The sequence below is a fragment of the Serinus canaria genome, chromosome 1, assembly GCF_022539315.1.
Source record: "Serinus canaria isolate serCan28SL12 chromosome 1, serCan2020, whole genome shotgun sequence".
Lineage (NCBI taxonomy): Eukaryota > Metazoa > Chordata > Aves > Passeriformes > Fringillidae > Serinus > Serinus canaria.
Genome location: NC_066313.1, coordinates 55,153,773 through 55,225,861, shown reverse-complemented (window position 1 = coordinate 55,225,861; position 72,089 = coordinate 55,153,773). Strand labels below are relative to the sequence as shown.

Below are 72,089 nucleotides of genomic sequence, written 5' to 3'. Positions count from 1 at the left end.
ATAGAGGTGGAAAATAATCAATTGGCAAGGTCTTCACGGACAGCTTCTATTCCTGCCCGTAGCAGGTTTTTGAGAATATTTCCACTTGCTAAAAATTCCCACAAGATGGCAGTGCTCAGTTCATTAACAAGCGAAAGCAAAAAAACTATTTTGCTGTACAGCGAAAATGAAATATAGGAAAAAAAAAATCACACACAAGATCAGTGGCTTCTTAACCCTTTCTGCCCATCCCACACTAAGACAGTTTCCCTGTAAAGAGCACAAGAATGTGCATGTAAAATCGACAGTGAATATCCACAACCCTGAAGAACAGCCAAATCTTGCTTTGTTACCCAGAGACACAGAAGTGTTTTGCATAGCAAGCTAATCTTCTGTACAGCGAGAGAAAATGAAAATGACACCTGAATTCATCCCAATTTGTAATATCTATATATATATATATGTATTTCTTGTCTGTGCCTGAGGCTCAGAGCTTCCAAGATTACACATACCCAAATTGCAGGATTTTTTTTCTTTTTTCCAAACAGTGTGTAAGATAACAAATAGACAGGCTTAGCCTCTTGTAAGGTTCTCTTTCTGCTTGTTTGGTAATACAGCAAATGCAAGGATTTCCTGCATCATTGCAGTGCAGTATTGTATTATGGCATTTTTAAAGAGACTGTTTTTTTCTTAATGAATTTTCCCAGTGAGTGCACACCATCTCTATTTGAAAACATCTTCATTATTTATCTTGAGAGCCATTCTGAGTATGCCAAGTTAAATATCTAAAAATAGAGAGTAGGACTTCTCCTTGTTCAGAGCATCATTTCATAGATGCAGCTAATCAACTGCTGAGAAAACAGAACTCAGTCCAGGCTCCTGGACACCCAGGCTTCTACCCAAAGATCAGTGCTCAGCTTTAGTTTCCCACTTTTTGGGTTATAATCAGTGGCAGAAAGAGGAACAGAGGAGCCAGCAAACCTCCTGCTTGTCTCTGTGTTTAAAGGACACAGGTTCAACCCTGCCTGGCTGAAAGGATGCTGCCCTATAAAACTGTGCCACCGTGCCTCATCCCCTGCCTGTGGTATGCCCAAGACCAAGAAGGGCAGGCCAGTCCCTTTCTTGTAGGCACAGCCACAAGCTGAGTCAGGCAGCTGGCACATCTGATACTTTCATCAGCATCAGTGTGAAGCCATCAAGGGACCAGAGCAGGGTCTCCTGAAGAGAATGGGACCGTGGTTTTGGGGAAAAAAACAACCCAAACCACAAACCCAGTATATAATGGCTACGACAGGTACTCAGAGATTTCTGCCTGGTGCCAGGGGGAAAAGAGGGGGCAAAACCATACGGCAAAGTCCCAAGAGGGACGTGATTTCCCTGAGTGAACATGCCCAAGGGTGTGTGAGCATCCTTGCCTTCTGGAAGGACAGAGGATAAGGTATTCCTGGGTGTCCAGGAATACACTTCCAGAGACATGAAACATCTAGCTACCAAATGATGACTTCCCTTAACTGGAAACACAGTCCTGGGAAGCAAGAAAATGCCCTTCCTCAGTATCATACCTCCCTTCACTGCAGTCCTCACCTGGCAATGGGCTGCAGCTGTCAAGATAGTGATCTACTTTTCCCAAAGTTACCAGCTTTTCCCAGCCTTTTCCTCCTGGCAGCAAGCACCACCTTCAATCTGCAGGCAGATGTGGCAGCCAGGCTTTCTTGCAGGCAGAGTCTGCTGCCCTCAGCCCCATCCCTGCAGGGTGCAAATGCTCCCTCTGACTGTAGCAGCCTCTTCTCAGTGCCAGAACAGACTTTGGGCAGATGTTGATGCAGCAGCCTGGCAGAGGATTCCTAAAATGATTTAACTTCTGTGCTACCTGGCTCTGCAGCAAATCCCAGCTCTTCACAGGTGCAGAAAGAGGCCAGAAATGTTCTGTTCCCCTTTGCTGCACATTGGTTTGGAACCAGGAGTATTCAGATACCCTGAGAGCTGCATTGAGATCCAAAACCTTGCATCTTTGAGTGATTAATTCTTTTTTATGCTGGAGCAGACAAATGGTGCATCTGGAATAACATGAAAATATTTGTTTGTCCTTTCTATTTTTGCTGTGCTAACAAAAATGGTTAAAATTAAAATAGCTCCTGAAACAAAAATATAGGGTTTGAAAGTCCTATCAGACCTTCAACTTTTTCTTAAGTTCTATTAAACACATTTTTCTCACAGCATATTTATTGTTTATTTAGATTTACTCAAAATTATAATGTTATTTCAGTTTGCCAAAAAGAAATACTAAAAAAAGGGGAATTGAGTCACCTGGCATACTTACATTGGCAAAGTAGTAACAGATTCTAAAAATGAAAAGACAACTGTTCCAAAGTCAGCACCTGCTGCTGTGAGTTTGGTATTATTGTTTTTGCTGATACTTCTATTTATCATGGTTTGTCAAAGCAGATGTTGCCATTTGGAAAGGTCTCTAGTTAACAAGACCACTCTTAATCAATCACAGCATTTTTCCAGCAGATTTATTCCTTATGGCAAGGTGTGCAGTTGCACAGAATGTTCACTGTGTGCAGGATCAGAGCTGAATGAATAGAGCACTTCCCCAGCCCTCCAAGCAATAATACCAAACGACACCGTTAATGTGGCTCCTCATTAAGAAAATGCAATGACTGATTAACTCTTCACTCTTTCACATCTGAGATCACCCACATTCCCACAGGACATCTGAGTATTTCCTTTTACCCTTGTCAAAACTGTACAGTGGGAAGGGAATGAGGCTGTCTCCCACAGGCTGCTCAGCAATGTTGTCAGTGTTTTAACGTGAGAGGCTGTGCCACAGTGGCTCATGCTGCAGCGCTGCTCTGCTCATGTGGTGGGATTAGGAGGCTCATTTTTGCATGGACAAAGTGAACCTGAGGACCCACTCACTGCTTAGAAACAACACAGCAAATCACTGCTGGCATAAATGGAAGCTGAATTTGAGGGAGCACACAATGTCAGTCTCTGTTGTGGGGTTTTAGTACTGCTTAACTGGGCTGCATGGAAAGGTGCTGGAAAATCCATGACCACACAGAGGACATGACACCTAGAGAGTAATTTGTGGTTCTTACCATTGTAGGTAAGTGTGGCATGAAATGAATTGTTTAAAAATTGCACCTTGCCCTAATGTCGCACCTGGTTATTCAGGTGCAACATTCATCACTAGATTCAGGGCCAGATGATGTCCTTGGAGATGGTGGTTCAGATGTATGCCTTGCTATAAGCCCTCTCCCACAGCCATTGCTCTTACACTGTGGTTGTGTACTAGCTGAAGCTCATCTGAGGTGAAGATGATGTGGTTCAGCTCCCCTTCCCCTGCCCTTGAATGCCCTTTCCCCCACATTTCCAGTGCTGGTACCACCGAGCAAGAACAGAGGCAAGTCAGTGCAGGAAGCTTATATAACCAAAATCTGACCTGACACGGTTGTGTGGAAACTTCTGCTGGTGAGAAACCCTCTATAAGCCATTATTTTATGGCTTGTTTCTCTTAAGCAGTACCACAAGCCACAAACATGGCTTTGCAAGACTTCCCCCTCCTCTGCCCCCTCTGTACCAGTCCTTATTTGCCTTGGGGTGGCTGAACTGTCATGACACTAGCCAGATCCTAGGTTTAGCCTTACTGTCAGCTTCCAAATCCCCAAACTCATTTTTCCCTACTCAGCTGAAATACCTAAGCTGATATTGAAGGCAATCTGTGGAAATCCTAAAAGAAGCATAAAAAGAAGAAAATAAAGAAGATCTTAATGAATGCAGGGAAATGTGATTCAGTAGTTACTTGTCTAGGGATGTGCTAACATTTTCTATCAAATTAGTTTCTTTTTACTGAACCAATCCTTTTCAAATTACTGTTCTCTGTATGGTGGTAGGAAATCTCCACTCCTCTCATTGATCTCTGCTATTCACAACCACTCTTCTATTCTTTCCCTTCTTAAAAAGTCCTTTTATTCAAGGCAACACTGCTCCTCCTAGACTTAAATGTTCAGAGCATCATCACCAAATTCCCAGTTTGCTATTTTTGGCCATGCTTCAGCAGAAATCAGTATGGCCAAATTGTGGGGCAAGGAATAACTCTTCAGTGAGGAGGTGGTCAAACCCTGGAATAGGCTCTTCAGGGAAGTGGTCACAACACAGAGCCTGTCTGAGTTCAGGGAGTGTCTGGATGATGCTCTGAGTTGTATGGTTCAGTTTTAGGTAGTCCTAACTGCCAGCAGGGAGCTGGGCTTGATGATCCTTGGGGACACCTTCTAACTCAAGATATTCTGTGATTCTGTTTCTGTGAACTCTGGTTCAGGCTTTTGTGGACAAACATGGAAAGTATAAAATACCAGACAAATCTAGTTTTAAATAACTAAAGAATAGCCTGATATTATACTGATGGGAAAAAAATGGTCTCCAAGGCTAGAGACAGACCAAGAAACAATATCTGTCAAACTGCATTGAAAGGATTTCTGGGCTGGATCAACTCTTTTTGGTATTGAAATGATGCATTCACCCCCTCTGCTCTTATTTTGTTACCTAATAACTTTGTAACTCCAGGCCTGGATAAAAGAAGCCAGACTTTATGCCTTTGTAGCTTATGTATTTCCATCAAGACTGAAGATTGCATGCCTGGGACTTGGCAATAACAATATAGAGCAAGAGGAGAAGCAATGAACTTATTATGTGTGTCAATAAAGTCAGCAAGTAAGTCTTTGAACACACACATGGAGTGAAACTGCTGAGTAAGGGAGAGAGACTTTTCCAATTATAACACCACATTAACACCCATGTCAGAGGTTGAAATATTAAAAAGCAGTTAACAGGTCTCTTGAGAAGCCTTGGTAATGCACAGCAGCTCTGCATACTTTCAGACAATGTAAAAAGCCACAACATTATCCCTTAATACTGCACACTTAATGGGCAGAGCTCAATTAGTGAAAGCTGTTCAGGAGCTGAAATGTTGCTTCTGCTGGGAGATGCCCTGCCTGCAAACAGAAGTAACAGCACTCTGCACCCCAGGACCCAAATGTGAACTGCCAGGCTAGGACACTGCTGAGGGCTGTCTGAAAGTCAGCAGCTGGAGAAAAAAATGCTGCTGCCTTTTTACAGAGACAGATGTCCTTACTCATGACTGGTTTTGGGTTGTCTATTGCCACCCACCACGCTTGATGTAGCAACACTTTGGTTCTAACAATCTTGAACGCAGTTTCAAGCATGTCACACACCTCCAACTAGATTTTTTCTACAGAGAGGTCTACCCCTAGTTAGTTATTAAAACTCTGTATCTCTTATGGCTCTTATGCAATTCATTACTCTCAACCTACAGACTTCTATGTCACTGGGAAACCCAGCATGTGTCCTTTCCAACCTCTAGCTGAAATGTTCTTATCAAATACATTTTCCAGCATGGGTGGCTTGGTGTAAGGGGTGCTAGAGCTGTCAAAAGCACCCCAGGCTCCATGCACACTCCCCTGAGTCCCACCTATCTCACAGTCCCATGCTACTGATGAGCACATTGTCTGCTTCCCTGCCCTGCAGCGTTTTATGATCTTCACATCTGGCCTATGGGACGTACATTGATGGACCAAAGTCAGTATGGAAGTCCATGATTGTTTCCAGCTTATCTGCTGAATTTGAGTCACTGTTGTACTGCATCCATGCAGGGCCTGCCATTAGGCACACATGTAAAGTGACTGTCCTCCTAGCTATTCACTGGTTTAGGGGAGAATCTAACTCCTTGCTAAACAATATCTTCTTGCCTAGTCTTGTACTATAATTGCATCTAAGTCGCTGGAGAAGAGGCTTTAGTTTGTCTGTAAACTCCATGGCTTTTGTGGTTTTGTTGCAATGATTTCATACCCTGAATTTAAATAAATTGGGAAATAAGAGACTGCTGTAGAGCCCACCCAAAAGATTGGTGGTCTTCCCAGTGCACCGATCAGGCAATAAGAAGGGAATGTAAAACCTACATCTGACCAAAACAATATGAAACCAAAGTTCCCTGCGTGTGCCACGCCAAACAAACGAATGCTGAAGCCAGCGATTTTTGCAGTCAATATGCTCCATCATCTACATGATAACTTGGGAGATGCAGTCAGATCAAAGGTTTCCTTTCAGTCCCAAAGCAGAGGATGTTTGACAGTGAAATCAGGACAGTTGCTTCTGCTAAGCAAAGCAGAGCCTGGCTCTGCCTGAGATAAAGCTCTGCCTGTTGGGAGGAAAATCTCAGTCACTGTGGCAATGTCATCCTCACTCTGGGTGGAAGCTGCTTTTATGGGTAACAGCTGTTATTTTCATTGAAATCTGAAAGACCTGTCTACATATTTTGTTGTTGGTTTTTTCCCCTCAGTATAGGATGTGAGGGAGGGAAAAATAACTAAATTGACCTTTCAATTGACAGAGATGCAGTGTAAAAAGAACTCCAAGAAATGAATATCCTTACAATTATGCATAGTAAGGCATTCTTACTCAGTTTTTCTCATGTAAAGAAAACCAAGAAAAACAGAGCTATTATGACTTTACCCACCTACAGACAAAGATCTTCTGAGAAGATCCTATTTCTCAGACCTTTCTCAGATTTTCAGTCTATCTAGTGGGAATTCTTTTTCCTCCCTTAAAAGATAAATATGTTAAGTATTCTCAGAGGACAACGGCTTTTCATCTGAGAAAACAAATGTCATCACTGTTTCTCATTCTCAACCTTGTCTTCCTTTCCCTGTTCTTTTATCCCTATCCTCCAGCCACAGAGATACATATTCTCTTTTGCCATTAAACCCTTTTCCTGAGATCTTAAAACATTTGGGGACAACATATACTGAGACAAAAATTTCACTTTAGGAAAATAGCCTATCTTTCTATTTAGTTTTAAGTAAAAAGCAGTAGAAAAACATTAAAAGGATGAGAGTCTGGTGGCAAGAGGAGGCAAGAGGAGATGAGGAAAAGGAAAGGGAAAAGACCTCTAGGAGTCATAGTTAGGAGATATTCAGAGATCTCCCCTCCCACTCTAAAATTGGCTGTGTGCACAGTTGAGGCCTAGAGGACTTAAAAAATTGTGGAAGTACATTTCTGTCCACTTCCTTGGGGTCACACAACACATTTGAATTGTGGGAGTTGGTCTGGAATTGCTCGGGACTCTAGAGAGAGAGTTTGGCCAGTTCTGCACAACACTCTGTCTTTTGATGCCTTCCCAAAATATTTATATCTCCAAAGAAGGCTTGCCAGAAAAGAAACAATAACAAAATACTCTAGAGATGAAATTTGTGTATGATTCTGATGTACACAAAACATACTATAGTGTATATATGCTCACCATGTTTCCTAACTTCCTTTGCTTTCTTTTTTGTGTTCTTAACAGATCTGTGTGTCTCCCTCCTAGATCTTTAAAGACAGAAAATGAAAGGATAGGAGTGCTCAGCAGCATTGTGCAATGTGCATTTGAAGGACTGGAACATTTCAATCTAGTACATGGGCTTCTGCCATTTGAACTAAGGAAAACACTGTGTTTGTGGCTAGTGTAACATAATTGCAGGGAAAAACCTTTTAAAGCCAGATACTGAAACATCTGTAGTGCAAAATGACTTGTTGTGTGCCAGCTGATATCTCACTACCCGTGCCTAAAATAAACGGTTTTGACTTTGTATTTTTTTTTTAAATTTACCCTTGTCATATCCAGCATCAACAATTTCAACCTGGACAATGAATGATCTACTGACTGATAAAAAGTTACATTAGATCTGAATGTTATAACAGAGCATTGAGTGAGACTAGACATAGGCAGCTTTGGCACCTTTGGCATCTACCTGGATGATGAAACAAGCCCAAACGCACTTCTAAATTTGGTGTAAAGTCACAAGGATGCTGTTTTGTGTAAGAATCTCAATGATCCTGTTTACTTTTTCTCTCTTGACCTCTCTCACTTTTGTTCTCTTGAATTCTTTGATAATCATTGCAACATATCTAAAACCGGATTACAAAGCTGGTGTTGGTGAGTCTGGCTCACATTCAGATTTCTTGGTATAGCTGCCTTATTTTGGTGTACCAGTGGCCATAGTTTATGAACTCAAGAGGGGCAACTTAGGCTGTTACCTAAGATGGACAAACTATGACTTCACATTCAAGAAACAGAAAGGTGTCAATGATGCACAGATGCCTACTGCAGGTACTGACTTGGCATTGACTTCACACTGAGAGCCAGAAAATTGCTGCCTAGCCTAGACTGCTGATTTCTTCATGCAGCTTTTGAACCAGCAAGCTCAGGGTGACACCTAGAAAGACAGGTATGTTTGGGCCTTTTAGGCTATCAGCTGTCTTCCCACCGCCCCTTCCCTGCCTTCTGGCTTGTGCTTGGAGAATGGGAACTTTCCTCCCTGCAACTCCTCCCTGCTGTCAGGTGTCTTTGAGCTGACTCCTGCAGCTGTACTGAGAGACGTGCTGGGCTGCAGGCTCATCGATACTATGCAAATTCACCCCGCAAGTGGATTACCTGCTGCTGTGGGAACTGACTAACCTGCATCTGCCAATTCACTTTCGCTTTTACTGGACAAGGTTAATGATGAAAATAAGCTCAATCTTGTAAGAGGTTAAGCAATTTATTGCAGAACAGGAAGCTGAGTTACAAAGAACTACAAAAATAAAGCAGCGGTGCTGCTGTCTTTACTTGGTTCCTTATGGGTTTATTTTCAGCATTTTGAATTTGGTTACTACTTGGGAAAATAGTATTTCCTCATTTTGGCAGATGGATATTCTTCATATTGCCCGGGAGATATTCTATGCTAGTAAAAAACAGATCTAGTTAATTTCTTTGATCAATGCTGCTAGTTTTAAATGCATCAGGGAAAATGAATTGCCCACTCCATTTTGTTTGTTGGTTTTTGGGTTTGGGGTTTTTTTCAGTGTGTTTACTGTACTTTGCAGAACTACTTTCAGGTTAATTTTAAGCTTAATCCACCTCTTATCCCCCCATATTCAACCAATACTGACTCCCATACAGACCGTATAATTAATATAAAAATGAATTTTTAATCTTTTTTTTTATAATTCATGTAGAAACCATACATGAAACTTAAATTTTAACAAGTTTTTAGAGTGAACAACTCTCAACCTTTGGGAAACTCTTACCAGAATGGAGAGATATGCTTGTTTTGTGATAACTAACTCCCCAGGTATTGAGGTCTAATACTGAAAATGGTGTATTGCAAGCAAATGAAAAGAGCAAATAGAAACTGCACAAACCAATTTGCACTTTTCACTTATGCTTCAGAGCTCTTAATGTCATCTTGGGTAGAAAATGTCTTAGCAGTTTTCTCTAGCCATCTGAAACCATTCTAATATATTGAAAAATGGCAGTGACATTTCCCCAAGATATTTTTATGTGCACTACTTGGTCAATCCTAGGTGAGAATTGTTATAAACAACAGAAATAGTGTCCACAGTAGAACAGCTTTTATCCCCCCACAATATATTGATGTTGTTTCAGTTTTTTTTCTAGAAGAATAATTTTAAAATATTAAAAATACTATACTAAAAGTATTGTATTTTTAATTCAGAAATATAATTGAAGTAATAAACATCCTCCTCTCCTCTATTCTTCTTTTTTTTCTCCTTTATGTAGACAAAACAATTGCAGTTACAATTCATTCACTTGCCATTCTCTGGTCAGACTGAACAGAGCTTCTGAGTGCAACCTCCTCAATATCAGTAAAGGCATATGGAGTGGCAGACAAAAGGCCTAATTAAATGGATATTTCCTTTCTTCCCACATGATGGTGACTGAGCTTCAAACAAGCCAGTGAACTTCAGGTGAACTATAAACTTTAGGTGCATATAGAAACAGGGAAATAGATCCAAACCAGCCCTGGAGCAGTCATTTACACGTATGCCAGGTTTTATAGTGACTTGAGGTGCTGCCTTGTGTAGAAGAATGTTTTCCCCAGCAGCAGTCTGACTAAGGAAAGGTTAATTTCATGTTTTAGTTTCTCTTGGAGTACCCAGAATAATGCTGGGTATGTCAAATTTGCTGTTCACGGTGTCATAGCTGAGCAGGCAACAGGTATTGTTGTATAGTATTTACAGCAACACAGGGGGCTAGAAATATTTTTAGCTATAAAGATCCACACACATCCCCTAGAACCAAGATGGATTTAGAGTAAAACATGCCCTGGAAAAGCTGAATGCTTACATGATCCTCTTCTGGTAGAGCAAGATAACTCCACAGTCCCATGAGCATCTGGTGCCAACTCTGCTACCTTTGAAGGTAGAAATGATTTAAGATGAGACCATGACCTGCTCTCTCTACCTCTGAGGTGATGTAGGCTAAAATATTTCTTGCTGAATTAAGCTACATCCCTTATGCTTGCTTTTGTGAATATATAATAAGAAAATAAAGGAGAAATTTCTGCTGTCATAAAGAGTGGTAAATTAATATATTCCAAGTGATGTTTTATTTTGAAATGGGACCAAGTTGGAGTTACTTTTATTTCTTTATTTCTCATAAAATCAGAGGTAGGCTTCCACCTGTAATGAGCAAGAGGGAAGATATTACACAGAGAGAAAAGTCTGTGACCTAGGACCAGAGGAGCTGTTCATGGATGCATGATTTTTCACATATGTGTAAGAGCTTCACTCTGTAAAGAGCAGAAAAGCAGCTGCAAGAGGAGAGGGAAGAGGACAAAGCTTCTGTATATCACTTCAGAGAGTGAAGCTGAGAGATGGGCACCAGCATCTTCAGTGCTGCTGCTACCTTATGTACAAAATACCCTGCCACCTTCATGTCTGTAGTGTAAACAGACCATGGACACAAAGTAAGGTTGGCAAGTAGGGGAATGCATCCACACCTGTAGAAAATAAACAGGTAAAGCACAAAAGTGTCCGAATGGAAGTGATGTGCAGCCTTGTCTGAAGGTAGCAGTGAGAGCTGGAAGGCCAAAAGCTCACTTTGAAACTCTCAGATGAGAGGTTGTCCCTTATTTGTTGTTTGGGTTTGGTTTTTGGTTTTGTTTTGGTTTTGGTTGGGTTGGCTGGGTTTTTTTTTTTTTTTTCTTTTCTTTTCTTTTTTTTTTTTAAATGATAATTGGTGTTCATGCAGATAATCAGCTTCACAGACAAGATTGGGAGCATAAACTGGATTTTCATCCTGGCTAGAATATTATTTGAGAGAATCTCTAAAGTGATTGTAAGAAGGCACTAGAAACACAGTTCCTGGAAGTAATACCCAGCTGTCATGTTGAATTATAGAGAGACTTAGAGCTGCTAAGTTTTCTATGTCTCTGTTTAATCCCCTGTAAAGTGAGCAAAGTAAAACATATCTCAGAAGGATGTAGTAAGTTACCAAAATGATATTGTGAAAGATTTCCTGTCTCTTTGGAAGAGGTGAGCTGTCTAGTGCGAGGTATTAGTGTTCATCTGTGATGAAGCAATCTCTCTCGTAGATAAAACAAGGCAAAATCCTGTAATTTGGTGCTTCACTACTGATGACTGACAGCTCACTTCCAATTCATAATTATAGTCAAAACCCACATCCATTTCTTCAGAATAAGTGTTTGGATTTGTGTAATTGTGATGTAAGAAGAAAATGTTTAGACCACTTCTTTAATTTCTGCAAAGAGTAATAAGGGAATAGCATGAGATAATGCAGCAGTTTCAAAGAAAAACCATCAAAAACAAATTTGCATTTTGCTTTTCTATATGCTACACATTTTCCAGGTTATGTTAGAAACACATTTTCACTTCATATGTAACGTATTTGCTATTTTCTGGTCTTCTTCCAAGACATTTTGCCATTATCCTGCCAGGCCTGTATGTTGTCTGACCACTTCCCCATTGCAATTAAGGATTGAAACCACTTGCTTACGCACAACGGAGACCATCATACCTAACCCCAGAGGAGGCCAGAAACTCCTAGCACACTGCATTTCCCAGACCAACCAGGAGGCCCAGGGCACAGAAGGACAGCATGCTATTTGCAACAAGGGCTGGCACACTGACAGTCCACATGAGTGCAGCTATTCAAAATAAATTTAAAAAAACCCAAAACTTGTGTGTGTGGGGATTTAACACATCTCATAAAGAGATACTGCGATACTGCCTGAACTTCCATAATAAAAGGAGATAAACTGCTTCAAAATCAGTCGTTAAGAAGGCACTGTCAAAGAACCAGCCTCAAGGAATGATGCTTAACCAGAGGCTTTTCTTCAAATCATGCAGTATATGTTTAGTAGACAATGTGCAGGATTGCAGGCTTGATTTGAACAGGCATCAGAACATGAAGCTTGCACAAGAAACACAGCCATTCTTAGGAATTTCACTGTGTCCCTCCTACCCCTTCCCTGCTTTTCTCCCTTTCTTTCTCCAGGGCCAAAGCCAAAAAGGAGAGATGATGCCTTGGGGCGCTGGAGGTGGGGTGTAAAAGAGAAGGAGGCAATCTCCGACTGTGAACGGAAATATTTCATTGACTTCAGTGTGAAGAGGAAAGTGATTGCTGAGTCCAGACTGCAGTTTTCATGTGTGTGTGTGTGTGTGCACGTGTTTGGGGCTGGGGATGGTACTAATAAATCATGTTTATCAACCCTTTGGATGAATCTTTAGTTTTTATAAGGCAAAGCTTGTCCTATTACAGAGCAACAGCGAAGTGTGTGTGAATCTGGCAATCTGTGCTTAAAATAATCTTTGCAGCCATCTCTGCTTCAAGCCTAATATTTAAGGACTTAAAGTGATAATTGCTTTGGATCACCAGAGAATATATGAAAAACTGAGAAAGAAAAAAATTGTGTTTGATATCTAAGTCCACGTGGCAACATTTTTGAAATGCTCTTACACAGCTAAAACGTGAGGACATGGTGTTTTCTTAGGATTAGGAAACATTGGGAAAGGAAGAACCCTCTCAAATGACATACTGGCACAGACATGCCATACATGCAGACAGAGACCTTGGGTGGGGGCAGTGCTCTGTCTGTGTGCATATTTAGTTTGAAAGTGGTTCTGTAAGAAAGCTCAAATTCAACAGTTAAGAGGAAAGATCTTTTTTACCCTTTAAATTTTCCTATTAGTTTGGAGCAAGCCACAGATAGAAAATAAGAAGCTGTTTGGATTTATTGTGTCCTGGAGCCATTAATTACAGTGAGTCCTGTTTCTGTTTATTTGTCTTAGTTCTTCTTGGTGTTGAAACACTGACCCTCATGGACATAAAAAAGATTATCTAGCTTCATCTGTCTCACCATCCTCTGCGGCTCAAGTCCTTGTGGTAGAGCACTTCCCCAGACTACATGACACAGCCAGATGTAGCAACCAGATACCAGGCTATGAAACAGCACTAATTTCAAATGTCAGCCTTCACACTCCATAAAACAGGGAGCATATTACAGTGCACATTAAATTCCAGAGCAAATAATACTTAACATCTATGAGGATGCATTGTAGATTTGAATAATCTGGCAGACTGCATTTGGAAATATTCTCTAAATTTCCTCTGTCCCTGCCCTGAGACTGTGGTAAGTAGCACAGAGACCAGCTGTCCAGCCTTGTTTTTCTAAGCCATTGACTAAACAGTGAGTTCATGTTCAAGATAACTGTGGGGAACCAGTTCATGAACTTCTTGAACTCTGCTGTCCATAAGTGTGGTGATGGGATACAAAAGCTGCCATTTAATTAATCATGAGTCTTGTAGGTAAAAATGAACCTTGGGGCAAGTATTGTGGGTTTTTTTGTTTGTTGTTTGTTTGTATTTGGTTGGGGGGGGTTGTTTGTTTGTTTTAAATTACAAGTTGTCTGGAGAGCAAAAATAAGTAAAATGCATTGAATTGTTGCCAGGGAAAGGCCTCACTCCATAGAACAGGAAGGTAAAACCATCACCTGCATAAACAGTTCAAGGACTTGCAGTGCATGTTGGCTTCAATGCTAGAGCATCAACAGGGAGCAGAATATTAATGCTCCTTTCCAGATTCACTTCCCAATTTGCAAAATTGTTATCACGGAGGTCTTTCTACCAGTGGCATCTATCCTATTGCAAGAGTTTGAAACTTTCCCTTTTCTTTATGGGATTCAGTTTTCTGCTAATTACAGGCACAATAGGTATTGGTCTCCAAGAGGAGAAAGCTGCACTTAAAACTGAATCTTGCATTGCAATTTCATTCTCTAAACCTCTCTATTCATGTTGATAACAATATCTAGATATTGAGCCTTTATCCCATAAAACTATTCACTAATATAATTTTAAAACTGCATGAGAAACAGCCTTATTTTATAAATCTAAGGTAGAAACCACTAAATTCCTCTGTGCTTCAAGGTACATGCACTTTGCACAAGCACAGGATCATCTTCTGCTTTGTATTCAAAAGCTCTTGACATCCAGAAGCAGAAGTCACCACAGGAGCAGGACTGGAAAAGACTTTTCAAGATAAATACCTGCTATTGCAAGACTTATAAGACACTTTACTTCTTTCACAAATTAAGTCTATCTAGTGAAGTTTCTGGAGAAACTCCTTGTTCCATTTACTTTAACTGATAGATTACTTCATTAACATTACTCCTTAAACGGGTAAAAAAGGAGCTGTGAAGCTGGTGAAGGATCTGGAGCACGTGTCTTATGAGGAGCAGCTGAGGGAGCTGAGGGGTCTCAGGGGGACCTTATGACTCTCTACAGCTGCCTGAAAGGAGAGTGTAGTGAGGTGGGGGACAGGCTCTTCTCTCAAGCAACCAACGATAGGACAAGAGGAAATGGCCTCAAATGAAGAGGAGAGGTTTAGATTAGGTATTAGGAAAAATTTCCTCAGCAAAAGGATTGTTGGAACAGGCTGCCCAGGAAAGTGCTTCAGTCATCACTCCTGTAGGTATTACAGGAGAACTACATGTAGTGCTTAGGGATAAGGCTTAGAGGTGGAATTGGCAGTGTTAGGTTAATGGCTGGACTCAAAGATCTCAGTGGTCTTTTCAAACCTGAAGTGTTCTATGATTCTGTGAAAGCCTTCCTCTGATTTCCTGCTTAAATAATCATTGACAATTTATATTGATGTTTTTGTCTGTAAACCTTTACTTTAAATAAGATCCTTTTCCACTTTCACATACCTAATTTATTTGTGACAAGTAATTATACTGCTTTAGCCTTGACTGAAAGCTTTTCAGTCCTCTGATATTCTGATAGCACTTTTTTTTTTCTGCTTCCTGTTTGAAATTTTTCTTCAGTGTGGGTACCAGATTGGGACAGATTGTGAGCTTTCACCAGGGTTTTAACCTTATCCCTGTGTGTAAATAGATCTGGAACAAGAGCACTGTATTTGGAGTCTCACCTAAAGTCACCAGCTTGCTGGTAATTGCCTTGAGGAGATAAAGCAAATGCAAACATTTCAAACTATAATTAGTAGGAAGTTCCCAACAAGCAAAGTATTATTTTCACACTTTGCTTTTATATGAGGCATCAAAGTATTTTATGATATGTAATTAGGACTGAGATCTTCAAAAATGTGGCAGAATAAATAGCATTGTTCCCTGTTTCAGTTAATTCTTTTATTGTGCTTTTGTATGATGAAGCAGAATATGATGTAATTATCTGCAAGTAGTTATTCATGAAGAAACTATCCTATTTCTTCAGGCTCCAAGTGATGCTGAGGGAGTCGCTGCTTTCTATTTGAATATTTCCTGAAACCATTGCTGTTTCTATGCATTTATTGAAGGGTTTATACAAGTTTTAGCACTACAGCCCTACTGATAACTGATCAATACAAAAACAGATAGCAAGGACAAGTGCATTTCTTTGCTATTGACCATGCTACAGGGGCCATGCTATGTTAGGTGGCTCAGACTGTGAAACCTGCCTCTGCTTTATAATGCTCCTGGGCAGATTTTACTACAGTCTTTATTTGAATTGTTAATTGGTACTGGCTGCTGGATCAAATGAGGGGATAAAGGAGGAAAAAATTAGTGAATGCGTGTTTCAGCAGGTTACTTCAGCTACTGTGCAGTCTTTGATCATCTGCAGTGCACTGGGGCTGGAAAGTTGGGCACTGTGACACCAGACTTCGTGTTGTCCTTAGCAAAGCATTGGGACACTGTCCTGAGCTGGGTCTGCAGTCAGTTTCTCCACAGCAGGTACTTGGAATAAACTCATAAGGCGCAGTGCTGAGTGCCAAACTCCTCAGACCCGCGTCCCTGCTTTCAGGATGGATGTTCAACATAACACCATAATTTACATGAGATCTTTCTCCAATTCATGCCATCTCCTTTCTGCACTGAGCATTCTACTAAGTTGGAAAATCCCTATTTGTTTTCCTTCTAATCATTCCAAGCAATGTGGAACAGTTCTGGCAGGTGGGCTTATGCAAATGCATTTGCTCCTGCGTCAGAAGAACAGATGATTGTACCTCTTTTTGGGGATGTGGGATATGCTTCTGTGCCTTCATGGAGGCAGAATTGAAACCAGATGCTCTTGCCCATGCTTAAACCACTGAAATACATGGAGAAAAGAGGAAGTGTGAGATGAAGACAGATGTTCCCGATACTCAGATATTATCTCTAAGGCAAACATTGCTTTCTATGGGAACACACCTATACACCACCTCCCTCCCCCATATTATTCTTTTCCCCATTTCCTTCCTCTTCAAAATCCCTAAAACTGTGTCAATTGGGAGAGCAAATCCTTCAGCCAGCACACAGATATGTGGTTAGGACTTCTTCCTAGGGATCCTGGAATATTTGTGGGCTCGAATCCCACTGGAAAAAAAGAAATGTAAAGACAAGTCTCCCACATCCTGTGGAGTGACTGTGGGAGTGCCCAGCATCTCCTCCTCAATGGCTGTTCTGTGCCAAGCCCAAAGAGCACCTACAGACATGACCACCCCCACTGAGATGAGTGGGAAAAAAGCAGTTTGTGAAATTTGATGGGAATTGATGAGAGCACTGTCAAAACTTTAATGGGAAGGGTAAAGGCATTGCCCTTCCTCTTCCAAAAGGAGAGCCTCTTTCGTCCTACCATATGGCCTGGAATGGCATATCTCTTTTGTAAGATGAAGGTTTGTCTACATCAAGTGGACACTTAATTTATCTCAATCAACTTCCTTTCCAGTATCACTTTGTGCTTAGTACTAGATGATCTTAAAGGGCCTTTCCAACCCAAGACTTTCTATATTTTAGTTAAATTTTAAGAAAGAGGATTTTTTGTTCTGACCTCCAAGTGTTTCATCTTGGTCTTTTCCCATGGGTCATCATCCAGTACTTCCTGTTTCCAGGTCTCCTTTGTTCAATATCCTCTCTAAGGGATCTTTGCTACATCATCTGGTACTTTCTGTCCCCTCTTGTGAGCCACAAGCCCTGCTGGGCATGTCTGACAGCTTCTGACTCATATTCCTCGTTGAGATCACTGCTCTGTTCTGCCTTTTCATTTTGTGTCACATCTTCTTGTCCCTGCCCCATCCAAGACTCAGCTCCCACCAAGTCTCCATCACATGTTCATGCACCATCAGAATCCTCAGGCAGCTTCAGGCACAAATTAAATACACAAAAAAATACCACCACTGACTTAGGGCAGCTCTGAGCCACAAGCTGCTGGAGTGTACTGGGAAGTCTAATTACATGCTTGCCCCGTTCTTTTATTTCTTTCCTGGGCATAAACTGTTGGCCACTCCCACTTCTGCAATCAGAACATTATTCTCTGGTCTTAGCTGGGTTTACTCACTATTGATTTTGCGGCCATTGGTTTCTTGGCCAGCAAGAGCCTGGACATTGAATGAGCACGAAATCATTCTGCTCCCTGTAACTGTGGGGAGTATTTTTTTTTTTTTTTTGCCTGAACCAGCCAGTTCAATAATCTCAGATCCAGAAATTCCAGCATGGTGGCTGGAGCTCCAGACTCCACTTGATTAACAAAACCGTCCCTGTGAAGGACAGGCTCCAGGCAACTGCAGTCTGGTTTCCAAAGAGCAGGGCTTGGGCTAGCCACACTGCCCTCCACAGCTGGACATGGCTACTCCAAATCTACAGTAGCTGCCACCCACACAGGCCAGCGTGAGTCAATGGATCTCCGTCTGACTCAGTACTGCTCTTGTCCTCCTGTGTGAGAAAGCAGTCCTGAGGCACAGCTGCTGTCAGCAAATGATTTGTTTTCAATTGCATATACCTTCAGCAACAGGTTCTTCCTTGGCATCAGAACAATTCCACTATTTCTGGGGGGTGCTGAAAGCAGTAGATGTTTAGGAGCAGCTTGGAAGACAGTCAAAAGAAGGTAAAGTTATACAGTTATAAAGTTATACAGTTCCTAGTTGCAGTGTAAATTGAAATATTTAAATTTGGGCAGATGGTCCTAATAAAAACTTGGGTTGTGTGTATTTCAACATAAAATCATGGGGAAGGAAATGCTGCTCAGTGAAATAAGGTAGAAAGTGTTCCTCTAATTCTGACAGCATAATTTAATGAAAAATACTTTTCTGAAATACTTTAATATATTCAGCTTATTGTATTGTATGATGTTTTGATTTATCTGGAAAATAAAATTGAAACACTTTTAATGTGTAGTTTGACCAGAGTGACCTTGTCCAATACCGAACTCTTCTCACCAAAGTGCCTCACTGCCTGTTCTCCTGGTATGGATCATAATCATTGGGATGGACTCTGTCTTTTGACTCCATCTCAGGAGTTCCACAGCTCTGCATGTCACCTGTAACTTGGATATGGACTGGGATACTTGAAAGTCAGACAACACAAAGAAATGTGCCATGACAGTCAGGTGACACTACAGAAATATTTTATATTAAAAAATGTTTCAGCATATCTGGCTTAAAAAACATCCAGAAAGTCTCTCTTCTGCAAAGGAGGCCTTGAGGTGCTGCAATCCTAATGCATGAAATCTGTACAACACAAAAGTAAATTGTGCAAATCCATATAGGGTGACCTTCAGGCTTCTTACTGGAGACACCTGATCCAAAAAAATATTGAAGTCCTGGAAAATATATTCACCAATTTCTCTGAGCTTTTAAACTGACTCTGAGGACTTTAACTAACAACAAGTAGTGTGGGTTTTCTCTAGGTTTTACCAAACCTAGACAGATATGAACTCTTCTCCCAATATTTTCCCCTACACCCTGTTGCTGTCTTCTGCTCTAAAATAATGTAAGAATGTTCCTACAAGTTCCTTTCAGTTAATTTTTCTTGAAAAGGACAAAGTTATGTCTATTACCTTAATTTAAGTGGTTTTACATAAATATAAAAGACTAATATACTATTTATTTCTGTAGATATTTCAAAATCAGTTTCATTGTTTTGACCTTTGTCATACCCACTAGACTATAAAGAAACAGAATGGCAATTTCCTGGAAAACCTAAATGACATTTTAATGCATTTTTCCACTCTTTTAAAATATAGAAATTATTTTCCACTGTATCAATTGCTGTTTCCCAGACTTTTCTAGGACAGTATTTTAAATAAAAGCCTAAGCTTTTACTAAGGCATACTGTGTTATTGGTCATATTTTGTCATCCTTCTCTTCACACTTGCATATTTACTTATATCAACCACGGTATAGCATGTCAAGAAGTGAAAAAAAAAAAAAAAAGGTGAATCTGCTGATTTTCACTACTTTCATCAAAACATCCCTATTCACACTGAGTAGATCAGAGTTTCAGTACAGAATTCTCTCTACATCCCCTAAAGAGTCTGTGCTGTTCCTTGGAACCCTCACTGTCCAAAACACACTCAAAATTCATACAACCCAATTAAACATTTGTATCAGGTCAAAAACAACCTTTGGCTGATGAAATAATTTCACTGACAATATTCCAACCAATGGTAATACCAGAAACTTTAGTTACAAACATATGTCCACAGGAAAAAAATCTTTCTGGTGTAAGAATATACTTGTTTAACTGCTTTACTAAAATGGAATATTTCAGCTGCATAATCTCTCTTGAGGTAAAAAACACTGTATTGCTTGAAGTGTAGGTCAAGACAAGAATGTTTTATGATTCCCTGTGTTTTGAAAGAGAATAAACTAAAATTAAAAGCCTAAATTCCCCCCCCCCAATATTTTATTTTGACCTGAAGGCTTGTTGCTATTTGACATTTTCAGATTTTTCAAGACTTTCAACTTTGCAATAAGAATCAGCCTCACAATGAGAACTACTTTCAACACAGCCTTTTTATGTAAACACAGTTTCCTGTTTTGCTTCAAAGCAAAATGATGAAAAAAAGTCCTAGCAGCTATGCAGTCTTATCACAACAGGTACTAGATTTGTGATCATCTCTTGCAACACAAGTATTTTGTAGACAATAGGAAAGAGCTGTGTTCTGCTCAGGGGCCAAGAGTTCATATTATAGAGCCAGGACTTTGTTTGAGGGAACTTTTGTGTGTGTCATTACTCCTCACACAACCCAAACAATGACACATATTTTAAGAAGAAAGTATTTTTATTAGGCTCACAGAGAAAATTGTGTAAATGAGATAGTAAATAAAGCAGATTATTTTTCATGCAGATGAACTATTCTCTGAGCCCAAAGTATAGAGAAAATATGAAAGTAATTGTGGCTCATTACTTTGAATTCTATTTGGTTATCTAAATCAGTCAGATGTTTGAGAGAAAAGTGTTTTCTATTTTGGGACCAGAGGGTGATCTTGACCCTATTAAGAGTATAAGTGGTGACAGAAGTGGAATGATCAGAGCAAACAGTAATCAAAGATCAGCAAGACTCGAGAAATAAGGAAACTCAGAAGTCTTTGTCAAATTCATCTGATATGAAATCTGGTATCTGATAGAGTTGCACATTTTGGTTCTCTGGCCCACCTGTGGTCTTGCAGCGTCAGGATTGCAAGATTAGAGACAGAATAGATGTTTTGGGAATATAATTTTCCAACTGGTAACAGGGTGTCGTTGTTCTTTCCTGATGAGGTATCCTGTGCTGGATGTTTGGTTTCACCCACAGAGCTCCCTAAGAGCAGAGAATGCATTTGGTGCTGCCCATGGCATTTCAGAATGCTCAGGTGTAGGATCTGTATATTTTGGTGGTTCTGCTGGAGCAGGTGTTTATCATGAGAGCTATGGCAATATTTGGATAGGATTTTCCTGAGCTATCTGGCTCTAGCCAGCATATACTAGTCTGCCAAAACTTGCTCTCCATGATGGAGCTAATGATAATGAGTGTGGTTGGAAGGGAAGGATGGGTGTTTTTAGGAAAAATAATTTCAAGGTATGATTTTCTTCCAATATAAGCTACAACTCGTTAACATTTTCCAGTATACATTTCTTGCATATTGTGGTATATGATACCCAGTAGGGGATTTCCTCTCTGTATTGTAGTAAGTTTGGAAAAGGTTTAGGTGGCTTCTCCAAATATGCAATCCTAGTGGAGTGTCAGTGTTGGATGAGCATCATCTGTAGCTTTGTGAGGGTGTGTCAGGAGTGCTTTCCTCAGAGCAAATGAGGTGATGTCTGTGGGCTATATCAGTTTTTCTAGTGTGTTTTGGATAGCTGAGGGTTTGTGGAAGGAGGTGTGTTGGTCTGTGGATTTTCTGCATATGGTATTTTGACGGTTGCTATTTTTTATGTTGACCTTGGTGTCTAGAATGTTGGTGCTGATGTAAGTTTTCCAAAGAGTTTAATGGGCAATTCTGGTTGCTGGATTTGTGGTAGAAATCAATGAGGGAATCTAAGTTTTCAGTACAAATGTAATTTATGTACCCCTAGCATATCCTAGGAACCTGCGTTGGTTTGGTGGGAAAATGCATTACGTGGGATGACTCCTTACTGATGTCCTGGATGAAAGTACCTGGGTGCTTGTATTTGCAGCTGAGATTTTGTGAGGGTGAAATGGTTCTGGATGAACATGAAACAGATGGGCTTGATTATTCAGTGTCAAGAGACAAGACACTTAGGCTTAGGGTCAGCAGTAATGGTTCCCTGGTGTAGCATACGATGGCAACACTAAAGATGGCAGAGAAGGTAGCTAATGAAGCCAATAGAGAAGACAGTTAATGAAGCAGCAATCCTGGAGGAAGCATATTTGTCTGGAGAAAGTTGCTTTCATATGTGACAAAATATTTAAAGATGGTGTCTGCAGATCTTCATAGCTCTTCACTGAAAGTCTTCTTCTGATTTCTTCTGCAAGAATCTAGAAGAGCACCTTAAGGGGGAAAGAGCTGACATAAATTTTTCCCATTTTCATTAGGAAGAAATTTGAAGTCTAAAGTGAAAAAAGCCGAGGTCTTTCTTGAGTTCCTTCTCATAAGAAAGCATAAAAAAATATAATGTGACGGCATCACTGATACTATCCTAGCTTCTCCTTTATCAGTTGTTTAATTACTAATTGGTGACTGGCTTCTAAAAACTATATAGACCCTTAAAAACCCCCATTTGTAGCTTTTAAAAAATTCTTTCTGAAAGAATTGTTTTTGTAGACCAATGTAAAATTGATTTAGGAGGGTGCAGCTCACTCTAGTTTGAGATTATTTTCATGGTTATTTTACAGGTTGTGGTGGCTATTTTGCCTTTTTTTTTTTTTTCTCCTAGAAAAGTTGAGACACAGTTACAGAAACACTTCCTCCAATTGGACTACAGACCACAACGCTCCCAACGTTTCCAAGAATAAAAGCAAGCATTTACAAAAAAGAAATAGTGGTAGATACTCAAGCTTGGGGTATTCCTGCCAATGACTTTGTGGTGGGTGATGTTGAGATGCAGGTTCCCTCATCATTATTTCTCAGGTGTTGTCTTGCTGGTGAAGGAATTGCCATTGCTCTATTTGGGTTCAGTGTTAAACATAAGTTCCTTTTGGTAGCGATTTGTTGCATGGTGGTTTGGTGAGTTCCAGTTTCCTTTACCTTTTTGGAGCTCATAATTACGTCAGGTTCTGTCAACCTCTCAGGAAGGTAAAATTTTCTCAGTTTCTTAGATAAGAGAGACCTAAACAGGATATTGTGTCACGTATTTGAGTTGAAATACAAACTTTTTTCTACAGACAAGATGACCTGCAAGATGGATCTGTGTCATTCTCCCACGTTCCTCAAAGCCTGAGCTGGACTTCAACTCACTTTTATATCTGGCCTGAACAGGACCTCGAGAGGACCACGAGGAAGAAAACAGCTACAAACTAGCATGGCTTTATGAAGAAGAGGTTGAATGTAATTGAATGAAAGCTGAGACATGGAGAACACCAGAAGGTGTTCTTAACTAAGGGCTCAGAAATGTGTCTCTAGCAGTCTGGCTGCATGTGGGATATGAGGAGACTCTGAGCTGGTTTCACTGGCAGCCAAGTACCAGCTTGTCTTTAACCCCTTCCTTTAACACGATTGTGAACTGCGTCGCTTCTTTGGACGGTGCAAGTCAACAGCACCTGTGCTCATTTTAGCCTGGCTGGAGTGAGGAGCGAGTGAGACTGGGAGGGGTTAGCAGGCCTTCGGTCCCCTGAGGGCTTGGACTCACCAAAGGGGCCAGGGGAGGTGCACCCGAGGTGCACGCTGACTTCAGACACCGGGAATTTAGGGGAAAGGGACCCTGCAGATGAAACCAGGGGCTCAGGGAAGCCTCGGCTTGCGGGGCCGCCTGGGTGGAGCGCAAACCTGAGTGGGGGAAAGGTGCGGAGGGGGCAGGAGGCGGCGGAGGCAGGGCTGCCCGCGATGTTCACCCCAGAGGCGCGGAGGAGCAGGACTCCGCTGCGCGGGGCGGAGCAGCGCCGACCGCATCCCCGGGCGACCTGCCCAGCAGCGAGGGCCGGGGCACCGGGGGCAGGGGCGGGCCCGACCCGGGCCGGCGGGGGCCGGTCTGTGCTCGGGGAGGCGAGGCGAGGAGGGGGCGGCGATGGTGCGTGTGGCGGCGGGCGGGAGGGAGGGAGGGAGGAGGAGGAGGGCGGCAGGGGCGCGCCGCCCGGGGCTGATTGGCCGCCCCGTTTATAAGAGGTGCCCGGCCGGGACGGTGAGGTTGTTTGCCGGCGTTGGGGAGGTCGGCGGAGCCGCGTGTGGAGCCGTCGGAGCGGAGCGGAGCTGCGATGCGTCGCGCCAGCCGAGACTACACCAAGTACTTGCGCGGCTCCGAGGAGCTGGGCAGCGGCGCCGCCCACGAGAGCGCCCCGGCACCGCCGCCGCCCCCGCCGCCCGCGCACCCGCACCCGCCGCCCGCGTCCCGCTCCCTCCTCGCCGCCCTCGTCCTCCTGGGGCTGGGGCAGGTGGTCTGCAGCGTCGCCCTCTTCCTCTACTTCCGAGCTCAGGTAAGCGGGATCTGGCGCGGGCGCTTCCCGCTGAGGCAAGTGCGGCCGCCTCGCACCCTGCAGAAGAGGGCAAGGCCCTCGCGTCGGTGCGATTGAGGGGATAAATTAAAGAAAAGCAAGCCAAAAAGTTTTAGAAGACGCTTATCTGCCTCTAAAGTTGATCAATTCTGAGAGGGGTCGGGCCGATGGGCTCCCAGTGCCCTGCCCAGCGTGTGCTGTGCCCTGGTCACTGGAGCTGCTCAGTAGGCGGGGTTCCAGGTAGCGCTCCGGGCATCGTGTGCGTTTTGGGGTACCGGCCTATGAGGTTGGATATGAGGGGTTTCCTGACTCAAAAAGCAGTTTTGTCATAATCCTTCATCTAAAGTTTCGCAGGGCTTTGGTTTTTAATGGTCAGCTTTCAGTTATCCACTGGAGAGAATTTTGGCATTGGGTATTAGACAAAGATTCTTCACCCAGAGGGTGGTTGGGCACTGAAACAGGCTCTCCAGGGAAGTGGTTACAGCACCCAGACTGACAGAGTTCTAAAAGTGTTTGGACAGTACTCTCAGGCACATGGTGGGATTTTTGGGGATGGTGCTCTGTGAGATCAGGAGTTGGACTCGATGATTCCTGAGGGTCCCTTCCAACTCTGCATAATCAGTGATTCTGTGACATGGCTGAGGTCTTTGGCCGCCTTAAATGTTTCACCAGCAGGAGAAATGACTTTAAGGACAAAAAGGATCGTCGTGCAACACCACTCGTGGTGGGTTTGTCACTCAGGCTGCGCAGGGGCGCTGCAGAGGAGCTGGGTTTGTGTGCACGTGGGCATCGGCCAGAGGTGCCTGCCGCGGCTCAGGAGGTTTTTCTGGGATTCTGGGGATTTCTGGGAGAGCCGCATCTCACCTGCCAGGCCTGAAGTGTGCCGGGATGCCTCCTCAGCAGCGGCAGCGGTGCGTGCCGAGGGGAGCGCGGGGAGGTGTCGCTGTGGGGGCAGATAAGGTGATGAGCGGTTGGGCTTTCGGAGAGCAGAGGAGTCAGCTTCTTGGAAATGGCTCGGCTGCCTGGATTCCCTCGCTGCTGCATCTCTTGCCCTGCAAAGCTGAGCCCTCTCGGAGGAAGTGGGGAGCTGCCAGCTAGTTGGTTCTCAGGGCCGGGTGTTAGATTTGTGCTTGGCTTTATTGTCGGATGCTAGCTAGTTCTGTTGATGTGGGTCTGACTGCCGTCATGGAAGTGGTGCTTCTGTTGTGTGTACTTTTCATTTGAAGTCGGCAGAGACTGGAAACCTGTTTCTTTCGGTTTACTTTCTAGGTAGAGGCACTTGATCTTCAGGTAGCAGGCTGGATTTCTTAACTAAGTGCACTCTGAAAGCAGGTGTTGCACAAGTGTATACCCACTTAATCAGATGAGTGACTGTCAAATATACAGTAACGCTGCTGATAATTTATTATGCACACTAATTCATATTTTCTTACTGACAATGGCTTTGTGTTTTCCGTTTTTTCGAAAAATAAAATGGAACGGTGGTACAGCACTTAGTTAATCATAACTTGTATATTTCAGAAGAGTGACATCTAATTTCTGGGACTCATTGTAAAGTAGCTTAAAGCTACTTGTTTGCTTGACAGTGAAATAAATTAATGCCTGCTTCAACTTGTGACAGGGGAATGTTTTTCACTCCAGATGTTCATGAACCTGAAAAGACATTCTTGTCAAAACACAGCTCAGAGATGCACAGCTGTGTGTGTTCATTAGGGGGCTCGAGAGCCATTGCAATCAAAACAACTAATCAAAGTGTGCCCCCTTACAGAAGACTCTTCCTGACAGGCACACATGAAACCCTGACGTGCACCTAACAAAGGGTAAAAAGAACCATAATGGCTATTTTTCTTCTGCTTCCTTGATTTTAAAAAATGGCATGATTCAGGTGTAACTCTGCATTTGACAGCTTAATTCTCTTGCTAGCTTCTTGTTCCTGTAGATTTGGAGTAGTGCTATTGAATGGAGTCTTTCATAAATTTGAATTTCCAAATCGTCTAAAGAGGTGATATAACTCAATATAGGCTTGACTGAAGTCATTGCCTAAAAAATTTTAATGGAGAAAATGTCATCAATGGAAAATAGAGCAATAAGTATACCTATTAATTAAGTACATAGTTCAGTATGAGAAGATATGATAATTCATATTTGTTCACCATTTCTAATTGTGGAATAAGATGGAAAAACATAGTAGGTCCTGCAGCAGTTAATTCTTATTTCACACTCTTTGAGATTTATTGTATTTAAATGGGACTTGATCAGACCTCTTTCTTTTGGGAAGATTTCTGTGACATTTGATTTTATTAAGCTACTTCTATTTGGCCTTTTCAGTGTAAATTTCAGCTATCTACATTTGTACTTTAATAACAGAATTTAATTATTTTTAATTAATTTTGTTGAAATAATGAGGCATTAGTAGTTAGAAGCTGTGCATGAAAAGATTTGAATTGTTTACTTGGTAAATTAAGCAAATGTGAATTAGAAAGATTTGACTGTATAGGCTGATATTAAGAAATTATATATCTTCGAAGCTGTTTAAACCTTATCTAAGAGTCTGAGTAAACTCTGACTCAGTTTTACCACTCACATTTTGTCTGTATTCGCATAAAATCATTTGGGCTGGATCATGACATCGTATAAGCTGAGACAATAGTTGAGGTTTTGGTTTTTCCCTAATTTTGTTTATTTTGTGGCTTGAGCATTTGGAATTTCACAAGACACATAACTAAGACTGACACTAGGTTTTCACGGGTAAACACATGTTTGTGGCCAAGAAATAATGCAGTGCCATGCATATGAAACAATGAGCTGGTGTGGCAAAAAAGAAAGAAAAAAAGTAAGCAACAAGTTTTAATTTTACCGGATTCCCATAATAGTGTATGGGAAATGTAAGAACATTAGCATGTTTTATCTTTGCTTTTTGGTCTGTCCTGTGCAGTGTACTGAATCCAAGAAATTAAACAATAAAACAGTGTATCGGTCTTAAGCATTTATTTTGCCTGTACTTTGAGGAATACTTTATTATCTACAAAAATGCTGTGAAAATTTAAAGATACTCCGAGCAGCTGGAGGTCATCACTCAATAGAGACTCATGCACAGCACAAGGTGAGAGAAGTATTTTCTTTAACTTTGATAAATTCTGAGGTAAAGTCTCCAAAAGCTTAGCTTTTAAGCTTTTCTTTCTGGCCCATTTCCTTAGTGCACTTAGATTTCAAAAAAGTAGGAATCTGGTCTAACACTGACTGAGCTGGAGGGCAGTGAAGCAAATTGAAAGTACTCAAAATGAGATGTGGTGGCTGTGTGTCTAATGCCCACAGTTTAAGCTAGACCTCCAAGAGTGTGCACTTTTCTTGTTAAAAGAAGGTCTGTACAAATTTTAAGCATTCTACTAGATTGAAGAACTCACAGTTGGATAAATGGTGACCTGGAAGTCCAGTTTTTATTGTTATTTCATGCTTATGTGGAATTCTTGTGGTATGTTTTCAAACTATTACCTTTCAGACTTCAGATGAAGTTTTGTGAGCGTTGTGGCTAACAGAAAAAAACAGCTTGCTGTTAACATCTTTCAGAAGCCTGAAAGAGCCCTTTCTTGGTGCTTAGGAAAGGTCAGGAAGTGCAAAGTGATATTTGATAGTCTGGAAAGTGGTTTAAGTTTGAAAAAAAGTACAAGTGTAGATTTTAAAGATTTATTGTAAGGAGGAAGGAGGAAGTATTTAATGCAATATTGTAACAGTGCATAATTGATGCAAAATTTAACAGTAAAGGTGGGTGTGTCTCTTAAAACCAAACTGAGTCCTTTTTACATCAGAAAATTGGTTCTTAATTCTGTAAGTTAATCTAACCCATGGTGCTGGAGTTCATTTTGTCTGCCCTGAAGTGGCTGAATAGAGTCCAGAAATGCAACTAGAATGATGAGAGATGCTGAAAGCTGGGGGCACTGAACAGTCTGACCTGATTTCAAGGTCAGGCAAAGCAGATATTAAAAATAAGCTAGACACTCCTCTCTTTAGTTTAATTCCTCTAGGGTATTTAGGATACTTCACACTTTATAAATCTTTCTCCTTTATTTGTGTTTGCATCTTGATATTTCTTCCAATATTAAAAATTTAAGACTTTTTGCTGAAGATACCCTGCCCTGCAAGTTAGCAAACTGCTTGTGGTATTTCATCATAATTTTCTAATTCTTTAGAAGTTCATCTCAAAACTCTCTTGGAAATTTTTTCTGTGCATCACTACTTCCCCAGTTTTGATCTGTGCTGGGTAGTGCTTGTTTACAGCCATGGCAGTTCAGTGCCTGTTCTTTGTAAAGGCTTATGATGCAGGATTTCTGAGAAGTCCTTTTCAGGCAAGTGAGCTGATTTTCATAGTTAAATGTGGTGAAGACTATTCTTGAAGGTATTCTTTGAAAAAGGTGAGGGCAGCAGGTGGGTTAGCTAGTCCCAAGATCAGAGTTTTCACTTATCAAGCAGTAACTCTGGAGACTTGCAGTTTTTGTCAGGGTGGGCTGCACAGCTCCAAGTTGCTGAAACCATCAGCTGCAGTGCTTCCATTAAGCCTTCAGTCTTTCACCTGTAGGTGCAGAGATGCTGAATTTCTGTCTTAAGCCTTGAGCAGATAAACTGTAAACAGAGCAAGGGATTCTGTGCAATCTGCTGTTACTGTTGTGATACAGCATTGTGTGACACATTTGAATGCTTGCTGATAGCAGTTCGTCTGTGCTGGCATGATTTGTCAGGCTAGAAAGTCTGGCCTTTAAAAATTTCATTATTTTTGTGCTGTAAAACCTAGTGTTCTTGCCTGTAATTCAGAAGATGTGTTTTAATAAATCCAAAACTGGGATAGTAGTCTCTGTCAGGTAGAATTATTGATACAAGTTGGTATTTAATGGCAGCTATTTTCTTAACTTTCTCTGTTCTATTCTGTGAGTTGTGTAGAAGGGAGAAGACTTAGATACCCAGATCCTGTTAAGAGACATCAGTTCAGTCATGTGTCTAATGATCCCAGCATGAGAGGTTGCATTCGAAATAAAGGGTCCTATTTTGGGTCCCTCGGTACCAGAAGTGTATCAACAAACTGGAAGGTGCTCAGCAGAAAACCACTGTGACAGGTAGGAGCCATCATGTATAAAAGAATGGAGAGCTGGATTCTTTGACAAAGAAGGTGAGGGAAGCTAATCACTGCTTTTAGCTACCTGAAGACAGTCAGGCTTTTCAGAAACATGCAGCAGAAACAAGAGGCACAGTCATAAATTGGACCAAGGATTCAAAACCCAAGTTTTTTTTACACACTAGAAGTAGTAAAGTTTTAGGACAGTTTGTCCAGAGAAGCTGAAAGTCTTCCTTGATGGACATTCCCCAAAGCTTGTCTAGAAAAGGCCTTAACCCACCTGGCCTGAATTACAAGTTGGCCCTGCTTCAAGCAGGGGGCTGGACTAGAGACACCCAGGGTACCTTCCAACCCATGTCATTCTGCATTAACTGCCTTTTAGCAGCTGTTGGTAAACATTTTGTGCTTCTCTTTTTTTATTATTATTTCTTTCTATTTTATTTCTTTTTTATTATGTTTAGTTTATTTTAGTTGATTTTCTGGGCTCTGAGTGCAAGTGGAACAGAATGTGAGGGATGCTTGGAGAGTGCAGTTTTACAGGCAGTTGAAGCTAGTGCTGCCTTCTTGATATTTCATTCTTATGCCTATCCCTGGACTGACTCCGATGCTTATCTGATATATCTGGAGTGACTTGGTTTTGGGGAGCTAATCTTAAAGGAAATTAGGCCAGCAAAAATTCCTCCCTTGTTACTGATTTAGAAGAGGAGACTGAAACCCAGGAATTAAATTCTGTGGTGAAGGGGGTGAGAGCAGAGAGGTGCTGGCTCAGATCTCCTTATGCAGTTAATGAGGCTGCACTGCACTAGCTGACTTCAGAAGGCATTAGTGTAGGTTTTTAGCACTTAATTCATAGAGCTGCAATGGCTATACACAGATTTTCTATGGGGATTCAGCTGTATCAGACCATCACAGGAAGATGTTACTGCCTCCAAGGCATTCCGTAACTCATCACTACCCCTCTGGTCAAAGCTGTGGCATCTTATGATCTTCAGGTGAACCTTCTATGACCTGTTTCATTCCAGATCTGCAGGGGATGACTGAGACAGCTAAACCAGGCTACAGGATCTGACACTGGTCTGGATTAACTGGGCAAAGAGCTTTCCATCTGGAGACTTGAACAGAAGGGTGGTGATGGAGGAGGCAGCATTTGCTACTGCTGTCTGTGCAACAAATGTCTCTCTGCTGTATGCTGCTATAGGGTGGCTGCCTGGGTGGTGTAGACTTAAATTCAGCTCTGTAATCCTAACCTTACACTTTTAAATTAACTAATTTTTTTTTTTTTTGGGGGGGGGGAGGGTAGGGAGTTGAATTTCTGTTCCTGTGAACAAATGATATGCTTGATTTACTCTAGCTGTTTTGTATTGTGAAAAACTTCCTTTTGATATGGTGTTTTGTTCAGCTCTGTGTTAAAGGAAGCTGAACACTAGGCACCATCCATAATATCTTGGTATTTCTGCATTGCAGTTACAAATAACCTTTTGTAATTCTCAGGTAAAAGTGTCCTTTCCAAATAAAAGACAGAAGTCCATCTTCTTAAATAGGCCAGCTGAAACACTTAGGGAGCCTAGACTAAGAGTTTGGGTGCAAAAACCCTTCTTTAAGCCTGAAGTAAAAAAATGTGAGTTGGGAGCAGTTTCTGGGAGTCCTAGGCCATCTCTGAAAGATGTTAATCTCTTTGGTGTAATGGATTTGGAGTGTGTGAAAAAAAAAGGGTGAAATGGTTTAAAAGGTTTTTGTGCAATAAAGTGCTGTCAAGGTACAATCCTAATCCTTGGATTATCTTCCAATTTATCTAAGCAATAGAACACAGGATTTAAAATATACTTGGTTCAGTTACAAAGAGCAATTGATAAAAATGTATTGCAGATATTCTAAACTTACCATGCCTTGCCCAATGATGCAGAGGTGTCTTGTGGTGCAGTTTAGTCATCTTTAGGTCTTTAACTTTTGCTGTCTTGCTGTCTTTGGGACTATTTCACACAGCAATATCTCTTGCCACTGTCATGGCTTAATCCCAGCTGGCAACTAAGTGTCAGACAGCTGCTCACTCCCTGATGGCATTCTGCAGAGAACTGGAAGAGTAAAAGTCAGAATTCATGTGTTAAGATAAAGAAAATTTAAAAGGTAAAGAAAAAGTTGCGCACACAAAGGAAGCAGAATATGAAGGCAGGTGTTTAGCCATCCCTAGGACAGTGACATGGGAAGACAAATGCCATCATTCCAAATGTCTGCCCTTTCCACTTTCCCCCACCTTTATAATCTGAACATGATGCCATGTGGTCTGGAGTATCCCTTTGGCCAGTTCTGGTCAATTGTCCAGGCTGTGTCCTGTCCCAGCTCCTTGTGCACCCCCAGCCCTCTCTCTGATAGGTTGGGGTGGGGTGAGAAGCAGAAAAGGCCCTGACTCACTGTCAGCCCTGCTCAGCTGTAATAAACACATCCCTGTGTTACCAACACTGTTTTGGTCACAAATGCAAAACACAGCCCCATACCAGCCAGTGTAAAGAAAATGAACTCTATCCGCAGTGAGGGCATCCATCAAACAGTTTCAATGATAGCTGACTGACAGCTTCAGTGATGTAATTTCAGTGGTAAAATGGTTTCAGAGATAACTTCTCTGTCTTCTCTTGAGAATGATGTGCTGTGCACACACATACATATTTTCCCCAAGTTTCTCTACTTGACATTCATGTGTCATCTTACAAACAATAGCTTTTGAGGTAAGATAACTGTGTATGTTTCCTGCTAAAATAACTGTGATATTGCCCTGAGTGGTTGAAATATGGAATTCAAAATTACTGACTTTTCCATAAGTATGGGGCAGTCTTTCAGGATTTATCTTTAACTTTTGAAAGTCTAAGCTAATGAAATAGGCAGCACCAGGAGGTAATTCATTCTCCTATCTCACATGTTTGTTGGATGAAATTAGCCCTGATGTTGGGTACTTTTTTCTCTCTACACGGTTTATAATCAGAATTTAGATAATAAACTTAGCCAGGGCTAAACTTCTATGTGGTTGAAAAGTGTCTCTGACACTTAGAACTGTGGTTGTGCTTATGTTTTTGTTTCAGATGGACCCTACTAGAATTTCAAAAGAGCATGCACACTGTGTCAGAACACTTTTTGGACACCAAGAAAGTACAGATTTGCATGATGCCTCCTTTGAAAGTCAAGAAGCGAAGTTAATGCCAGAATCCTGTAGAAGTGTGAAACAGGCTCTCCAAAGGGCTGTGCAGAGGGTAAGTGGCACAGACAATGTCTTTATTTCATGGTCCTGTTGAAATTAAAACATTTTTTCCAAAATCTTTATTCAGAGGTAAGTTCTGTAAGTTGTTTCCTGGTGTTTTTTCCAGGACTGTATTGTATTTGCTGATGAACCGGGTAGTGGCTGACCAATTCTGTATTCAAGCACATTTTATTTTTCTTTTAATAAAGGAAGACTTGAAGTTGTACTAAGAAAGCTGATGAAAGTCAGGTGGTTAGCCATTCTGACATTTGGATGGGCCTGAACAGTTGTCATTTATGCTAATAGGTGTATAGGTTTTCCAGATGCTCGCAACAGGTGTCAGTTCCACATTGTTTTCAACGGAATCTTCCAAACAAGATTCTCTTAAGATCATCAGCCAGCAAAATACTGCCTGAAGGAAAAGGAGATGGCATTTGCTCTCATTTGCTTTTGTTTCTTACTCTGGAGTCCAAAGTGAGGGTCAGTTCCTGCTTTGGTTTTGCTCACGTTGCCAGTTCTGTGTTCTGTGCAGGCCATTCTCACATTGGCAGAAGACCTACTTGGCCATAGTGTGATAACTGGGTGGTCTTTGTCCAGGAATTGAAAATGACAGGTTATTCCCAAACACAAATGACAAAAGAAGTCAGCCCTAATGAAGAAGCCTAGGCAAGCTGGAAATATGCCTCAATCCCCTTTTATTGCAGTTACTGCCTTTGATCTCTTGTGTTCATGATAGTGTTTAGTGCTAATTATGGGCTGTGTAACAGATGGATGTCTGCTATGGTATTTGGTTTTTCTGGCTTATCAGGCCCATTGCATCTTTACTGCCTCACATCTTCATAGGACTGGCAGGTTTTCATTAAGGGTACTACATTAGATTTGAGCTGAACTCACATTTGCTTTAGCATGAACTGTACTTGAGTTAAATTTACAGCATTTGAATTGTGCTAATGTATGTTTGGTTTTAACTGAGAACTCTTAAGTGACAGATCTTTCTGTGAACAAAACACAGAGAGGCATAGGAGTCCATGTTTTATCCCTTTTGCTAGCCACCTCCTTCAAGAACTTAAGGGGGAAACAAAGGGTTATTTCTGTAGTATTAGTTCTTTCCTCCTGCATTTTTAGAGCCTCTCAGGCTGCACCTACATATGTGCTGAGTGCTGGGCTGCTGCTTCACTCATGACAGAGGAAGGAGCTTGTTACAGTAAGTCAATGGGGAGCCCTGTGTTCTGGTTTTTTGCTGCTGGTTACTCAACAAAGGCACTGGCTTTAGCTGAGGCTTTGTATCCTGCCAGTCTGGATGGAGGTTAAATGCTGCAATGTCCGTGGCCAGGATAAGTAGTGAGTAGGGATAACTTTTTTGGCTGATCACCATTAGTTTGAGAACAATAAAATTTCCCTTGCCAAAGTAATTAGACTCTGAATTTCCTTTGAATGCAATGGAGTTTATTAAGCAGCTGCACCAGTGGTTTGGATGCTTTGTCATCTTGTATCAATGACAGAGAAAGAAACAGATAGGAAGGTGCTGACCTGAGGCTTTTTACATCTTGTCAGTACATCAGAGAAGTGAAAGTAACAGCGTCAAGGCAGAACTATACTTTATCATCATCTGTAAATTATGCCTTTCAGTCACCCTGCAACAATGAAGAGCAGAGATGCAGCTGTAACTTCCTTGCAGTTGGACACACTTCTCTGTGTGTGGATCCAGCTAATGTGACTTAAAGGAGGTTTCCTGTTGTCTGTGCTTTCTTGGCTTTCCTTAAGGAGAATAAAGAATCTGACTTATGTGTGTTTTAAGAACTAGTATCCTTATTTGAACTGGCAGCATGCTAAGTGACTAAAATGGAGCATTTCAAAATACCATTTATGTTTTTTGATTTTTCAATATATTGTCTTTTGCAATTCGAGCTGTTCAGGAAATGAAAATAGACAAATTTCTTTTGCTCAGGTTTATGGTCTGGTTACAGTTTCTAGCTTCCTGTGCCAGTTCTCATCGGTTTTCTTTGCACACCTGTGGACAGAGTGCTTAAATGTAAAGCAGAGATTGATGTTGAAAGTGGAAGTGCTCTTATGAAAACCAGTGTAGTAGAGCTGCAAGGTCCAGCCTAGAAATACTTGTCTCCTGATAAAGTAATAGTTCTTTTCTTTTAATCAGAATCTAATGATTGATTCCTTAACATATTCTGTGATAAAAATTCTGTTTAAGGAGCAGCTTACTAAGTAGAGAAAATATTTTCAATATTGCATGTAAACTTTCAAGCAGACAAATAATATGCTTTCATAGCCAGTCTGTTTGCTTAATTTTTTTCCATGTAACCCTAAAAAGCTTTTGGCAGTCCAGATGCTCTAACCACAGTCCTTGTGAAGTCTGTTATGAGCCTGAAGTAGAAAGGACTACAAACATATCTTGGGTCAATCCATAAGTAACTTTGCTTGGCAGTGCTCCCAGGTTCTAGCTGCTTGTGCAGTTCAGGCATAAGCTGTTCTCCCACATGGCAACAGAGTGCTTTGCTAGACCTCCAGGGCAGCATTTATAAAGAGATCTATATACTTAGCAGACATTTAAAGAGCACATAGTTATGGACCAAGTAAAGGTTTCACAAGTGATTGCTGTAAGTTGTAAAAATTTCACCTGCAATTTTGTGGGTTTCCATCCTACAGTCTTATATGCCTTTTTTTTTTTTCCTGCAAGCAGTAGACTACTCATTTGGAGAGTGGTTTTATTGCTGGTCTCTGAACTACAGTCTGATGAATATAGGTTCATGTACTTTTTATTTTACTTCCTTCCTGATTAGCATTCTTCAAATTGCTGAATTTCCGGCAAGAGAATCAGATGCTTCTTCCTGGTATCAGCTGTACTTAAAGCACTTGTTAATGAAAGAGTCAAGTGCTTTAAAGAAGCTTTAAGATCACATCTGAAGCAATAAGTGAGTGTCCAGAAGTTGTCTTCTCATTGTTCTCTAAAGGCTACTTAGAGCTGCTCAAAGTAGATACTGAGATATTTAGATAAAAGCTAAAGGAGACTAAAAGCCTTTCACAAATGTCATGTCTTCAGGTGTAGCCTTGTCTCTGCATCCTCAGCACTGGACATAAGTTCAAGAGGAACAGATATTTTTGCAGCCTGCTGTGGATGGGGTAGAGAGCAGTTCTCAACTTTCCAGGCACTTAAAACTTGATTTTTAGCTTTAAAATGAGAAGGTTTTGGAGCTTCTTAGTGGCCTCTCTTTTTTTTCTTTTTAGATGAAGGCAAGAGATGTTTTTAATTTTTGTGACTAACTCCTTGTCTGTTGTTTAAACAGTGAGTATGTGGAGGAGGTTGGAATGTGGGAAGCAGGCCAGCAGAGTTGACTTGCTGGGCAGTGAGCAAATGACAAAGGTGTACAAGTGCAGCTTGTCATAAGATCAAGAGTGGGGTGATTTTTGTGTACGGTTCTGCTAAAGATAAGTGAACAGCTTGGTATCACACATGCTTCTGTGGATGGCAGGCTTAAGAGAAGTTGCTGGTAATGTTTTGTCAGCAGTTTTCATACCATTATAGCAGTGTCTTAGTCACGGGTTCTGTTGAGCTGTTTCTGCCTCCTTAATGAGCCTCTACGTTGTGAGTAAGTATGAGATACCTAAGAACATTCAGGAGCTAAAAGCCACAGTTGATACTTGGGTGATTTGAGAAATCACAGCTCTTAATTCCTTGCAGTAAGAATACCACGGCATTTTATAATCCCATTAAGAGGCTACCTTTAGACATCCGCTGAAAATGTCCTTCAGGGTCAGAAGCAAATATAGTAAAAGGCTGTAAGGTAGGCTGTGTATCAGCACCTTGGAACTGTATGAACATCAAGTTAAAAAAAAAAATCAAGAAGTCTTTAACTGCTTGTTCTTTAGAAGGAAACCTACAACTCTAAATCTGTTTTCTTGGGACTAATTAATGTGTTTTGTCTTCATTTTGGAAGCTGGGGCAACATAACAGAAAGAATATTAAACTTTGATGAGGCTGGTCAGAATCAAGTAAAGAACTTGACACTAGTCTGGAGCTTAGGGAGCTGCTGGAGGATTTTGTTTTCTGGCCACAGTCTTGCTACTTCTGATCCAGTGAGAGGCTCAAAGAAGAGTCAATGAACAATTTGCTCAAACCCCACAGCCTTGGTGTTGTTAGTGCCGTGATCTAACCAGTTGAGGTAATCACGAATTCCAGACAAGGAGAGTTGTGGACCCAAGTCCTCCTGGGTAGCTGTCCTCCTCACTGAGTGGTGAAGCTGCAGATGAACAGCACCACCACCAGTTAGAAGGAAAGCAGCTCAGACTGATTTCATGAGGACCAGAGCCATTCTGTGTCAAGAGGAGCTGAGTCAGGCTGCTGGGTTTCAGAAGATGAGGTATTCAGCTGCTTAAGCTTGAGCATCTTTGGAAATGTGCAGAAGCAGAACTGAATGCTCCTAAGAAAAATGTAAGTTAAAACTAGAATAGCAGTCCACCAATTCAGGGCTTTCCAGGGCTGAGCAATTATCATTCATGGGATTTTTCTTTTGTTTTCTTTTTTCTTAGTGCCAAGTCTAGATAATAGGAGATTAAAATGTACATGGTTCTTTTTGGATCTGCTCAGTAGGCTTTCCAGGCAAGGACACTATCACATCCTCCCAAAGGAAAGGATATTGAAACAAACTCCACATCTGAGAAGTTTCCACTAAGAAAGCAAGAAGACAAATATGTCTCTCCTTCAAAGGAAAAAGAGCTGGGATAGGTGTGCTGCAGTAATCTTTGATAGTGTGGTCTATCTCCCAGGTTCTTCTTGCCTTACATCCTGTTCTCTTCAGAGACTTTTGTCATTTTTCACAGTACCTACTGCTTGCATTCTTTTGTCATCTTCCTATTTTCCACTCAAGTGTGGCTAGTGGCTGATGCTGATATGCAGCTCCTAGAATTGAACTTCATTTTTGTGCTCCTAGAATTGACATTGAAGTAGGAAGATCAGAGAAGCAAAGTGAATGTAATGCGGGAAGTGGATGCGAGTTTTGCTGCTTTTGAAGTCGTGATTCTTCTGCTTTTCTTCTCATCTTTACAGCAAAAAGCATCTTCATGATTCTTATCTATGAAATCAGCATATCTCAGCTGAAGCATTATGCTTTGATAGTCATACTACAACTTCCACACTGCTGTGGCTTTTCATTTTGGTTTAACATTTAAACACCTACTGAAAGGGGAAGGTGAGAGTAATAAATGCACCAGCCAAGGCACTATCTATTTCACTGTGGTTGCAAAACTACATAAAAGCAGGACTTCAGGTGTTTTCAGAGCAGGATTTCAAATTCTGAAACATCCCAGTGATTGAGAGCGCAGTGGGATCTGGCCAAATCTGAGATGTATTTCATATACATGGACTCAGTCAGGCCAACATCAGTGTGCGTGGCATAAAGATGAAATAAAGGACCACTCTGAGGTTCAAAGAGGGCTATCTTCAGCAAAATGTTTCCTTTTACTAAACACCTTCTTGACAGTTCCATGGTATGAGGTATTCAGAATAACAAACATATTACCCCTGTTTTTTAGAAAACCGATAGTCATGGGGAGACAGAACTGAGGGTTGAGCTCAATACTAAGACTCAGTCTAGGCTTGTAACAAGAACAGGCTGCTTAAATTTTGAAATCTGCTGTTTGTATCTTTTTCTCAAGAGGAGTAGAAGTGTGAATGATTAAAAGCAAAGCTTTTTGTGTTGCCTGATGTCTGCATTTTGTGCTGTTCTTGGGTCTGGGTAGCATAGTTCTTACTTATGTTAAAATTTATCTGCAGTTAAGAACTACATACTTTTGAAGTCTGGCACCCAGTCCCTTTGGTCCAGTGTGGATGATAGTTAATCCTTCAGTTCCTGCATACCTTGTTAGAAGTGAGCCTTGACTGTAAAGCCTTGTAGCCTTCCTTATTGGAGGCCAATGATGAGGCATGGAGGTTTTCATTCACCTCATCACAAATGAAATTCAGAGTTTAGCTATCTTTAGTTGTTAGAGTGATTACACACTAGTTCCCGTATAGAAATGCCTCTTTCTTTGCCTTTAGACTCCAGGTAATTAAATCAGTTTGTAATTTCCACTGTTTGATGTGATGCCTTCTTATCAATCATTGTTCCATTATGCTTACAGAAATATTCCAAGTACAGTGAGTAGAAAAGGTTTTAAATGTGCTGTCCCCACTAGAGTAAATCATGCAGTGATCATACATACTGGCATTTCTATCCACCTTTATTAGAACTACCAAATTACTAGGTGTAATTTGATTGTGTGTGCCTGTTACATAAATTATCATATTTACATGATTCACATCCCAGACATCTGAATGTGCTGCAGGTGGAACAGTGTCCCCAGATACATTCACAGACCATTGTAAGTGTGCAAACTAAACATTGTTACCAAACCAAGAAAGCATCAAAGCAATGTGTCCTTCTCATTTTAGGAAGTCCAGCGTGCTATGGGAAGAACGCCACCAAGACCAGAAAAAGGTAGGCATTGGTTTATGAGTAAGCAATATTTTAGTTCCAGTAAACTTGTCTTTTTGGGATAATGCAATTCTTTTATCTCTAGCTGCAATGGAGGCATTGGGACTTGAACTGTACAAGAGGAGCAAACCTGAGAAGCAGCCTTTTGCCCATCTCATTATTGATGATAAGAATATTCCATCTGGTAAGTTTGATATTTAAGTGAATGCTTCCAATACTAATATGAATGTATCGAAAGTGAAGTATATGAAGATATTTCAACAAAACACCAACAGACTGGGACTTCAGAGATGGCTTTTGATAGTGAGAATAAATTGGATGCATTAAAGGATTTCAGAGGCAGCAGGAGTAGTTGTAAAAGGAGGATGGCTCCCCTTTGTATCAGTCTTGTCCTGATTTGAAATGGTCTCCATTTCAAATTGCCCTTTTTCTTGACCAACCTCTTGAGGGGCAAATCCTGCCCCTTTGTGCTGTCTTCAGGTGAGGAAGGAAGATCTACATTGAATGCTGTCCTCTAAAGTTTCCCATTTTCCTTTGGCCTGTAGGGCCCTTCAGGAGTTTTTCAGTCCTGCTGGACACCAGCCATGAGGATGCATGCGTACATACGAGCATGTACCAGCACAGACATTGCCCAAGCTACTGAGCAGGGGGAAAAAATTGTTCTTGTGGCTTTTATCTGCCCCTGTGGTAAGAGGATGGCGTTCTTTTATCTGGCCAGAGCTCTTATTTTCTGCACACAAGTATTCAGATGGCTTTGTGAATATCCTTGCTAGTACAATGTCAGGGGAACAAGACATGAGTCTGCCTTGGAACACTTTCCAGAGGAAAAGATTAATTTCTAACATTTTAAGATAGTGTTAGAACAGTTGTAGTTTTTGCCCTGGGGCACTGTCAGTTGGGATTTTTTGCTGTATTCTCAGTGCTGTATTCTCAACAGTTGGTGTGGTAGAAGTAAACCAGAGTTTTTTCTGAAGCTGTTAGGTAGAGGATCTTAAGAAGGGATGCATTGATCACCACTGTCTTCTTTCTCTCAAGATTTGTACATTCTGCAGGGCTGAACTCATTGATAATTGAGCTATGCACATTGATTTTCTGTTTTATGTAATGAAACCAAAGGGGAATGGTGTGTTGAAACTTGAAATCTGAGATTTTAGGAGCCTGCATAGTAATACCTTGCTCTTGCTCTATTTAAAGACAAAGCACTTCTGAACAGCTTCTTGCCTGGAGGGATGGGATTCTTTCAAGTGCATTGGCATTGCCACAATCCAGAGCTTTATAGCAGAGAGCTTAAACAGCTTGTCACATGGCAGTCAGAACTTCCACAGGCTGCCTTGTTAGCTCAAATGCCTCCTGACAATCTTCTATTTCAGTCAGATTTTGGCTTTGACCTACTTTTCAGTAGGTCAATAGTAGAGGATTCAGTATCAGTAAACTTGCCTTAGCATTTTATCTTAGGAAGGTTTCTGTTAATTTGCTAGTAATAGGAACAGATCGCTTATCTGTGGAAGTGGAGTGTGTGTCACTGTTACAGTCTGTGAAATCCACCTTTTTCCGTGTGGAATTTATTTGCTGCCTACCTGGATGTTGCTGTAGACTGTAATTTTACAACTGTAATTTTCAGCAGCTGGTAATTTTTACAGTTGTGCTTTGCTGCATTGACTTTCAAGGGTGTGGCACAGCACATCTATGGGTGATGGCCAGGGAGACATTGCTCTTTTTTTCTGCAGATCAGCTCCTTGCCAGTGTGATGAGCTGTGCATCTACTCTTCTCTGATCTGGCTTTTGCCTCTTTCAGAAGAGTGTTGCCAGGAGTTAATCCATGAGCACAGCTTCTGCAGCCCTTGTGGGCATTGCAGTGAGGGGTTGCATCCTTAGGGATGGCAGGAGCCCTGAACCTGCTGGTTGTGAGGCACTTCAATATCATGCTCACTGGCATGAGGCAATACCCATTTGGCTGGGTAGCACAGAGATTAGTGACAGGCATAAAGACAAGCTTTCTCTTTTGGGAAAGAAAAATTTGCCTGAGGGGTCACCAGGGGTTTTTCCTCTCCCATCATGTTTTCTCTGACTGCAAGCTGCAATTTCTATTTTCTTCCTTGGATTCCCTGCATGTCTGAAATCCATCTGAATTGTTTTCTGCCATCCCTGAGTGGACAGATCTGTTCTTAGTATTTTAAGGTTCTCTACTGTCATCAAACTCATCCAGAATAAACAGTGCCAGGGAAGAAAAATAGTCCTCATCCCTGTCAAACAGGATTTTAAGCAGTTTTCTACTGAACACCCTTCATGAAGGGGAACTGAGCAGGGTCTGTGAGAGAACATTTTGCTTTGATTTGGTTCACAATAATGTCAGGCCTCAGGTGGACTTTTGCAGCTTGGGAGATAGTGCAAGGGAGGGGGGAAAATGACCCTTCTCAGATTGTGGTGTCCCCACCCACCCTTTGGCACTGAAGCTGTGGTGGTTTGGCTTGCTGTGTGTATTTTTTGTTTGCTGCCTTAGGTTAGAGCTGGATGCTTGCTGGTTGGTTTTTACCAGAGTTCACTATAAATGCTACCTAGGTTTTAAATGAAAACAGTGAATTTTGGTTTATACATTGATTACAGAAATTAGTCACAGTTGAAAGGGGAACATTGCAAACAGAAATAAATATAAATGTTAAATATATCATTTGGGGTGTGAATTGATACCTTTAGCTGTCTAAGGAAATGCTGTAGTATTCTGAGCTATTTACAGCTGCAGGTTTGACTTAGCTGCCCTTTGCCTCCAAAATACTTTTCAGAGCAAAGAGTACTTTGCTCCTTTTTTCAGGCTTTATTTATACCTGAAAGCTACTAGGATGCAAACAAATTGTCAAAACATGGCTCCTTTCTCTTCTGTTCCCCTCACATGATCTTCCTTCTTGCTAATTAATTTTATTTAACTCATTGTGTTAGTCTTAATTCAAGCTCACAAAAAAAGCGCAAGACATTGTTTTTTATTTATCTTCAGTTTGGGAAGAAGCATACATTATCTTGAATTCTTAAATAAAGCTTTTTGCCCTGTCTGGAAGGCTATTTTGTTCATTATCCCCCAGCCACTTCCTTCTCTGTCAACAGGACTTACCTTGTGCTGGTTTTTTCATGGTTCCAAAGTAAATTATTTCCCAGAAGATACTGTATTGCAGCACTTTTGACTGTCCCATGGCTTGGGTTATGTGTCAGAGTTTCTGATACATAACATTGATGGACAGCAGATCTGGTACTTGCATGCTCCAGTTTCCTGCACTTCCTGTGTTTCAGGGTAGTGCTTGTTTTGCTGTCTCCAAATGTAGGTGTGTTACCACCAGAAGTGCCAAGAACCTGCTTGCCTCCTTCCATTACAGGCTGCATGGCATAATCCCTACTGGAGCATCTTTGTGCTGTGCTGCTGGCTGTGGCACACCTCTTCTGGAGCTCTGAATTGTGGCAAAATGCCTGTCTGCCCCAGCACACATGATCACAGCATTGGAGTCTAGCTTGGAAGGGACTTCCAGAAGTTATCTGTAGAAATCCTTTGCTTGAAACAGAGAAGGTTATCTCCCATCATCTTTTGGCCTGTTCCCCTGAGCATCCAAATAGTGTAACCAAAATTCACCCAGAGCCCCTCTCTCAGTTACAAGCGACTGTGGCGCCTGTTTGCTCTCTTTTCCCTTCTTCAGCAGAGCACTTTCCCACTGAGGATTTCTTCAAAATTGCAGCTTGACTGGCAACTTAAAAGTTGACTTGTCAGGTAAATAGAACCTGCCTAGCAACTACCCAGTGTGCCACCAGGCAATCATGGCATGCCTTTCTGTGCTGTCATTGGTGTGTGTTCCTGTCCTGTATCTAATGTGCCTCTCCTCTGACCCAGGCAGTGATTTCTTGCCTGTCCTCCTCATCTTGAAGGTAGCCCTCCCTGCATGGGGCAGTATTTCTCCCAGACTTAGTGCTATGCAGATAAGTTCTGTAATTTCCTCAGCTGTTCCTGGTGTTTCAGAGAAGCACTCTCGTACCCCTAACTCAATATATTTTGCAGGTGAATAATTGCAGGCTAAGAGACTTAAGATCTTGCTGTCTTTTTACAGTTAATTGATGGATTTCAGATTTTTTTTTTTTTTTTGAGGCACTGCAGAGAAGTTGGCTTCTCTGTCTGTTCTTGCTTTTATAATTTCTACCTGGCTGCACTAGACCCATAGGGGAGCAGCTACTTGTGATCTGCCTGTGACAGTGCTTTTGCTTATGTCTTTGTGGAAGAATGCCAGAAGGTTTTTGTTCTGGGCTGCTGTTAAAATATTCCTCTCACATGGAAAAGCTGGTTGCCCTTGGCAGTTAGGGGAGATTCATCTTAAATCCCCCTGTTCCTACTTCCCCTCCCTTTCTGCACAGACCCGGTGGGGTCCTGGGGCATGCCTCTGCCCATGCTTGGGGGAGAGGGCACTGTGCCCTGCTGGGTGCCATGGAAAGTTTGCCAAGGATGGACTGTTTTGGTTCCATATTGGGAGAACAAGGTACTGAATATTTAAAGCAGGCATTCAGATGCACTGGGAGGCTGAGGTGTGAAGGTCTCTGCTACCTACGTGAACCCACTGCTGTGGGAGGGAGCAAGTGGAGTCAGTTGTGTGTGTTGAAAATTACTAGTGGTTAGGGGGACAAGTTGGCCACCTCCCATCTGTTGTGTTATGCCCTGGCTGTTACCCTGAATAATAAAATGTTAGTGGCTGGTGCCTATCAGGAAGTTTGTCATACATACTTGAAGTGCTGTGTGAAGTCTAGGCAGCATAGTGTGTAGTACTAAAGATACGCAACTACACTGACTTTTCCCCATTTTTTTGGTGTTGTCAAACAAAAAATATGTTTACCTTTCTACCACTACAGTCATAAGAACATAAAATATGGAAGGTTTCATAAGTTTTCTCTTTTGGGAATTGCCAGTTCAGCATTTCTTCTGAATTTTTAGTTATTCCTTGTCAACACCTACATGTTAAAGACCAGTAACACGTTTTTCACATTCTCCTCAACTGTTTGTAACTTGAATAAAGTTTTAGGTGGAATGCAATGCCTGTGCAGAGCTTGTTGCATGGTTGCTTAGCATAAACAAACTATAGGCCAAGCAGCTGTTTTGTACCATAGTCCAGCAGGTGTTCTGCTGGGAGGGCACAGTTATAAGTACCAAGCAAGATCTGGGAATGTATGGTGAAAAGAGGTGGTTTTTTTTAGGAATTTTTATAATAATTGCTTCATATTCACTTTAGCCTATAACACTCTAGTTGCTATTGGTTCTAAAATCATAGAGGTTGCTTTCTAAATGTTGGAGTTTGTCAAATCTTTATAAATAATCTTTCTTTTTTTTTTTTCTTTTATCTCCAGGAACTCGCAAAGTGAACCTCACATCCTGGCATCATGACAAAGGCCAGGCAAACTTATCAAATATGACATTCAGTGATGGAAAGCTAATTGTTAATCAAGATGGATTTTACTATCTTTATGCCAATATTTGTTTTAGACATCATGAAACTTCAGGAAACTTGACTAAAAGAGGGCTTCAGTTGATGGTTTATGTGATTAAGACAAACCTTAAAATAAGGCGCTTTGATGTGTTGATGAAGGGAGGAAGCACCAAATACTGGTCAGGGAATTCAGAATTTCATTTTTATTCTGTAAATGTAGGGGGATTTTTTAAATTAAAATCCGGAGAAATGATAAGTATCCAGGTATCAAACCCGTTGCTACTGGATTCTTCACAAGAAGCAACTTACTTTGGAGCATTTAAAGTTAGGGATTTAGATTGAATCTTTCTTTAGTGTGCTGAAAATTTTTTGAGTTTTTAGTTGTCCAAAAACAACTTGAAGAACTGAAAATCTTCTGCCACCCAGTTACATCTGTATAAGCCATATATCTCTAAAGACACATTTTTGTCCCATGCAGATTCCAGCAGGAGTCCTGGAAATATATGGAAGGGCAAAATTACACAGTTCTCCTGATGCAGTCTTAAAGCAGTTTTACTTCATTTGTCTCCACTGGCCTCACTGGAGTCATTGTGCCTTTTGCATTGATGTATTGAAATCAAAACAATTAATATTATTGAGCTTCTGTTGCCAAGTTCTGCCCTCGTTACCTTTGCTAGTTTTGGTGCAGATGTAGAGCAGGACAGAACTTGGCTCCCAACTTGCTTTTAGGGGCTCCATTTTGCTTGGGTTGAGTGTTCTGACCCTGAGACAGCAAAGATGGTGAAAGTGTGACTAATCCCATTGCATTTGATGTGGCTTTTCAGATGATGAGTTAGGGCTGGTTATGCTTTGCTGGATTAGGGTTGGAGAGCTCAGACCATGGCAGAAATGGCTTGGAGAACACTTAAACAGTCCAACTTAACAGTTACCTGATTAATAAGGCCATTCCAGGAAGAAGGGAGATCATCTGGTCTTGCAGTTCTAAATAGTTAATTACAGGTCATGTTGTTATTGTTGCACAGTTAATTGCAAATATAGATTGCCAAAATATGACGTGCCTTTAAAGTGTTACTTTGTGCCAGAACCTGCAAATACATTTTTTTAAACAAAAAGTATGTATTTTTATATTCTGTAATATCTAAAGTTATATTTCAGGTGTAATGTTTTGTGTAAAAAAAATGTAAATTATATTGTCCTATTGTATTTGATACAAAATATTTAAAATCTCTTGCTGTTTGTATATTTAATGTTTTAAACTGTTTTTATGTACAGACTTGTTAAACTCATGCACTTTTTAATCCCAATGGGAAAAAATGCAGCTATAAGAGATTGTTTGCAATTAGCAAATGTAATATATATCTTTGTACTTCTTAACTTAATACATTTCTTTCAAACTTGTCAGTATTAAGGGAGACGAAATCATACCAATGCCATGAGTAATTATACCAGAATGCTGGTCACTGGGTGCCTTTCAAAACCTGGAGGGTAATTAAGCTGGCATTATGTAAAAATGAAATAAAAAGAAATGTAGTAAGCCCTAGAAATGTTTTAGGGGTATTTATAGTTATTGAGCAGGCATGTTTTCCTACAACAAAATCTGCCAGTGTTAAATCCTGCAGTTGAGCAGTAACTTTTTTATCTTAGTTTCCTGAAAAAGTGAAGCTTATGTCATTGCATTGCCTGTTCTTGTCTCCCAGTGTAGCTTTTAAAACTCTGCACCCTTCTGCCAGCTTTGGCAGATGGATGGCAGAGTTAAGAGATATTCTTGCAGGTTTTATGAGGACAGACAGCTGAGAACACCTCAGCCATTTATACATTAGTCAGTGGCTGGCCACTGCTGATTTTAGCCAGGAGATGACCTGGGGAGACTCCTGCAGTGAGTTGTCGCTTGTACAGTGCTTGGCCAAGAGAGGTGGGTGGGTGGAAATTGGGGGAGGGGGGTACAGGGCCAGGGGGGAGGGCTGCAAATACTGAGGTGATATCTAGAGCACATCTGGACAGGGACAGCAACTTGTTGGGTAGGAGGATGAGGGAGGGTGTTGAAGTGTTTGTCTGCTCTATGGATGATGTGGGGAAAGCCCACTATTTATTGCAGTAGGAATCAAATCTGTAGGAATTGGGGCTTCATACAAATCCTCAGGCTTTTAAATTTTTTTTTTTTGTTAAAGGAACTGAGTTGAATTCAAGCAATTATTTTATACTGTATAATAAACATTTCTTTTTGATGTTAATATTGTTTTCTTACAAAATATATTTCTAAGAAAAAACCAAACTTTGTGATTTCTTTATTTTCATGTGTACCCATATTTATTGTGCAGCTTTGAGAATTCTATTCAGAATTCAGAATGTAAAGGCTGGGTATGGTATATAACTCACTCAAGAAAACAGGCATAAATCAACTATTTTGAGACAATTACAATGAATTTTATGGAGTTTTTATTTGGTTTCAGATCTACATACACCACTTTCAAGTTAGATTATATTTTTAGGGTTTGGAAATTCAGCTGAAAATGAAGGCTTCCCATGATGTTTCACATACAACATTGTCAGTTCAAACCCACAAATGACTGAGGAATCTGGTGCTTTTATTTTTTTATTTTCAGGGGCTATAGGTCACCATTATTTTTTCCTACTATAAAGATGTCCAGTGGCAGGCTGGGAGAAAAATGTCTGTTCTGTGTCCTGGGGATTTAAGTCACCCTCTGGGGAGGTAGAGGTGTGGGTTCCAGTGGTTTGAAAGTAAAGTTAGACTTAGTACCTGATTTTAGCAAATGCCCACAGATGGTGTGATATGAAGGAGGGGAGCCACCAGCACTAAATGTCACCCAAATGTCAGTGGCAGTGGGCTGTGAGTGTGTTCTGGAGAAGGTCACAGGACCTGTAGCATGTGTTGAACCCCTGAGCCCAGACTTGTTGGTTGCCTGTGCATCCTAAGCCACCAGAGCTGAGACAATGGCTCCTGAGGCTCAGCTTAGCATACATGTTCTCAATAGGAGGGCTGTAAGCATCTGAATTTCACAATACAAAATGAGGCTTTAAATTTCCCTTGTGCGACAACTTCGGAGCTTAAATGGTTTGAGGGTTGAGGTGGTTTTTGTTTTTTTTTCTTCCTTAGGATCTTCAGGCTGCAAGTTTTCCAGCACTGTGATAAACTGGGTGGAAGGGTTGTGATAATGTCCTCATGGGGCTTTTTAGGCTGCTGTGAGAGTAACAATTAGAAGCCAAGCCCTTACTCTGCTCTCTGCAAAATAGAAATCAAGTAAGAGATCTCATAATTCTGCCTGTCGTGCCTTGGTACCTTCTTAGTCTTTGTGCATTCAAAAGGAAGCTCCATGTAGACCTCTAGGTGCAGTTTGACTTTGCTTTTTATATCAGAGTAGCCACAGATTGAAAAGCTTCAGTGGTGTCATTTGAGGCCACCTGGGCACGTATTCCAAGATGATGGAAGCTGCCTGCACTACCACTGACCTTCCTAAAACCAAGTCTTCTCCCTGCAGTGTCTTTTCCTTGGTGTCTGCTTCATCAGAACACAATTAATTAAAAGAGCAGACTAATCAATTAATGGAGGGAGTTACCTTGAGAAGAGGGGGAAGTGCTCTAGGCCAATAAAAGTACCTGTGACTCTTATTTTATAATCTTCAAAAGATAATTTTGGTCTGTGGATAGAGGGTTATTATTTGCTGAAAATTGAAGTTAAAAAAATCTTACTTGGAAGTAGTTTATTTGCAATTCAGGGTATTTGTGTGCATGTAAACATCTGTATATTCTTACCATGTTCTTGCTAAGTTAATTTTTATACATGGGGTTATGGTTGCATATTTTGGCACCTAGGTACTTCCCCCCCTCCTTCCCAAGCTTGCTCCAGCCAGTGGCTGTTTCTTTTTCTGTCTATCCCACTTCCTTTTCTCTGGCTCCTTCCAGCTGCCAGTGTGTTCTGCTCACCCCACTTACTGACTTGCAGCTCCTTTTCCTTGTTGTAGCAACTGCCTGGTTCAGATCTAGGTCTACTCCCCTTTTTCTGGCCCACTTTCAGGTAGCTTTGCTGTGCCTTTTCATGGAAAATAACAAGAATTTTGTTTTTCAAAAAGAGTTTTGAACCACTGGTGCAAGGACTGATCTGAATAGGGATGAAGAAAAGTAGCGGGGAATAAGGAACCAGCAGGTTGGACACACACGAAGCAGTCTGTGCTGTCTTTTGGTTTGATATACCAGTTTTGGAGGGCTCCAGACAATAACCACATATTTTTATTCTGGTGTTAAAAAATTAGTCTGCAGCAGAACTTAATACAGATGGCAGTGTGCAGCATTTTGCTGTGGTGATTGGAGAAAAATCACACCTAAACCAGAAAATGCTCTTATACACAGGCAATTTCTTGTTCTTTCTCCCTCTCTGTATTGGTGTCTTGTCCTGGTTGCTGTATTTGGGATCACAACCTGCACACTTTGGCAACTGTTTATTTTTTTTTTTTAGCTCACTGGAGTCTGACCCTGTAGATCCCATGCCATTGCCTAATATCTCCATGTGTGACTAGCTCCAAAGTAAAGCTCAGTCTTGGAAAGCTGAGAAACCTGTGTCAGCTTGAGGTTGTTTGAATCAGATTTCAAAAACTTCTTGGCAACTCCAAATGTTTTTTCCTGGTTTTTTTTTTAGCTTTAAGTATGGATGTGCTGGGGTTTCTAGCTGTGTTTCCAAGGAAATATTTGTGCTGGGGTGGAGGTGAGGGCTTGGGTGTCTTTGATTTAGTGCTGTCTGTTCACAATCCATTTTATGAAGTTTAGGGAGGGCGTATTTTCCTTCCATTTGTTCAGGGCTTGAGTCATGGGCTGTTTTACTGCCTGCTCTCTTGTGCCACGCTGCTTTTCCCCAGACTGCACATCACCAAATGCCAATCAATTTATGCTTGGCTGTGACAGAAGACAAGCAGGAACTCCAATTGCTTTCAGCTCCCTACCTGCTGCAAGTCACAAAGTGATAGGTTCATTTTCCCAGCCTTCTGGATGGGATCATGATGTGGCTGCTTCCTCATCCTGTAGCTTCCAAGCTCCCTACCTGTCTGTATTATCAGGAGTGAGTAAGGATGCCTGGTGAGTGGCTTTGGGGACCCCAGCTCCTTAAGGAGAAAATTCCTAAATAGGATCTCCTCCCCTTGTCCCCTCCACCACAGGTGATAGATTTTGGAGGCACTGAAACATGATCCCATGGCAGATAAATTTTGGGAAACTTCAGATACTCTCTTGTACATAATTTTTTTACTTCATATCCCATCAGTGTGAAGGATTTTAACCTACTTTTTACAGTTAATTGGGATGGGTGTAGTGTTTGGAATTTTTTTCCTTGCTGTGTCCCAAAAGAACACTAGATGCTGCAATCACAAACTTCCATGGACACATCACAGTTAAAATCAGTTCACCACAGATGCTGGCTATGAGTGCAGAGTGGAGAAGACCTTCCTTGCTTGTCCACAGTTTACTGTTGTGCCTGCTCTGACCCCAGTGTGGGCTCTCCACGCTGCTGGCATCCCAGTGAATTGATGTACAGCAAATGTAACCTGTTCATGCTTCTTCTGCCCTCTGGGAACTAGTAACACATGACACTGCTTTAGTTAGCACCCATTTGCACATTGTCTACTCTTGCTCTGTGTAAACATCTCCCAGATATGAAGTTTTCTGTGTTACATACAAGTTTGACCAGCTCCCTGCTTGACCTGTAGCTTTTTGCAATGTTTGTCTCACTAAAAGTTTTTTTTTTTCTGCAGTGCAGTATCACATGCAGTGACACATCTAAAACAAAACAAGGTCCATCTGGTTTAATGTTTTATCACTCATCATGGCTCCAGATCTTGCTCTGGGAAAACATCTGCAGTTCTGGAAATGGATAGTTAGGTTATTTCTGTCCTGCTAACTGGAAGAGGGCTGGAGTTACGAGGCGCTGAGTGGATGACAGCCTTGCAGCTTAAGCCAGCTTCCCTCTTAAGCAGAAGATCCTACCAAGCTCCAACCCACTAAGTTGTGTTTTCATCACATGAAACTGAGCATATGTGCTGCACAGCCCAGGGCTCGACAGAGAGGGCTCCTCCAAGCAGGTCAAGCATGAGAGCTAAAATAAACCCGTGTGGGCAGCAGAGCTCCAGGACTGAGCCTCTGCCTTTTCTTTTTACTTTTTTTTTTCTTTTAATCTATCACTGTCAATAGAGAATAGTAAATTAAAGAATACTGTGGTAGAACAAAGCATTTTTAATTTGTTTGCTATTTCCTGAGAGCAACTGTTGAATTTACTGCCTGTTGTCACCTGTCACCTGGAAACGTGTAATTGAATTACTGTTTATGAATCTGCATTTTTCTCTAAAATCTAACAGACCTATCATACCACTATGTAAAAAGATAATTTTATTTAAACCTCATTAGTCTTATTGTATATTTAAAAAGTAGTGTTATGATTACTATTTTTCACTTACAAATGTTTTGGACTGTAGTCCAGCATTCTGCTCCCTGTAGCACTTTATTCTATTCTTGCTTTGATATCTGGCTATTTTTTTTCAGTTTGGCTTAAAATTACATTTAAAAAACATTTTTTATCCCCAAAATATGAGCCAAAATATGCTCTATGATTTATTTGAAAATATCTAAACAAATTTCCTCAATTTTACTCTTGTCCTCTGGTATATGCCATCTGCACACTTGCAGAATTGTGCTGATGTGTGAGATTGTGAAACAAAGCAGCTCACATAAAAAAGATAATTGAGAACTCTATTGGCCCAGCTGTGCTGTGAGACTTGCTGAATGTGAAAAATTCCTCCAAAATACATAAATTGCTTGTTACAATTCATTCAGTTTTATTAATCCTGGTTAATATTACACTGGTAAGAAAGGGCTGAGCTCCCCAATTTTAAATCAGTAGATATTTTCATGCTGACATCAATAACATTATCATAAATAGTTTTATATGAGATAGTTTCTTTTGAAGCCTTTTTTGTCTGGTCACTATTTTAATATAGGCTATATGTATATATATATATATTTAATATTTGTCACTGTGCAGTGAAAATTGCTTTAATACAAAGCAACAATGCAAATAATGTTCCTTCTATTATATCTATTTCAAATATAGCATCTGCAGTATGTGTAACTGAGGATAATTCAGCCCTGAGAATAATATTTGCTCATTGGTGACATACCTTGTTTTTGTACCTATTGTGAGGTCTGTCATGAATAAAGATTATTAACTTGTTTGGGAATTTTTGTGCCTGTGTGAAAAAGATGATATCAAATGTCTCTGAAAACATCTACAACAAATGAATAGGTGGTGGAAATGTCTTTGCTCATAAAATGTTCAGAATGACCCATCTTTCCTCAGCATCCCAGCCAGAAACAGGCCAGCAATAGGCACAAGGGCTTCTAGGTGCTCCATGCCAAGTTTTGAGGGTATAATCTAGTGAGGGAGAAGTAATATGACACACCTGACTTGCCAGAGGTTTTCACACTTCCATATCTAAGGCACTTGCATTGCGTAAGGTAAGACCCAGGCAGAAATTCTGCTGGTAATTCTCCTGTTAAGGAGGCTTTTTTGTTCTGCTTGTGTTGTTTTTGCCAGGTATTGATGATGCTTACAAAACTGAAAGGAGGCTCCAGCCAGTATCCGCTGCTCCTCTTGCGAGCCAAATGCCCGGGAGCGCAGATGGCCTTGATGACCATTATGGGCTGGAGACACATTCAATGAAAAGTAATTTAAGTTCTTACAGAAAAAGAAAAAGTATACGAATGTGGGTTTGTTCCCAACACGAGACAGTCTGAATCAACAATGGGAATGGGCCGGTTACCAAAGAGTCTGCTGGAGCAAGTTCCCACTGCCAGGGCAGGATCTCCTCTCCCTCTTGGCCATTAGAGGGAGGAAAAAATAACAGACTATAAGAGCCACTAAAATAAGGACCAACACCAAGAATGCACCATGGGTTTAATACCAGCTCCTCCTCTCAAAGTAATTATAGTTGATGCTGCCCAATGGTTACAGATGAACTATCTTTCATCGTTGGCTTTTGTTTGGAATCAGTAGTTTGGGTTGAGTATCAAGACCAGCACTCCCTGGTCGGCTTCTCACAGAGAGTAAAACAGGACTGAAGGTGACAGGGAGCGTCATGCTGCTTCACCCACGGAGACAGGCAGCTGAGTCTGGGCTACACCAAAGCCCTTCCTACGGGTTCGTCTCACATTATATAACCTTTATCCAAAAGTCACCACAGTACTAATATCAAAGTGTGAAAAGACCAGGCTAACCGAAATACTGGTATTTCTCATATTATCAACTCCTGTGTACTCGGAAATGTGGTATTTGCTAAAAATGTATTGGTAAACTCTGAAGTTTTCTTTGAATTTCATGGTGTGACCTAGATTTAGGTGATGCAAGTAACCCTTGAAATACCATTTTCACCTAACTCATTCCTACTTATCTGCAAAGTAGATGACATATGACCATCCCTATGGCTCGCCCATACTCGTGTTTGTAGGGCATTAATTTTTATTAACAGGAAAATTAACTCAGTATGTGCCTCTGAAAGCTCAAATGCTGCATCTCTCCTAAATTTCAGTGCTGCATGTTTTGGTGTTTCTTCTGCTATGGAAGTGAGACGTTTGTTGGGAGTCTGGCTCATCACTCCAAAGCTACTGATGTGATGGATGTGATCATGCATAGCTTTCAGCATAGAGGAACCTCCATTTTAATTACAGCAGCACTCCCTTGGTTAAACAATACAAACTTTTCTCTCTAGTATTATTCCTCTTCACCTGTTTGGATGTGACAATGAGCACTGCTGTCAGGTATTTAAGTGTCTAAGGCAGAACATTATTTAATGCAGTGAAAAATTTGGAAAAGTAGTGGGAAACGACGTGGAGATCTCTGCAAATGGTCATCAGCAGTTAGGACAAGCTCATGAAGGTTCTGATGCCTTTGCTAGAGTTGTGATGTGCTCTGCTAGAATCACAGCATTTAAGAGGAAAACTTTCTGGCAGCTACCAGAAAAGCTGCCAGATCATTTCCATGTAGAAGACCCACCCTCACCATCTGTCTTTGCTTTCAAGGGTGCATATTTTGCTATTTTGGACTTGCTTAGAACTGCCCCCATCTGGGCAACCTGCTAATCCAGGTAGAGATGCAGAGAAAGCATGCCAGTGCTCTCTGTCCCAGTGGTAATAGGTCAACTGCAGTGCTAACATCAAGCCACAAATCAATCCAGGCTCTGTATAAAACAGGGCATTTGCTCAAAGTTCAGAGGTGCTTAAATATTCAGCCATGAAGTAAAGAGACCAGAAAAGCAAGGAAACGTTTTCCTCCCTCATTGCGTATTGTTTGTGTGAGAAGGAAAAAATTGGCATCTGTGCACTCCCCACACCACACCATGGTTCTCCCAAGGTTGTTCCAATGTCAGCAGTGCCAGCCACTATTTGTGCTCAAGCTTCCCAGCCACAGGGCTACCCAGCTGGGCCTTCAGTGGTGAAAAAAAGTGGTCTTTAACTGGCCTTCAGATGATCATCCTTTGCAGGGTTCTACAGAAGTTCCCTCAGGCCTTTTTTAATCATTGGGGCTAAATCTAGGATATCCAGTACCTCTAATTTTTTTTTTTTTTGGTCCTGAGATTTCCAAATTAGGCAATACTGTAAAGTTTTAAGGGGGCGTATTAAAAGGAGCAATGATCCAAGGCAACAATCCAACTCACTTTTGGTGAAGAAAAGATTCCCAAATTTTACAATGCTGAGTTCAGTGCATGCAGGCTACCTGTGAAACTAGGTCACATCTTCAAGCTGTAACTTAACTAGGTCACACTTTCTGACTAGTGAAGAGGGGGAGTATGAGTTTCAAAAGCTCGTAAATTATCATTTCCTGGAAAAGACCCAACGCGATGAAGTGCTATCCAAAAATCAACCAAGCCAGCCTGACACATAAGAGGAAGTTCATAAAACATCACTTTATCTTGCTCTGCTTCATGAAAATGGAAATGTATTTCCTTTTCAAAATAATTGGTGCTGCAAACATTGATGCCGCTTATGGTTTTAGCTGAGTAATTTAAAGTTTTCTGAGCAGGAACATTCAACACAGACTTTTCTGGTTCCATTCCTATAAATTGCATAAGTAAGGGAGATGTTTGCTGTGGCAAGTTTGAAAGACACCTGGGTTTGCAGGGGTCAGAGGAGAAATTTAGATCTTTCTAAATTAACCAATGAAACATTTTGACATTAAGAATCCGCACAAATACCATGCAAAGTCGATAGCTCTCGGAAATTATGCATGAAAAGTGGAATACTCAGTGAGTTCTTTAGACTCAGTAATGGGAGAAGCAGCCTCAGATGCTCCCCACGTCTGTGGAACCAATTGACCAAAACTAACACTTCTGACAATTTGACATATCTGTGCCAATTCTTGCAAGCATTGATTTCTGCACAAGAAAGGTTTGATATCTACCGGTTCTTCTTAACATTCCCAGTGAGTCCTAACTCAGTGTCATAGCAAACAGTAATGGACAGTATTTAGGACCATAAATAATACACTTGGCCAGAAGTATCTGAATAAGTAATAACAACTGCAGTGACTGATCTGCCTGAGATGTTTGAAGCTGAATTCAAGGGTTTAGCTACTAATTTTACAGAGAGCTGAGCACTGAAATTCTTTCACTGTCCTAGAAAAACTCAGTCCTCTGAATTTTCCTGTTTGCTGTGTGGAATGAGAAGTGTACATACTATAAGGAGTGTGGGGAAGAACAAGCAATGCTGGGATGGCTGTTGAAAAGAGATAAAACAGAACCACATTCTCCCCAAACAGGACCTTAGTCCAGCCCCAGTCTGGTGAGGGAAGACTCCACTTGAGTCTAATACCTGCTAACTTGCACGACAACGCGTCTCTGCTCAGGGGAAACCCTGCAGCTGGCAGGCTTGAGAATGCACGCCAGGGACTTTTGCTGCCTTCATTTTCTCTCCTTGTGTTGGCTGCTTGCTCACACCCTGCTCCATGTGGCATCTCTGCAACCCACCTCTGCTCAGTTCAAGGCCCTCCTCTCCTCCATACCCTGTCCCTCTCCCTCTTTCTTACCTTGCCCGGGGGTCCCACAGCAAACAGTCTGCCACACTTCAGAATCCCTGCGTCCATTTGGCACTGAAAGTCTTTGCCACAATGAGTTCCTTTTTGGTTTGCCTCTGCTGTGAATCCTACCTGCCTCCACCAATGCCCTTTCTGGTGCCTGTAACCCCTAGTCTGGTGAGCTCCTTGGTTAATCCTTTGGCTTTGCTGTAATAATTGTGATCAAAGCTAACAATGTTTTGCATGGAGCTGAAATAACTTGTCCAAGTGGGTCAGTCAATGAGATAAATGGAGTTTTTTTGACCCTTATTTGTACACACTGGAAAGCTTTCCCTCTCTGCAGCACATACAGGACAGCACACATCCCTCTAAGGGAGGTGAGGGTTATTAATCTTCCTCTCTTCTTCCCCAGTATTTGGGGAAGCACTGATTAAGATGACTAAGAACTTGTATATCCTCTCAGGGTCCTTCTATCTCTTGTGTTTAAGAAGATGTTAGCCCCACTTCTCCGGTGAATGACCCTGGAAAGATCTTTCCTCCTTTATTTTTTTGGATCTAAAATCTAAATACTCTAAGATCAAACCAGACTTCTATTTCCTATCAGTCTTCTCCTCACCCCAAAACACTCAAGATCCCCAACTGAGATGTACCAGTTGGGGATCTTGAGTGTTTTGGGGTGAGGAGACCAGATTTAGGGACCTTTTAGGGACACATCTCATTGCTTCTTAGCAAGCAAGGGGTAGATACTGAGATATTTGCAGTTTCTGGTTTGGCCTCAGTTGCGGAGCCAAAGGAAGTATCTGCATTAACCAGGATCTCTGCTGCTTATCACGCTCTGAGCCAGCATCCACAGCCCTTAAGCTGCACCAGAAATCAGCCACTGGCAGACTGGAGTGGTATAGCACAGCAAGGCAGCTGTGCTACCTAGAATTTCCTCTTCATTTGAAATACATCATAAAAAATCTGAGGCAGGAAATGGGTTATCTGGTAAATGATGCTGTTATCTGGTATAACCTCAGCACATGCTAGAATTCATTGCCTGCCTTCTAGACCTGGAAATCAGTTCAATTGTGTCAAGCTGTTATTCACTTAACTTCTTCTAGTAAAGCTGCAGACATTCACACTCCACTCTACTTTGTTATCTGTGGGTTATTTCTCCAAAATGCCACTTTCACCTAGGAGCTTAAATTCTCATAATGCCAATGCAAATTAGGCAGCAGGGTTCTGATCAAATATATACATACATGTGTGTATATATATATATATATATGTTCTTAAATGTTTTTTAGATATACATTCACAAATGAAAATTCTCACTTCTAAACTAACTGTTAATTTTGTAATTTTGTTTCCCTGGAACACCAGCAGCATGAATGGCTCGAAGAAAATTCTTGTGCTGGCTGATAAAACATATCCCTAATAAATGTTGAAGCATTATGATGTCAGAGAAACACTACCATTAACTGCCTGGATAAGATGGACTGCTGCTAGTAGGGCACAATGGTCCTCAGCCTTTGAAGTGCCAATCATGTGAGGATTAGGTTTCTGAGACATTTTAAAATCCCATTTTAAATCTTTATACCACCACAGCGGTCCAGGCAGACCTGTTTGTTCCTGGTGGGTACAGCTTTCAGTGGCAAATCCCAGGTTTCTGGGGTCACCCCACAGATGCCTTCCAGGAGCAGCCACAAGTTGTCAGGAGCAGGGGAAAACAGGCTACTGCTGTGCTCCCAGAAGATGAGAGCCCAGAGGGAGACATCACCTCTTCCAGTGTCAAAAGGAGTAAGGAGGGCTCAGAAGATGCTGTGAGCTCCCCCAGCCAGTAGACATGTCTTGGAGTGGTCTGAAGCAAGGTCCTGGTCTGTGCCAAAGGGTATGGCTGTGCTACTGAATAAAGAGGGGCAGGGTGAAAGTTTGAGCACAGGCTCCTGTGCTTTGTGTGCTGTCTGCCTGTGGCTCTGCTGTTTGCTGCTGCAGCCCTGCTCTGCACGGGGCAGAGCTCTCTGCAGGATGGCCTGGAGCCCACCTGCAGGCTTGGCCTCACACTCATCCCTGGAACTCTGCTCTGTACCAATGTGGCCTGAAGGACTCGGCAGAAGCAACTTGTGGTCATCCTGGCCTGGAGACTGATGGTTCCTCAGAAGGAAAGCCTTTGGATTAAAAAAAACCCAGCAACCTAAACCAACAAAATACACGAAGTAGAGATGGAAGTTACAAGAGATATCAAGAATCAAGGCAACCTCACGGGGAAGGTTTCTGGCTGCTCATCTGAAGGCTCCTATTAGTGGGTGTCAGGTGAAATCCACTGGCAGTTTCCATGTTGCTTGGGGGTAGGGGGACATGTCCCCATAGCTCCAGGAGCTCTAGCAGGGGCTGCCTACCCTTCCTTCCTGCCCTGTGGCTGCAGATGAGCAGGATCCAGCAAGGCAGAAGGATGATGAACTTAGTTTTGCTTGCAGGGCATGTAAATGAGGAAGAAGAGCTGACTGGAAACCAAAGGAGATGAAGTGGGCTTTAGCTTCCCCCTTGGCAGGCTTTGGTTGATTTGACATTGTGCCACCATGAAACACAGCTGAAAGAGCTTTCCAAGTCAGCAGCTGGACTGCTGTCTGCTCAATTTGCTTGAGAGAAAATCAAAACATTTTTGAACAAAATTGAAAATTTTCTCATGCAAAATTGCCCTTTTTTTATCTTCTGAGGACAATGTTATTTTTCCACTGAAGTAATTCTATCCATCTCTGTGTTGTTGGTGCAAGGCTGACATAATAAACTGTGAAGCAAGAACTCTGTGTGAGGTGAATCTCTCGAGGATGTGTAAGTCCAGAGAGTCATAACTATTCAAGATATTTTGCTCCTTTTTGCCTTTCACACTGGTTTCAGCCATACTTCCTTTTGTCATGTTCTCACAATGTCTTTATCTTCTTTCCTGACAGCCTGTCAGCTCCCTCCATTCCTGTGTCCCGTTTTGACATTTGAGCTTGGCATTTCCCTGTTCAACCAGGCTGGCCCCTCCTGCTGTATCCATGCCATGTGTTCTGCCCATTGGGCTGGACTATTATTGTGCTTTAAAGTGGTTTTTCGAAGCCATCTCTCCTGGGATCTCTGAACAACCTCCCACAAGATCCTGCCTACTGCTGCCCTGAAAAAAAAAGTTGTTGTCCACTCTCCTTCCATTCATAATAAATTTTTCCACCATTTGTCTTCCGCACTTCCCCAAGGGTCATAGGCTCTGTCAACTCATGGTCCCAACAGCCAAGGGTGCTCTCAGTTATCACATCCTTGATTAGTCATTCATTGTCCACAAGCAGCTGCACTGGCTGAACTCCTCCCTAGATGTTCTGCCTGTTAAAATTGCTCTCAATGCATCCTAGAAATCTCCCGGCTTGCCTGAGCCCCACAGCAGATGCTGGAGTGGGTAAACCTCACCTTGAGAACCAGATCTTGAGACAAGAGAGTTCATCCAGTTGTTTAAAGAAGGCACCACCTCTTCTTTGATTCTTGACATTTTTATTGTAACTTCTAATCTGTAGCAGATGCCTAAGGTAGCATCCCCCTGGCTGACCCAGGGCTTTCAGCATTACAGTAATGTAGAAAAGAACAATTTGCACATGTTGCATCCCTGCCAAACGGTGCCAAACAATGCATTCTTGTCACCAGAAAGCAGCTGGATACAACATTTATTATTGAGAACCAATTCAAATGAAAGACTTTGCACACAGAAACAATACATGCAAGCCCCTGAAGAGTCTGCAGATGAGAAAGATAATGATTTGCTCTTGAGCGTACACCAGCTCTAATGAAATTTTGATTCCATTGACTACGAACTCAAGTCAGGTTGGCAAACACACAAACCCTGAATTTAATCAGGCCTTTTACTGTTTGCAAAGCAGTAAATGATATGCTTGGTAAGCAGAGTAGGCAGAGCTGTGTGCTGATCTCTCTGCAATGTGGTGATGTGTGCCATGCACAACTGGGCCGTGGCCACTGCTGCCAAACTCCTCTGAGTAAGAGAATGGGGCATATCAATTTACAGAGAGAGTACATCAGACCTCAAACTTTCTGTATCCTTGGGAAAATATTAAGAAATTCAGCATCTGGTGACAGTAAGAAGAAAAATGTAGAGCAGAACAATGTTAGCTGGAGAACGTTAATCTGAAAAGAGAATCATCACCCAGAACATAGCTAAGGTAAGGAATCTGGAGATCCCCAAATTAAATGGGTTTGTTTTGGATCCCTGTCCAATTCATGGTGCTTTATAATCTAAGTCTCCTTTCCCTGAAATATCACTTTGTCTGTAGGTCTTTCATAGAGAGATGTTAAGTAGTATCTTTATCTGGAAAACTAACAGAGTAAACTGTCTCCCCACCACACAGCTGTGCGGGAAAAAGAAAGGAGAGAGCACAGAGACAGGAGATGCACAGGAATGTGTCTGTCAAAGAAACCTTGGGGTTGTACTGCTGAACCTCAGAGGCAATGAACCCCCACTAATTTCTGACACTTTAAGAGTTTAAATATCATTAAAATCAGTGCAAAAAAAGAAATAATTTTGTTTTGCCCTCCAGCCTGAGCTCAGGCTTTGTGTGCCTGTCTGTATTCTTCAGTTCCTGACTGCAACAGTAATGGCTTCAAGTGTCAGCACTTCTTCTGTCTCTGAATATTCTGCCTTCTTGTCCTTGCTTACTCGGGTGGATCCCGAGGCAGGACTGCAGAGTCTGCACAACACTCAAGGATTTAATGCCATGTCTCCAAGGAGGTCAGGGAAGGAGCTGCCAGGGCTTGACCTTCTGATCTCATAATGTACTGGAGTCATGCAGAATTACTGAATAATAAGCCTTGAGAGGTTATGTTAATCATGACTAAACACAGCCATGATCAATGACCATGCTGCCCAATTCAGGTGCAAATTATTATTTAACATTTACCTGGAAACAGATTGACTGGTGTTCTCTCTCCTTATACAGTCCCTTCTTGGCCAGAGTGCTCCTGCATGTTTCAAGAGCTGCCTGATCCCTCGTTATGATCCAGGGAGTTGTTTGCTTGCTTACAACCAGCCACGATGCAGCTGTAATGGTGATGACTGTAATGCACAAATATCACTGGTAAGGGCAGCACTTTTCTGTCATCCTCTAATTAGCCCTCAACCTTGTATGACTCTATCTTTTTAGAATGATCAAACATCCAATCTTCTTTCAAGGTTGGATTAGATTTTCATAGGAGTTTTGAGCACCCAACTCTTAGCCAAATGAGCATATAATTACAGATAAAAAGCTATGAAATTTGTTGTGGCATTCAGAAAATGTTAAGGCAGTGCCTGAGAGACAGAGGTGGTGGTGTTTATGGCTTGGAAGGCTTGTTCTGATGGGGCTGGAGCTCATTTTAGGCCCTTCTTCTCCTCACAGCTATGTGTTGAAATAATTAATCCCAACAGAGGTGGAAGTGTGGATCACAGTGGGAAAGCCTGTATCCATTGGGTGAAGGTTATTTATGGAGATTCCATTAGAAAACCTATCCTAGAAGTTTGCAGTCTGATACTGCATGTAATCCATTTGGATGTCATGTTGGTAAAATATGAAGCTCTTACCCCTTACAGAAACGAAAACATTGCATTTCTACGTTACTTTCACTTTCCGTGTGTTTCCAAACACAAAAATTCACAAGAAATATTCAGCCATCCATCTGTCTTGACAGGAATTACATCCAGCAGGGTGGTGGCGCAGGCAGTCTCAGAAACAGGCATTGTTCTGCACCTCATGCTGCTGGAGCCTGGGATGCCACAGCAGAGAAGTGATCAGCTGCAGAACCTGGATGGAGAATTTCAGGCTTTGAGTCCCTATCACTACCTCTCAAGAGACAGTAAAGCTGATACCCTAAAATCACCTGCCACATGGATACATGTGCACACACATTCCTGTATAACATTCATACCTTACTTGTATCTGGAATTTAACATATGTGGAGTTTAAGCGGTGCCCAAAAGATGGCACTGTTTATTTGTGCTTTTTCCATTCTTAATTGCATACCCTCCTCTAGGCTGGCATATCATCTGACAAAATTAGGACAGGACTATGTACTCTATAGAGAAAAGCAGTACAAATCAAACTATTGCTGCAGCATGGCCTTTCCTATAACCTTTAATGTGCAATATTTTAATGGGAAGGGGCACTTGATGCTGTGTAGAACACTAACTACAAAGCAGTTGCCCTTTTATTTCCATCTAGCATTTTCACCCTAGATGTTTCGAACTCATACGCTTCATTTAATGTCTGGTGAGTGAAGAATGTGCTTCAGTCACTTCAAACGAGAAAGAATTATTGACAAGAGATGGATCAGAACCAGAGTGGTGCCTTGCAGGTCCCTGAAAGTTAGCCTATACATCTCTGCCTGTGCAATAACCATTATCTGTATTCACTGAGAAAACCCAACTAATGCCAAATAGCATGACAGCCAAATTACAGTGAATCAGTTGCCCACATTTTTATTGAAACAGCTAAATCCCAAGTCCTACCTTAACAGCTTGCTGCAGCCATAGAACAAGAGCAAATGTGGAAATACAGTTTACCTTGCAGCAATGAATTTAATGAAAGGTTTGCTGGTACTCATAGCAAATGACAACATTAATCCCCATATCAGCTGTCAGGTTTCTCCAGGCCTTTAAAACTAGAAGGTGTGCCAAACAAGCTGTAATAACAAAACTGGTATTACTAATACCTATGATAATGCCTTATTTTATTAAATCAATGCTCTTTGCTATCTCAACATGAGAGTCACTTCACCTAGGGCTGACCTCTGGCCATTTTCAAGGTAACAAACTTCAGGTGACAGAATACCTGACAGATGGCTGTGATGGCTTTTGACACCACATTTCCCCCATTCAGCTCAATCCAATCCAATCCAATCCAATCCAATCCAATCCAATCCAATCCAATCCAATCCAATCCAATCCAATCCAATCCAATCCAGTCCAATCCATGTTACCTGTGGCTGCTGTATGAAACCAGAGGGTACCAACCACTGATGGCCCAATAGGAAGAAAAACTCCATGACCTCTGTCCCTTGCCAGATCCTCCCTTAGGCCTGGTAGCTCCTGCAGTGGATATATCTGCTCAATGGAGACACAGACAGAGAAAAGCTGCCTTGATGCTGCTCTCCAGGCTGCAGAGCACCAGTCCAGGAGTCAGCTGAACAAATATCCCTCAGACATAAATCTCGAGGCTTGACAGGTATAAGTGGGGTCATAGCTACAGCTGCACAAACATTTTCTGGTCTCTCAGACCTCCTTGGAGCTTCAATGGGAAGCAACCTCCCTGTCCAAAATATATTTCTTCATCATCTGTGTCCTCTTCTGCACTCCATGATATTTCCCTCTTTCCCTTGCTTCTGACTCCCCAATTGCTCAATGCTATGCGTATTTTAAAGAAGTGTGCTGGGCTCAGATGTGCAGAACCAAGACACTTGGCTGCTTAAAACCAGCCTGCTCTGAAGCAGTGTGTGAGCAGAGAGATGGCTTGTGCTCTGGTGATTGCTTCATTGGAAAGGCCTTGCTTCCCAAGGTCAGGAGCCCATCAGCCTGTGTGGGAAATAGAAGATGAAAGGAAAGAAACAGAGGCAGGTTATCTTAAACTCCACCTCTCTTTTGACTGGAGGACTTGTGACCAGCTCTGAGAAAAGGAAATTGCTTGAGTAAAGCTTACTTCTGATTGCCTCATCAGCATGAAGAAGTTTGAGGCCTTGATGGATAGGACGCCAGGAAGGGTCCTATCCATCAAGGAAGGCAATGGACGCAGCTAGCCAGCTGAAAAGCCTCTAAAAAAGAAGAGATATTCAAGCCCCAGGGTTTTAGCTCTCATCCACAGTGAACTGTAAGTTTACTCTAGCAGCTCAATGAACCCCAAAACACCAAACTCTGGGTCCTGGAAGCCACGTGAGCAAACAGAAGATACAAGTCTGATTATTTAGGCTTTAGCTCCAAGGGTCCCTGTATTGCATGTGTTTGGTTTTGGGCATCTGTTTTGTTTTGCTTGTTTGTTTTAACCAGGTTTGTCTAACCAGATGTTCCTGGTCTGTCCCACAATGCTCACAACCACTGAGGGGGTGCCTGGCTTTTGCAAAGAGCTGTTGATGCTTTGTTATTTGTGCTTTCAAATAAATACATAGATAATGCCAAAAGAATTGACATTTGGGTTACATCTGGATGCTCAGTTACAATCATGGGTGGTAAAATTTGTGCTCATAATAATGACCATTGGTTTTGAGAATTTACTTCCACATAGAGTTATAATAAAAATGATATATAGCTCATTTATTCTTGTGTTAAGAAGATCATTTACCATTCAGGAAAAATAGGTTCCTTTTTTGGGGGTAGTGGGGATGGGTGTTTTTTGTTTCAATGACAGTTTCAAGAATCATATGGGTACTGGAAATAAAACCTAAAATTTTTTTTTCTTTTCTTTTATTTCTTGCTCCTTATATCTTCACTGCAATAATAAGGCATTGGAACTCATAATTTAGCTTGCAATTTTGATGATGCTACAAGAGGTAGCTGCAGCTTGCTCTTCATCTATCCGGGCTCTGCAGAACTGAAAACAATAAGCATTTTACTGTGTCAGATAGATCTTGGAAGATACATATGGCCAAATTTCCAAAGTAATGCAGAATTCAGTACTGATGGGAAGTGAATGCCAGTGCTGAAAACTTCAGCCACAGATAGTAGATCCGTGCAGCAGGGCGGAGGCATTTTAAAATCACCCAAATCACCGCTATTTAAGGAGGTGTTTTTCTTGGAATGATTGTTTCAAGGGTTGGTGTAGCAAGGCAGCTCTGAGCTGACTGCGTACACAGCAGGATGTGTAAAGGTGGCTCTGGCACTGCTCCCATCCCTGTGTCTGCAATGGGGGTGAATTTCCCTACACAGAGACAGCTTCCCTAAGGCAGACCTGGGAGCTCAGTATGGGGAAGGCTTGTGGAGGTGGCTGATTTTGGAGCTAGATACGTGCATGGGCAGACTGGCTTGCTGGTGGTGGGTAGAAGTAGAGGAAAAACAAGAAGGGATGTTTGCCTCTGGAAATGCAAGCCCCAGGAGCTGGCATCTGCCTGCTCCCACCCCTGCAGCATGGCTTCCTTGGCTCTCCCAACTGCTGCCTTGTCCTCTTGGAGTCTCCTCTCATCACCCCAGAGCCTGGAGCTGGGAGCAGGGCTGGGACAGTGGTGGTGAGTCTTTGACCTTGCTGTTTCATGACAAGGGCCTTGACTCCTGTTTAAACACCCCCCACCGAGAAGCACTGTTGCTTGACAGGCTAAATTATATTTAAACACAGATTCTCAGCTGGTCTCTTTTCTTCACTCAAGTGGCAAAGGCACACAGTGCAAATAGCTTGATATATTAGCTGAATCTAAGCTTAGCTCTTGTCAGAGGCATTGCCAAGCCTGAAAGGAGGCCTGTCTCTCTCTGGGTTAGGTTTGGTTCATAGGCTGGACACAGGAACGTGGCCAGCACACATGAATTTGAGGCAGGGCTGGTGTGTGGTTTGCCACATGTAGTCAGTTTTTACTGGGCACTGCCTTCTTTTAGAGTATGTGCTTCAGTGACTCACCTTGTAAATCAGCTGTGGTTATAAACTGCTTCCCCATGAAATCCATCTTTTTTTTGGGCTACCACGCCATAGGGGTATATAAGGTGCCCACTGTCCAATCCACACTTCATTTTCAGACAAGTCTTCTCTGTTTCTTTCTTTTGAGAGTGTCTTTCTCCTCTGATACCAGATACTGAAAGAATTGTTTTATGTCATATCTACTCTCTCCAAATAAACAGTGGTACTTGCAGGACTGCCCAGCTCCAGCTGGATGGTACAACCATTCCCTCCTGCAAGCACTGCCTCCAGGGAAGGGGAGAGCAAGGTGTAAGACCTATGCTGAGACATCCACCAATGTCCTAGTGGCTGTCCGGCAGTAAGAAGTTACAAAACTCCCTCACCTGACCCCATCCTTCTTGAGGAAATTGTTCTCATGAAAGTGCATTCAATTTTCACACACCAGGGTATCAGGCATCCAAAAATTTCTGCTAAATCTGGATTACAAAGATAAAGCAAAAGAAGAATAAAAAAGAAGAGGCATTAGACTGCCTTCTCTCTCTCTCTGCTATTTAACACTTTAATCTTCTTGAAGCTTTATTTTTCTTTTTACTGTAATTCTTTAATACAGTCTGCACTGTTTATAATCATTCTCCTTTGTCACAGGTTTAGGCTACCATTTAAGCTACTTTTTTTTACATTAATTACCTGGTTAACTGTAATCTCTCATGAACCATAGACACGTGAGAGAGCAAGCTCTTATTATGAGGCTGTCTTCTTGCCCAGGAAAAGCTACTCACAGCAGTCTGTTTTTAAAAGCTTTATTCAGCAGGTGAGACTTAATTGCCTAAGTCAAGAAACTTCTACCATTTCCTTCCAGATATTAGACTGCAATAGAATGAAAGCCAGTGTCAGGAAAATTTTCTCTGAAAATTTGCAAGATTGATGTTTTGTGTCTTCAGCACATTTTCAACCAGCAAGTAGTGCCAGCTGCTTGGCCTGTGTGTTTCTGCTCTTAGACCTGGAAGCAATCCTCATCTCCAGTAAGCACTTATGTGATCTTGCATCATCTCTTAGCTGAACAGCTGGGATAAATTTATCCAGGAAGGAACAGACCAGACCATTGTCCTGGAAGCCTGGAGACAGAGAGGAGAACTGAGAGCAGTCAGCAGAGCGGTGGTGAGGCTGCTAAATGAATCCTCTGGTTCAGGTTGTAATACTTGGGTCTGGTCCTTTTAGGTGATAAAGTCTCTGGTTTGTGAGAGCTTTGGTGAATATTCACTGCAGTGATGTAAGGAGGAAGAATTCCAGCATGTGCCAGCATAAGACACTATGTTCAGCATCTGAGAGAGCTATTATTGTTGTTTTGTTTATTGGCTTTCTTTAAATGATGCTTTGGAAAGTCTTCATGGGATGCAGCTGTGCCTATCATTGCAGATTTGTGGGCAGGAGTAGGCAGTGCTTTTCTGCAGAAACATCTGAAATGAGCCTAATAACCACAAAATACCTCCTAGAGCAAATAACTCACAGAAATTTCCATTCCAGAATAATATTTTGAAGTAACTGGAGATCATTTCCTTTAATGATCATCACCTTTTCTGGTGCTCAGAATGACTCAGAACCAGCTGCAAGGCTTCTGTGGTACTGCAAACGCTTGAAAACTTATCTTTTGCACGAGCAGCCACTACACAGTCACAAAACGACATGCACACTCAGCATCTCTTTCTGTGATCCAGCCTTCACTGCTCAGAAGGTATTCATTGCTAAGGTCTCAATGTCTGACAGTCCAGGACATGTAGGGCTTCTGTTGATGTGTTGTTAATGTTATCTCTAACACCCAAGCCCACATCCAGAAAGACACTCAGGTACTTCAGGTGCCACACAGGTCTAACTGAGGCATGAGCAATGCACCTAAACCCCTCCTCAGAAGTGAAGACTCCAGTGCCTGCACTTTTGTCTGGCTTTGGCAGTCCTGTTTGTGTCCATTTTCAGAGCTGCTACATTTTGAGCTGAGTGTGGGATTAGTCTGAAGTTCCTGTGGGATCCACAAAGGCTTTCTAGGCTTAAACTCCCAAGCAGTCTGGTTTGGTATATTTGTTACTAGCACACTTAACTCACACTGGGGAGACTGGTTTCTGTTTAAAGCAGAGAAACCACTGCTACATCTTTGTTTATTCAGCTCACAGGATGGTGAGCCATCAAATAAGCTTTTGTTCAGAGGAAAGGGAAAGTGACATCCACCTTCTGTTACTGACTGAGGTGGTAAAATCATGTTTCTGGTGTCTTCATAGAGAAAGGAGTTGTACATTCTTCTCCCACAATCCAGGGTGCTGTGAGAAGATTTGTGTTTGGAGCAAAACAGGAGAAAGATGAAAACTGGATTGTTTTGAAACAACCTAAAAGAATTGTGAGACCAGAGGGATCCTTTCCAAAATCACCTTGTGATAAGGGCATTCACTGGCAAGTGCTTCTTCCCTCATTCCCCAAATAGTTAATGTATTTTTATTGTGAGAGTGTGTAACATAAAATTAATGCTCAGGAACATGGCTATTCCCTCAGAAAGTGAACTCTGTTGACATTAGGCTCTAAAGTTTTTTCCATTCTGAATTTCCATTCCTTTCTGGATGATGGTTGAGTTTCCAGAGAGGGAAGAGCAATGTTGTCAGTGGGGTGGTTATGGGCTCTCCCTGCAGTGAGTGTGAGCTGCTGTTGGATGGAATTCCCTGGTTTGTGACCCTCTTGGTGAACCCTGTGATGTTTCAGGCACACTGTGCCTGACTGGGAGGGGGGACTTCTCTGCTCAGGAACAGCTGCTGTAAGTGCATGGTGTTAATGCACCAGGTCTGCTCTGCACCATTCATGGCTGGTTAAGGATTTTATCTTTTATAAGTCTACCTAGTAGCCAGCTATTGCTTGGCTTCCTCTTCTGTTGTCTTTGGTTAATGCACTACATTTTTGAACTGTTCATTTGTGGATTCCTTAATTCATGTGAACTCCAGGGAGAACAAACAAAAAAAAATGGCCCTTCATTAGTCAGTGTTTGTACAATGCCTTGAAAATATAAAATGGTGCACAAATAATGAGTGCTATTTACTTCAGAACTAATTTGTCAACCTTTTCTTTATTTTGTGAGCCTTTGGGCTTAGCTGTTCATTTGCTTAATTGCATCTCAGGCTTCCAGTCAGAAATGCTACACACACAGCACTTATACCATGCCTCGGGAAGAAAACATTAGAGATGATGTTACTGACTCACCAGCCACAATGCCTTCTCCTCTCAGGTTCTGTATCCCTCCCTCCATTTAGCCCCCTGTCCCACCATCTCCCACCATCTCCCACAGGTATAGCTGATATAATCATTGCTATCACAGATTTACATCACAATAATATTAATACTTTCTTCTCTCACGTGACCTATTCCTCTAGCTACTCATTACGTGTCTGCTTGGTGCTTTTTGTAATTATCTCTGCCACATCCTTGAATAAGCTTTTGCCTCATTTAGAGTGTGCTGTAAATGATATGGTTTTGATAAATTAAGCAATACTCAGAAAAAAATTTTCAATATTCTGTAGATTTCCATTAAGTTGCAGTTATAGTGACACAATTTGCTGTGCTACAGTTCACACTGAGTTAGCCTTGATTTCATTAAAAACCTCATTATTTAGAGATTTATAACTCATCTATAGAAATTTGCCGTAGGGTGAAACTTGACTCTGTTCTTAGCTCAAAAAAACCCATTAAATATAGTAATTCAGTTTGTATTTTGTGACTTTTTAAAGAAAATAATTCCACCTGTTTTAAGCTTTCTTTGCTGTGTAACTAAAAATAGCCTCAATTTCAGAAATGTGCTATTAGTTATAGCAATAACAATAATTGATGTGAATACAAATTCTACTTAGGTAGAGAAGGTAGCACTAAAGGGTGAAGACAAGAATGGAATTGGGGTATTTACTCACAAGGGTGTATAACCCCTCCACATTTGGTAGGGGAATAAGATTAATTGTTCCTACTGCACTATGCTTCCCTCCGGAATATTGCAGGAAGCATGGAAAGAATCAAGGGATGGTGGATCACACATTACTTGCCATGATGGTTTCTCATAGCTTTTCCTGGGGATTTGGATCACTGTCTGCACTAATTAGTGCCTTTGCCACTCTTCATTCCTTTAGTCTTATTTGGATAATTGAAAAGGAGACAGAAGTTTTGAAACAGGACCAGACAACTGTTAAGGAATGATCAGGCTCAGGGTGTCTGGGCTGTTCTGGTAGGCAGCTTACAAACACAGATACAGGCACAGTATGAAAATAAAGCCTCTAAATGCCACTTCAGAGTAAGTGTGATGCAAGTATATTCTAGGAATTGTGAATGAATTTATCAGTATTCTGTTCAGTCTGGTATAGAGTATCTGGTTCACGGGGATTTATGGACCTCCTTCATGCAGGGCTCAAGGCACTCCAGCAATGGAGTTTGAGATCCTGATATTCTGGAGCAGTGATGAGATTGAGAGATCTAAATAATAATATTCCTCTTTATTGCACTCAGTTCTTCTGAGTGCTCCAAGTCTCTTGGGAGAATTTGCACATGTTTGGGGATCTGAACTGGAGCCTCTTTAGAAAAGTCTAAGTTTTTATTCTGGCCTTTTCCTAGCCTCACCTATGTTACACCAAAAATAGCTCTGCACTGTTTCCTATTCATTTGTTGACTGTAGTTTCAGAGCCTGCCATACTTAATATTATGTATGCAGCAGACTCAGAGTATGCCTGTTTGAGGACACACATTCAGCCAATTTGAGCTCACAAATAAGAGTTTTGTGTTCCCACTTGGGTGGGTAAGGTCATTTGTGCACAACAAAATGCGACCACTAATTATAGAGACTATCTTAAAATTTGGTAAAAGGCACGTTTTTTTACCCCAGGTAAAAAACTCACTGGACTCTGTGAGTTCTGAACATTCAACCTGCAGGAGAAAGCTGATCCTACACAATGTCAGACCTTAATGCTTTTTTATATCAAGTATAAAATATAGGAGCTGCAGTTTTACCATCTACCACGTATTCCCAGGCCTACAAGAGCAAAAATAAAAAGACTTAACATTTTGCATAGATGCAGTGACCAATCCTGAGGGTTGTGTCTTTGAGTTCCTAATACACTCTGGTCAGCTTTTTTGGGTCAGAATAGCTCAAAACAGACCTTGTCAGCAGAAATTGAGGAGGAACTAGTTATCTTAGCAAATAATGGGATTGTCTTGCCTCAATCTGTGTAGCAGATTAATGCTACCCAAGTGGAATGGACTTGGAGATTGTGAGGAGAAGTAATGCTTGAGACTGAAATTTCAGTAATGAAATTTTTAGAAATAGTAGTTCACCAGGAAGGTTTTATTATGTACACGTGTGATATAAAAGAAGCACTGATAGCATTGGGATATAAACTTGATTTCAGTGCTATATAAACAGTAGTAAAACAGCTTTTTCTGAAACCAGAGCAAGAAGTAGATTGCTTTTAAGTAGTGTTTGGGATTGATGCTAGGGAAAAGAAATACTCAAATGAAAATTATTGATGCAATTAAGAGAAATTCAGTTATTATTTTCTATCTCAGCTTATTTTTTGGGCAAAGCTAGAAGGCAACATTCTCTGGGCAAGTGAACACTAACTGTATATTTGGGGTTCAGTTTTCAAACTGAGGCATTTTCTGTCTCTACCCATTCCCACTGAAGTTAATGCCTTTGTTACACTGAATACCATTGACTTAAGGGTAACACATATGTGATGTCAAATTCCTTCACAAATACTGCTTTTCAGGAATGACAATTCAGTTTTTTGAAGGTGTGTAGGAACATAATTCACTCTAATCACCTGCATTTTTCTGAGGATCTGGACTAGACCTACCAACCTGCACATGTAAATTGTTAACTACAAATATTGTGCCACCTGAAACAAGGCAGCAATGTCTACCTGGTTTTAAGGATTGTTCTAAGGGGAGAAAAGAAGCAGCAATATCTAAAATAGGCAGATAAAAGGAAATTGTCTGAATATGGCTTCAATAGTCCAATTCCTAGGGCCATTCAAAGCCCACTGAACTCACAGGAAGAAAATGCTGGACATTTAAGTGACAAAAAGAAAGCAAAGATAGAAAATGGTTTGGCTTCTTTCTATGCTATGCAGATTTTCTAGTTAATTTAATTAGAGGCATGCAACAACGAGCTATTTTTCAGAGCTGGATCTGCACTGTTTCAGTGAACCTGTAGGGACTTGGGCAACTGCATTAGTAACATATCTGGCCTGTGGGCTTTGTGATGGGGTGACTCGGCTCCTGAGCAGAAGAAAACAATGAAGGCTGTCACCTCTGTCATGGGAAGACAGCTTTGGAAAGGCAAACCTCTGCAAGGCAAACACTGTAATTAAGATGGATGCACAGCAGCCCTCTGTTTCTGCAGGCAGTGGCAAGGAAGGACCAAAGAATTCCTCCCAACACCCACACTTCTCATGCAAAATAAATCAGCAGAGCTTAGGAAGAGAGGTTTCTGCTAAACCCTCTGCATAAGACATCTGCCTCGCATGAACCTCGGGCCAGCTTTGTGCACAGCACCGCGTTAAGGCAGAGCTGCCTCCTCAGCAGGGTACCTGCCCCAGCAGCCCGCTCCTCTCTGAGGTCTCACAGTCACTGAGGGGAAATAATTACAGTTGCAGAAGCTGCTACAAGTCTTCCTAATGTGCATAAATCTATCTGTGGATACGCTGTAATCTCCATACATACCAACAAAAGCTCGTATGTGGGGATTCCCGTAGATGTGTTCCCAACAGCCTGTTTTTAGGAAGAGAAAATGAGAGTATTGCAGAATCCCTGAATCCCCCTGCTCGTACAGCTGCTTCAAGCACACACACACCAGAAGGCAGCTGCGGTTTTGGCATCTTCCTTCCCTTTGCTGGGACCCGTATCAATCACACAGATCTGGGATGTGTCCGGCTCTCAGGGGCACAGGGCAGAGCAATGCCATTTGGATGGGCTCCTTCCGCTGAGGAGG

At 41.6% G+C, this 72,089-nt stretch overlaps 1 protein-coding gene across 1 annotated transcript; it reads left to right on the top strand.

Annotated features, from left to right (window-relative positions):
- Nucleotides 1-23,850: 23,850 nt before the first annotated feature.
- Nucleotides 23,851-46,339, top strand: TNFSF11 (TNF superfamily member 11). The gene is made up of 5 exons (XM_018908684.3): nucleotides 23,851-24,163; nucleotides 32,357-32,524; nucleotides 38,954-38,999; nucleotides 39,082-39,180; nucleotides 44,361-46,339. Exons 1-5 carry the CDS (start codon nucleotides 23,945-23,947, stop codon nucleotides 44,780-44,782), a joined length of 954 nt encoding a protein of 317 aa, XP_018764229.2. The 5' UTR covers nucleotides 23,851-23,944; the 3' UTR covers nucleotides 44,783-46,339.
- Nucleotides 46,340-72,089: the final 25,750 nt, after the last annotated feature.

Bases quoted from the DNA above. Each gene is read 5' to 3' on its own strand.
- TNFSF11 (XM_018908684.3), top strand. From the start codon at position 23,945: ATGCGTCGCGCCAGCCGAGACTACACCAAGTACTTGCGCGGCTCCGAG. The intron at 32,525-38,953 runs GTAAGTGGCACA...TTCTCATTTTAG, and splicing joins TCCAAAGGGCTGTGCAGAGG to GAAGTCCAGCGTGCTATGGG. The intron at 39,000-39,081 runs GTAGGCATTGGT...TTTTATCTCTAG, and splicing joins GCCACCAAGACCAGAAAAAG to CTGCAATGGAGGCATTGGGA.